The sequence below is a fragment of the Oncorhynchus gorbuscha genome, linkage group LG02 (assembly GCF_021184085.1).
Source record: "Oncorhynchus gorbuscha isolate QuinsamMale2020 ecotype Even-year linkage group LG02, OgorEven_v1.0, whole genome shotgun sequence".
Taxonomy (NCBI): Eukaryota; Metazoa; Chordata; class Actinopteri; order Salmoniformes; family Salmonidae; genus Oncorhynchus; species Oncorhynchus gorbuscha.
In genome coordinates this window covers 41,387,885-41,443,076 of record NC_060174.1, presented here as the reverse complement: position 1 = coordinate 41,443,076, position 55,192 = coordinate 41,387,885, and the positions used below count along the sequence as shown (strand labels likewise).

Genomic DNA, 55,192 nt, shown 5'->3' with positions numbered 1-55,192 from the left:
TGTGAATATTGTTGCTGTTCGGGCTGGCTAGTTGCAGATATATTTGTATTTTAAAATACAAAATACATATATTTAATTAAATACATGCAAAAATACAAGTATTATTTTGATACAATTTCAAAATACCATGAAGATCCATGTATTTTGTCATTTTTCAGATACCTGTGCAGGGGTAGGCATCCCTAGTCCTGGAGTGCCGCAGGCACTTCATGTTTCTGATTTAACCGACCTGGAAGACCAGGTGTTTGAATTTCGGAAATCAATTTGCTCAGTTGGTCACGTGTCATACCTAGTTGGAACAAAAATCCTTCAGTACATGTGGCACGCCAGGAACAGGGTTGTCTACCCCTGCCTTAGTGTGATAACTTGCAGAGGTGGCCTGAGAACAATAGGGGTCCATTTACTATAGTTTAAAAAGTGTGTTTTTGCAGACATTACTGTACTATTTACTGGTGTTTTTTTGTGGATAACAGTAGTTTTTATTATACACTGAACAAAAATATAAACACAACATGTAAAGTGTTAATCCCATGTTTCATGAGCTGAAATAAAAGATCCCAGAAATGTTACATATGCACAAAAAGCTTATTTTGTGCACAAATTTGTTTACATCCATGTTAATGAGCATTTCTCCTTTGCCAAAATAATCCATCTACCTGACAGGTATATCAAGAATCTGATTAAACAGCATGATCATTACACAGGCGCACATTGTGCTGGGGATCGTAAAAGGCCACTCTAATATGTGCAGTTTTGTCACACAACACAATGCCACAGATGTCTCAAGTTTTGAGGGAGCATGCAATTGGCATGCTGACTGCATTAATTAATGTCCACCAGAGCTGTTGCCAGAAAATGAAATGTTAATTTCTCTACCATAAGCACCTCCAACATTGTTTTAGAGTATTTGGTAGTACGTCCAACCGGCCTCACAACGTTGTGTGGGCGAGCGGTTTGCTGATGTCAATGTTGTGAACAGAGTGCCCCATGGTGGCGGTGGGGTTATGGTATGGGCAGGCATAAGCTATGGACAAAGAACACAATTACATTTTATCAATGGCAATTTGAATGCACAAAAAACTGTGACATGATCCTGAGGCCCATCGTGAGGCCCATTTTTTTTAAAGGTATCTGTCACCAACGATACATATCTCTATTCCCACTCTTGAAATCCATAGATTAGGGCCTAATTTATTTATTTCAACTGACTGATTTCCTCATATAAACTGTAACTCAGTAAAATCAAGGAAATTGTTGCATGTTGCGTTTATATTTTTGTTCAGTATTATATTCTACTATGCTACAACATTATATAGTACGTACTACACAAGGGATACTACAGTGCGTAGTCTGATAAATGATCAAGGGATACTCCAGTGTGTAGTATAGTATTCTACAGTATACTGCATCATTCTATACGTAACGGATGTGAAACGGCTAGTTTAGTTAGGTGTGTGCTAAATAGCGTTTCAATCGGTGACGTCACTTGCTCTGAGACCTTGAAGTAGTGGTTTCCCTTGTTCTGCAAGGGCTGCGGCTTTTGTGGAGCGATGGGTAACGATGCTTCGTGGGTGACTGTTGTTGATGTGTGCAGAGGGTCCCTGGTTCGCGCGAAGGTGACGGTCTAAAGTTATTACTGTTTACATATAGTAAGTACTGTAGTATCCTATAGCAAACTGAGTATGTTTGTAATTTGATGGGGTATTTTTATTTATTAGGATCTCCTGGCAGCGGCTACTCTTCCTGGTGTCCAAACAGGAAACAAAACAATAAATAAAATACATACATATAATATAATATACATAACACTACAAAATGTCCTGTTTCTGCCACACGCTTCAGAAACAGGAGATTGCTCCAATCCTGTGAGCCAGGCCACTTACAGTTTTACTGTCTTTGGTGAAGACCATAGGTCGACTTCTTGTATAAGTGAGAATGAGCGATAACACTTGGAATCTAAAGCAGTAAGCGAACAGTTTACTGACTTAATACATTCACACATTTATCTCCAAAGCGTTCAGCCAGTGTATCCTCAATCAGACACTGGAACGCTCTGTTTGATATAGAATAAATCTAACTCTGAATGTTGTACTTTTATTGCACATTGCTTACTTTACAGTGTGCATTATATAATTTAAAATACAAAATGTTTATTATTGGGTTGTTCATAGGCCACAATTGGGGGATTTAACTTTTTTCTGTGGGGGTTCACACTTTAATCGTAAAATGACAGTTCAGGGTAGTTGGCAATCGAATATGTTGAATGGCATTACCAAAGATTGTGTGGTACTGTAGGTTTAGTAATTGTTTGTGGCCTTATTGTTTTTAGTGGCCTACCCTTTGGGACGTATACTACTGAGCATGCTAAAAGGAAGTATCGCGCACAACCAATTGAATTAGTCTATTTCTCGACGCAGCCTTCTTCTCTACTAACGTTGTGAAAAACCTTCCTCCACACTTATCAAATAGGCTAGTTTCTGAGTCGAATTTATCCAGACTTCTTATTTGATTACACATCAATCTGTAATCACAAACCAGTAAATCATTCATAGTAAGAAACGCCGTATATTGTTTCATTTAAATGTGGATTATATAAATAGGGCTCTTCACGAAGGAGGACGAGGGATCGAGGGACGCCGCCATATTTGCTCTTGCTAGCTAGTGCACTACAAGATACGGGCTTTGTTTCGAGTACCCTTCAATTTAGTACCCTTGTATTTGTTCATGATGGATGCGATGGATAAAAGACCTTTTGGTGCAGAATATAACTATAAAAGTAAGTGTTTGCTATTGTTAAAATTGAATGTCGTTTTCAAATACAATGTTAATATTGTTAATGCCATAATGTTAACCATGTTATTTTGCGACGTCGCTGAGTTGGGGTCTGTCAAAGTTATGCTTGTGCTGACGGATTAACACTTGTATTTTTCCCCAATAAGTGTCGGAAAATGACATATCCAGATTAATAAAATTGCGTGCAACGAATGACGCCATCTTCACTGGGAAGAGAAACTCTGCCATGCCTGCCTGGAGGTGAGTGAGAGTGATACAATGATGCACTACTAGTGAATGTTCTGTTTGTTGGTTTGATATCCCCAGCACAGTTTGTTTTGGCTTTTATCTGTACCTCAAAATGACCTGTCACATGCCATTTGTTGACTGTAATTGATGTCTAAGGAAAACATTTGATTCATTTAATTGATTCATCAATGTTGATTCACTGACTCACTGATGTGCTTTTACTAACAATGTTATTTGAAAAAGCCCTCCGCGAAGGTCATTGTATTAAGAGCTGGTTATGAAGATGAAACCCTATCTGTAGTATCTGACTTGTCTCACTTTGATTCCACAGAGCAATGTTAGTAGAGTTGGGTCTCGAAGGGAAGCTTACAACCGGGCAATTGAAAAAAAAGTGGGAAAACCTTAAAAAGAAATATAAGGTAATGATTATGAATCCATGTGAGAGCAGGCAACAGCCTTGGTCCTAGTGCAACATGTATTCTCTTTTGTTTGAATTCAGTCTCTTAAACACAGATTCCAGGCTTTTGTTCCAGTTAAGTACTAACCTGGTTCAACTAGTCAAAGGCTCAATGATGTGTTGAATCAAGTGTGTCATAAGGCCTGCCTGGAATAAACTCCAGCAAACCCAAGACCAATCTAGAGCTTTAATCTTATTGTACCCCTTGTCCCTTTTTCTGTGTAGGATTTTAAGTACCCTCCTCTTGGCATGGAGAAAGTCAATCCAATGTCTTGGCGTTGGTTTCACCTCATGGACGATGCCATCGAGGGCCGCCTAGCTGGGTCTGCCCGTATCCTAAACCCTTCACTGTTTGATTTTGGGGAAGTTGGGGACGTTTCATTTGCGTCCTCTCCCACTACCTCTCCCATAGCCAACAAGAGACTATGTATGAGGCCGGAGGGAGGTGAGGGAACAAACATTTTTGAGTTCTGGGCCAAGGCACAGCTGGGGGATAGTGTTGGTGCTGCGAGCACGGTAGCAGATGGACAGGTGGCATACACAGACGCAGCTACAGAGGAGATCCGGAGGGCAGCAGTGGAGTGCGAGAGGGCCCTGCGAGAGGAGGGCAGGGGTGCAGCTCAGAATGAGAGGGCCGCGCCTGACAAGATGCCAGTGGGTGGGTACGGGAGGACCATGGCTGAGGATGTGGAGACTATAGCTGAAGACGGAAGAGCCATGTTGGTGAGAAACCCTGGCAGGAACATTGAGAGGGAGACTGCTGAACTAGAGAGGCAGATAGCAGATTTGGAGAAGGAGCGAGAAGTGTTAGAGAGGGAGCAGGCAGACTTTGACAGGGAGAGATTGATACTGGACAGAGAGAGGGATGTGGTGAGCAGAGAGCGGGTGGCTGTTGAGCGAGGCAGAGCTTCACTAGACAAGGACAGAGCAGCGATGGACAGGGAGCGAGCAGCAATGGAACGGGAGCGAGCCATACTGGACAGGGATAGGGCGTCAATCGAGAGAGAGAGGGCAGAGCTGCAGAAAGAAAAGGAAGCCCAAATGAAAAGCAAGGTTTCCAGGAACAACGGCTCCACTGATGTGGAACTGGACTCATCCACTATAGAAAAAAGAGAGAAACTGCTTTCCATATTTGAGAGACTTGTTGATAAGCTGTGAAAGATGAACAATAAGGTTGAATAGGTGAAGGATGTACTGTAGGTGAGAGTGCGCACAAGTCATAAACAGGTTTCTATGTCACCAGTCCCCTATCATTTTGTGATCATTTTAGTTTAACCCGCACACACAGGGAGTGCAAAGTCATTCAATTGGTGCTGGCTGTAATGAGCATTGAGTGCGTTTGTGTGAGGTTGCACCCTGAAAGAGAAGCTGCTACAATGTTTATTGCGCTCATTTCATTTTTTTGCTTGCAGTGTGTATGTATAAATATCAGTCAAGTTTGGACACACCTACTCATTCAAGGGTTTTTCTTAATTTTTTATTTTCTACATTGTAGAATATGGTGAAGACATCAACACTGACATAACACATGGAATCATGTAGTAACCAAATAAGTACTAAACCAATCAAAATATATTTTTGATTCTTCAAAGTAGTCACCCTTTGCCTTGATGACAGCTTTGCACACTCTTGGCATTCTCTCAACCAGCTTCACCTGGAATGCTTTTCCAATAGTCTTGAAGGAGTTCCCACATATGCTGCACACTTGCTGGCTGCTTTTCCTTCACTCTGTGGTCAAACACATCCCAAACCATCTCAACTGAGTCGGGTGATTGTGGAGGCCAGATCATCTGATGCAGAACTCCGTCACTCTTCTTCTTGGTCAAATAGTCCTTACTCAGCCTGGAAGTGTGTTATGGTTCATTGTCCTGTTGGAAAACAAATTATAGTCCCACTAAGCGCAAACTAGATGGGATGGCGGATTGCTGCAGAATGCTGTGGTAGCCATGGTGGTCAGGTATGCCTTGAATTCTAAAGAAATCACTGGCAGGGTCACCAGCAAAGCACCATCACACCACCTCCATGCTTCACAGTGGGAACCACACAGCGGCGATCATCCATTCACCTACTCTGAGTCTCACAAAGACACAGTGGTTGGAACCGAAAATCTCAAATTTGGTCTGACCAAAGGACACATTTTCACCGGTCTAATGTCCATTGCTCGTGTTTCTTGGCCCAAGCAAGTCTCTTCTTATTGGTGACCTTTTAGGAAAGGCTTCTTTGCAGCAATTCGACCATGAAGGCCTGATTCATGTAGTCTCCTATGAACAGTTGATGTTAAGATGTCTTTTACTTGAACTCTGAAGCGTTTCTTTGGGCTGCAATCAACTGCTGATTTCTGAGTCTGGTAACTCAAACTTATCCCCTGCAGCAGAGGTAACTCTAGGTATTTATTTCCTGTGGCAGTCCTCATGAGAGCCAGTTTCATCATAGCGCTTGGCGGTTTTTGCGACTGCACTTGAAGAAACATTCAAAGTTCTTTTAAGTTTTCCACATTGACTGACCATGTCGTAAAGTAATGATGGACTGTCGTTTCTCTTTGCTTATTGGAGCTGTTCTTGCCATAATATGGACTTGGTCTTTTACCAACTAGGGATATCTTATGTATGCCACTCCTACCTTGTCACAACACACCTGATTGGCTCAAATGCATTAAAAAGGAAACATTCCACAAATTAACTTGTAACATGGCACTGCTGTTGAATTTAAATGCATTCTAGGTGACTACCTCATGAAACTGGTTGAGACAATGCCACGAGTGTGTAAAGCTGTCATCAAGTCAATGGGTGGCTACTTTGAAGAATCTCAAATATGAAATATTTTCTTTTGTGTAACACTTTTTTTGGTTACATGATTTCATAGTTTTGATGTCTTCGCTATTATTCTACAATGTAAGAAATAGTGAAAATTTTAAAAACCTGGGAAAAAAAACTCCAAACTTGACTGGTACTGTATATACAGTGCATTCGCAAAGAACTCGGACACCTTCGCTTTTTCCAAATTTTGTTACCTTACAGCATTATTATAAAATGGATTAAATATAAAATCCTCATCAATCTATACACAATACCCTCGAATGACAAAGCGAAAACAGGTTTTTATTTATTAAACATATGTAAATAAGGTACCTGTTTTGTAAGTATTCAGACCCGTTGCTATGAAACTCAATTGAGCTCAGGTGCATCCTGTTTACATTGATCATCCTTGAGATGTGTCTACAACTTGGAGTCCACCTGTGGTAAATACAAATCATGTCCAATCAATTGAAAAGGCACAGACCTGTCTATATAAGGTCCCACAGTTGACAATGCATGTTCAAAATAATTGTCAGTAGAGCTCCGAGGCACGATTGTGTCGAGGCACAGATCTGGGGAAGTGTGCCAACAAATGTCTGCAGCATTGAAGGTCCCCAAGAACACAGTGGCCTCCATCATTCTTAAATGGAAGAAGTTTGGAACCACCAAACTGATATCAGGGGAGAAGGCCCTTGGTCAGGGAGGTGACCAAGAACACGATGGTCACTCTGACAGAGCTCCAGAGTTCCTCTGGAGATGGGAGGACAACCATCTCTGCAGCACTCCACCAATCAGGCCTTTATGGTAGAGTGGCCAGATGGAAGCCACTCTTCAGTAAAAGGCACATGACAGCCTGCTTGGAGTTTGCCAAAAGGCACCTAAAGGGCTCAGACCATGATCAACATGATTCTCTGGTCTGATGAAACCAAGATTGAACTATTTGGCCTGAATGCCAAGCGTTACATCTGGAGGAAACCTGGCACAATCCCTACGGTGAAGCATGGTGGTGGCAGCATCATGCTGTGGGGGATGTTTTTCAGCGGCAGGGACTGGGAGACTAGTCAGGGTCGAGGGAAAGATTAACAGAGCAAAGTACAGAAAGATTCTTGATGAAAACCTGCTCCAGAGCGCTCAGCCTGGGATAAGGTTCACCTTCCAACAGGACAACGACCCTAAGCATAAAGCCAAGACAATGCAGGATTGGCTACAGGACAAGTCTCTTAATGTCCTTGAGTGGCCCAGGGAGAGCCCGGACTTGATCCTGATCGAACATTTCTGGAGAGCTTGAGGTAATCTGCTGAGAAGAATGGGAGAAACTCTCCAAATACAGGTGCCAAGCTTGTAGCTTCATACCCAAGAAGATGCAAGGCTGTAATCTCTGCCAAAGGTGCTTCAACAAAGTACTGAGTAAAGGGTCTTATGTAAATGTGATATTTCATTTTTTTTCATTATTCTTTTTATAAATGTGCAAAGAAATTATTTAAACCTGTTTTTGAGTTGAGTTGCCCATGATGGGGTATTGTGTGTGTGTGTGGGAAAAAACACATTTTTTAAAATTAATTTTAGAATAAGGCTGTAACGTAACAAAATGTGGATAGTCAAGGGGTATGAATACTTTCCGAATGCTGTGTGTGTGTAATATACGTCATCCACACCACTTGATAGGCAGCTCTATACAATACTATTTAAATGTTTACACTGGCAGAAATTACAGTCTGTTCCCTAGGTGCATTTGTTAAAGTGCATTTGGCAATTATTTGTATGTTCTGTTCGACCTGCCAGAGTGCCCGTGTAATGCTATACTGATAATAAAGCCTACACTTTTTTTTAGACATTCCTGTAGTTGTCATATACTGCTATTACTACCCATGTAATTACCCTGTACCAAGCTAGTAAATATAGTCCTTTACAGTAAGCACTAGGCAACGGCCTATATTTACATACCTGGTACAATGTAATGTTCCTCTATATCACCTTGGAATAATACCACCCACTGACACCTTGTCAAAATGTTCTGGTAATTTCATTATTTACTTTTAAAGGGTGCTTGAATCTTGCAACGGGAAGGGATCACTGCCAATACTTCATGTTCCAACCAAGGTGTATGAATTGGGGAGCAAACCCGGAGAGAGAAATAAAACTTTATTGTGAAAAGGAGAACCAACGCATTTTTGGCTTTCAGGGTTTTTATAGTAATAAGTCATGAGGCTTTTAAAATGACCTCCGGGACCGATAAAGAATATACTAATAAAAACGTGGTTGGTTAAAACCGTTGTTGCAAGATGAACCAATCGATTGTTATTAGCAAAGACTGACCAATAGATTGTGATAAAATGTGGAACTGACCAAGAGAACAGGTATATATGCTTTCAACATGTTCTATTGGTCAGTACAACGGTCTATGCTAAGTACAATTGGTCCGTTGATTGGAGGCTTCCAAAGGTGTCCCGATCCCTGCAAAGGCTCACATTAGCTCCTGCCATTCAAACTGTACCGTGCCACCAGTCAACTCAACAAGGAAGTTCCTGTTGCCAGACTGGAGGAGATGATGGGTAGACTGGGCAGAGATTGAGGGTCGAGTGTGCTGATGTGTACCTGCTGTGTATCATGGTCCAAGGATATTCCAGCACGCTCGTGTCTTTATTCACTCCAATTGTCCAGTCATGTTTGAGGTGAGATAGTAGTGCCATGCAGGGGAACTGTGTTCTGGTACAGGCCCAAAGTTGGTGGTGTAGATGGTGACTAGGCTGGGTTTGGGAATGGAACCCATGATCCCCATGGGCATGTTCTACCAACTGAGCCACAGAGAACCAAAGAGTTTCTCGTTACCCTTTTCCATTTGTTGGTCCATCTCACGTCATCCTGGATCCCAGCAGTTTAATATCAGATGTTTGCAGTGTCCCATTTAGTTACTAGGGTTCCAAAGGGGGTGTGTTGTTTGTAAAGCAAACATGCATTGCTTTGCACTTGTTTGGGTTGAGCTGCGTGGAGTGCTCATCTACCTAGGAGTGCAACTTTTCTAGACCACGTTGAAGGCTGGAAAGCTTCCCCACTCTAATGCACTCTGCAATGTTCATGTCATCAATATATTTCCACCTATGAGCGAACTTCTGAAGTACGCTGTGGATGAGGGCCAGGAAGACAAGGGGTCCAAGAAGTGGACCTTGAGTCACTCCACAGGTCAGATGTTGCCATGGTGAAAGGGTGCCTTAGTACCTCACTCTCTGCTTCCTTTTGGAGAAGAAGCCACAGCCCAGGGGAGAAGGGGCCCTGACTCCTAGCTGAATCAGGCACTTTGTTACCACTGTATTATACATTTTGTTGAAGGCTTAAGCAAAATCTGCTGTTACTATAGTGCATATATAATGGTCTTACTTGCATCAGTGGATTTTACATAATGTATGACCAAGACATCTGTCGTCGACCTGCCCTTTTTGCATCCAAACTGTCTTGGGTCAAGCTTGTGGCCGATGTCCTCCATTATCCAATCGATGGCAAAACTGTCGGCCACCTTAGCTCTAGTATTCCAGACTTGTTCCAGTGTTCCACAGATGTAATGGCTGTAGACCCATTCAGTCTGTGTTCATGACGTTTCTTAATTATATTTACTTCTGTCTCAAAGACGCCCAAGTTCCGACCGAGAAATGAGAGCTGTAAACAGTGGATGTTCCAATTCTCACGCTGGCAGTCCATTTAAAAAAAGGGAAATGGCATTATGACCATTACAATTCCACAGTAGCAGTACAATGTTATTTTGTTGTTTGACAGATATAGTGACAATATAGGTCTTTAAAGAAGAATCATAAATTAAGGATAACAAATAATTTGACCTTATCTAAGAGTATGTTTTAAATAGAATATAGCCTATATTTGTGACTTTAAGTGTATTTAGATCACATCGATAAAAAGACAGCATATCTTTTGGTTTACTGAATGATTTATGTTACCACCAGAACTGCATGGCGGTGTAGGGAGAGTTAGGAGAGGTATGGCCATTCACCTCTTGTGAATGCCACTTGGGTTCACTTCCCTACAACAGGGATTGAACCCACATGGAGCCATGTAGGTATGTTATTAACAATCATTAGATACACATTTCACATGGAAAGTGAAGTCAACATAACATAGTAATATTTTGCCCAAATAATACACATTCTACCCAAATAAATACTATAATAAATGGTGAATTGAAATTACTTTCTTTTGCAGTTGTTCATACTGCAATGTTTGATCTGTCCATGTTATTTTGTTAATCCGGGCATTGTTCATGATAAAGTGTCTTTTGAAATTAACATTTTTACAGTTTTTGGTTAGAAAGGAATAGCATTCACATATTTTTACAAGTACTCCAAATGAAGGCATGATCATGGCTGGGATGAGGGTTTAGGATGTAATAATAGAGACAGTTTTCTGTCATGGTAGGGCAGTATGCGTCACGTGTCTCCATGACCCTGTAGGCTTAACCCTCAATGCTGTTGAGGCTCTATGTTCCACTAGGAACTCAATTTGTTGGGGCATGGACTCTACTAGGTATCAAAAGCTCTCCACAGGGATGCTGGATGTCCTTTGGGTGGTGGATCATTCTTGATAAACACAGGAAACTGTTGAGTGTGGAAAAACCAAACGGCGTTGCAGTTCTTGACACAAACCGGTGCGCCTGGCATCTACTACCATACACAATCCATGTCTCAATGCTTAAAAATCATCCTTTAACCTGTCTTCTCCCCTTCATCTACACTAATTGAAGTGGATTTAACCAGCGAACTCAATAAGGGATAATAGCTTCACCTAGATTCACCTGGTCAGCAGTATATGCCAGGGAAAGAGCAGTTCATAATGTGTTGTGTACTCTGTGTATATGACTTTACAAATGTCAAGTTTATTCAAATTACAGTTTAAATACTTTTTTCCCTTAATGGACCTGTCCGTACACACTCAAGGTGTACAACTGATATTTAAAGCATTTGGCACCGGCTGTGTAAATATGTTGTGCCAAACAACTTATGAGCGTGTATGTGGACAATATGTGTTTGTTTTTCAGGTTGAAGTTGCCCTCCATCCAGCCCTCCTCAAGAGTAGGAGTGAGGAGAATGATATCAAGTCAAATGTGTGTATTTACAGGTATGTTACTTCAATATGAACAAATCTAAAGTCAGATGTGTCTTCTACATTAAACATTTAATTTAATTGATTGGACCATGGGAAAGGTATAAACCATAAACCATGTTATAAACTGATTGACCTCATAAACCATATAAACAAGTGTGAAAACAGTTCATATACTGTATGAAAAACTACCTGATTAAATAAACTATTTTATGAAACCCTTGACTAAGACTGATGAATCCCTGAAATTCAAAATGAGAAAAATATATTGTTCCTTCATAGACCGATTGCTTTGTGAGGTTGAACCAACCTTTTGTTGGTGTCTCCATATTCTCAGAAAGAGGAACATTGGCAAATCTGAATAGCTAAGGCCTGACAAAATACGAACTCTATATCCCGTGGTATACATCCTGGGGTTTACCAAGGACCTCCATTATTACTGTCATCACCATAGCAGCCAGATAACTTCCGATGCAAGACTCCAAGCCAAACATACTGCAAGCTAAATATGTTGAATAGCAGGTTTATTCATAGGGTAACAGTCATCATGACTCCCTAATGGATTACAAAGAAAACCTTCTAGAATGACATGGACCACTTTTATCCAAAGATGAATGGCTTTAAACAGCCTTTCTCTCATGATGTATATAGTATGTGTCATAAGTTAAGTTGGGAACCACTATGTCATATCTCATAACATGTTTAACCATCATGTGACACCTGTCCTTATTCTCATTACACAAAGGGCTGTGAAAAAAATGAACACTATATTTTAGGACGTAAACCAAACCCGAGATATCAATCACTGTTGGTCCATCCTGTTCTGATCTAATGAGATGGATGTAATGGAGGACAGAAACATGCAGCTGGGCACCTCCCTGAAAACCACTACTGAATTGGGGGAAGGTTGGAGTACATTAATATTTCACGGGTTGGGCATGATATTCCATGTCAGACTCATCAATGCCACTTTTCTTAACATATTAGACCCCTAAGGTTGTTAATTAACCCATTTTAAGCTCATATGACTTAGATTTTGATAGAACGCTGAAAACCTCAGCCGTTTCTCGTACTTACATTAAAATAATGGACAAAAAGATAGGGTGGTGCAAATTAAAAAAATGTATGAGTAGTCTTGAGCGAATAACATGAAATCCCACTTTTGTATGTGCAATAGGTTACGAAAAGTAGCAATTTAACATGACCTTATGGTAAGAGTGAGAGTTACAGATGTAATGATGACCTGAGACAAGACGATTGGATTATTATTTACATCATTTAATTCAAGTGCTGAAATAAAAATATGAATGAAGAAAAGATCCACGGAATCGTGATCCAAAACGGAATGTTACTTGGTTGTATCGAAGTTACACTGTGAAAAACATGTGATTATTTGGCTTTGTATTCAGACACATCATTCCCTGCTCTTAAGCAAGAGACCTGAGCTCATTACATCTTCCATGGTCTTAATGACTTAAATGGATCAAGTTTAGACCAGTTCAAAGCCAGGCTGAAACTCTCCCCCAAAAGAGTCTATCAATATGATCATATTGCCCTGTCAGGTTAGAATGTGGTTTAAACATCAAGAAGTAAAACTGTGGGTTAAATGAGACCTCTGTTGTAGTGGTGATTTTAGCATGTAAATCTTGGTGGGGCAAACAAAAAATATATATTTTTAGATACATGCCAGCAAACCCACGATAAAACACAAAAAAATACATTAATTGCACTATAACGGTGACAAACGGTGCCCACACACCGTTAGGGCCTACATAAAGCTGCCCCAACAGCAGAGTCCCAATAGCTGCCCCAACAACTTACCATTGGTACTCCTGGATATCAGCGGAGCCTTGTCTGGCATCGAAACAGTTTATTCAGCCTCATTTACTGCCTTTAAAAAAACATAGCTAATATGGCTGACTTACTTTAACAAATGTGGTTTCTAATGACAATTGAGATATACAAATTATGGCCTAAGGGGACGACGAGCGGATAAGAGGCAAACTGTAATTTTGATTAAGACATTAATGAGCGAGCTACGACGGATGTAGTCAATATAACTATTTGTTTAACACTTTTGAAATGTATAGCGACAGAATTCAGAACACGGGCCATTCTTACAGTATTCTCCCTGTACACCATGTCAGAACCATCGGATAAATAAAGGGGGCATATAAGCAGACAATGAAAGCTCGTAATATATTTCATTACATTTACTACATTTGCACCACCAAGTCAGAACAGTAGGCAAAATTAAGAGGGGAAAATATACCAAATTATCAGGGTGAGGCACATGGGCTACTAACGGGCTACTAACAGTTTACTACACAACATACACTTAGAGTAAACATTTCTCTCTGGCATATTACATAATTTATGCAGCAGCAGGCTCACCTTGTTGTGCTGCTCTCACTTGAACAGGAAGGTGGTGTGGCGGGTCCTTCATGGGCAAATTTTGTCATCAAATTCTGGCATTCTCAGGATGTGGTGTTTAAGACAACAGGGAACTCTGAAAAAAACAGGGTCGAATCATGATGACGTCAGTGATATTCAGGTTGTAGCTCCAGAAAGAGGCCCAGAGTTTCCAACTTACAATTCAGAGTTGTATTTTTCCAGTTGGAGCTCATTTTTTCGTGAGTTCCCAGTTGTCTTGAACTCACTGAAGTCAGATTTCCCAGTTCTGAGTTAAGTTGTTTCTGCAAGGCAGAAATCATGCTGGATTGACAGCATGGCCAATGTTGAATGCTTAACATTTTAAGCTTGGAAAAGAGACCCTTAAACCGAGAATTAGGACTTCACACCCACAACAAATGATTGTGGGGGCTGTCTTGTTAGACTTCTGTGCAGCTTTTGACATTATTGATCATAGTCTGCTGCTGGAAAAACTTGTGTTATGGCTTTACACCCTCTGCTTTAATGTGGATAAAGAGTTACTTGTCTAAGAGAACACAGAGGGTGTTCTTTAATTGAAGCCTATCAAATATAATCCAGTTAGAATCAGGAATTCCCCAGGGTAGCTGTTGAGAGCCCTTTTTCAATTTTTACTAACGACATGCCACTGACTTTGAGTAAAGCCCGTTTCTATGTATGCGTATGACTCAACACTATACACGTCAGCTACTACAGTGACTGAAATGACTGCAACTCAACAAAGAGCTGCAGTTAGTTTCAGAGTGGGTGGCAAGGAATAAGTTAGCCCTAAATAATTCTGAAACTAAACGTATTGTATTTGGAACAAAACACTCACTAAATTCTAAACCTCAACTAAATCTTGTAATAAATAATGTGGAAATTGAGTAAGTTGAGATGACTAAACTGCTTGGAGTAACATTAGCTTGTAAACTGTCATGGTCAAAAGATATTAATGCAGTAGTAGCTAAGATGGGGAGAAATCTGTCTATAATAAAGCGATGCTCTGCCTTCTTCACAACACTATCAACCAGGCAGATCCTACAGGTCCTAGTTTTGTCGCACCTGGACTACTGTTCAGTTGTGTGGTTAGGTGCCACAAAAAAAGGACTTAGGAAAATTGCAATTGGCTCAGAACAGGGCAGCACGGCTGGCCCTTGGATGTACACAGAGAGCTAATATTAATAATATGCATGTCAATCTCTCCTGGCTGAAAGTGAAGGAGAGATTGTCTTCATCACTGCTTGTATTTATGAGAGGTATTGATAAGAGAATTATGTTCTCCGGGTACATCTCCCAATTTAATTATATTACTCTCAGTCTGCAAACCAGAATTTGTAAGATCCTGGTCGAATGAAACAGACGGAGGCCCAGCTAAATAGTCAAAAAGGTTTATTCACGGGAACGTTCTAAAGTCAAGAATACAAAACAATTCATTTTATACTGACTTCTCACTCCCACACATTCACACAACCATATGCACACACATACACACACAAACAGACGCACATACCCACACACACATACAGACGCACACACATGTCCTGCTACGCACACACTGTCTGTCTCACTACCCAGCCGACAGAGATAGTGACATTGTCCTTGAGACGTACTCCCCGTTCTCTCCCAAATCTCTAGTCAGGTCGGCACCGAGCTCAGACAGTCTGTGTTTAAAATACAATAAAGACATATTGTTTTACCCTAATTCTGACTAGGACTACACATTTATTGATTATGATTGTATACATTCTAATCAATTCCATACAATTATATGTTTTAGGGCGGAATATTCAAATCATTCAATTAACAGACAATTCTCACCTATCAGGTGAATGTTGAATGCACCGAGCTGTCTGTTTTAAATCGTGGTGCACAGCTCGGACACACATGCATACCCCGCAAGACATACCACAAGAGGTCTCGTCACAGTCCCCAAGTTCAGAACAGACTATGAGAGGGACACAGTACTACATAGAGCCATGACTACTGACACAAGCAGTAAAATTTGATTTAAAAAACACCTTATGGAACAGCGGGGACTGTGAAGCAACACAAACATTGGCACAGACACTTGTGCGCGCGCACACACACACACACACACACACACACACACTATACATACACATGGATTTAGTACTGTAGATATGTGGTAGTGGTGGAGTAAGGGCCTGAAGGCACACAGTGTGTTGTGAAATCTGTGAATGTATCGTAATGTTTTAAAATTGTATAAACTGCCTTAATTTTGCTGGACCCCAGGAAGAGTAGCTGCTGCTTTGGCAGCAGCTAATGGGGATCCATAATAAATACAAATACACTGAATAGCAGGCTAGTGATTGCTTTACAATGCTTGCAATATAGCCACTGATTACTTCCAAACTACTCTTTGTTGAATTTGCGATTTCCAACTAGTTGTGTAATGTTTATGGCCGATGAGCACCTCTGTAATTTCTCTTCATTATTTCTCTTCATATGACAAGGATTACAAAGGATTTACCAGTAGATTGTCAACTTGATTCATGATGATGACTGCTACCTTGCTAGCTATGATTTTGAAAGTATGGCGTTGACATGATCAGTCCAATCAAAGCTGCAGTAGATATAACGTGATTTGACGTCATTTTATCTGTGGCCAATGACATTGAGCCTTTTTGGATGGGACGTCTAATGTAAACTCTATGGCAGCACCCAAGGGGATTTAATTTTTGATCTCTACCCTTATACAGTATTTGGCGGTGACGTAGTATCTCCATGAGTGACTGAACAATGAGCCAATCACAGCGTGACTAGAGAACATTACCAACCCCTACGCTCTGTATTTTCTTGTTTGTTATTTTACATTGTTTGCAAACTGATATGTGACATGTATATGTGACAATGCCAAAATACCATGCAAAAATATGTATTTATTTTTGCTAGAAAAGTGTGGTCGAAATGACGGGTCGCCACTGCTCTGTGGGTTAACTGAGACCTGCCTTGCATGTAAGTCTATCTCTCGTGAGGTATTAGCTACAGTATCTGCTGTACAGAAACTATTCCACAGTGGGTGGTAACCATATACACATAGTTCTGCAGTAGACTTATGATATAAAAACATCTGCTGCCAGTCAACATGCATGAGGACATGTCTGCCTGTCCTCTGATCATGCAGGTAACATCAGTGGATCAATCCTCTATACGTTGTCAAGGGGGAAGAATAATGAGTAAAAACGCTGTCCAAGCTCTGTCCCAATCCCAAACTAATATCACCCAGGAATACACTGGGTACGACACCTCTCCTTCAGCTCTCCACCTTTCCTTTCCTCTCTTCTTCTCTCCACTCTCATCCCAACCTAGGTCAAGTGACCTTCTCTGTTCACAATGGCATCAGTGACGGAACTCGAGGTTTATACATGGGGTGGCCAAGGTTACTTCAGGGGGTCCATAGACCAATTCAGAAAATGTGTGTATAACCCTAACCTGGCATCTAAGGAGCATGAATGAATCCTATGATTGCTGATTAGAGGTAGAAGTGATAATTCACTTAACCTGGAGTTCTTCGATGTGGCAGATAGTGTGGTCCAAAAAGGTTACTTCACTAGAATATTTTAACATACTATGAATAGATAGTGTCTCTGCCTCGGAACGGCAGCTCAATTTCTTTCTCACACACACACACTGTACTCACATACTGAAGAGACTTAGGTCACTCTGTTTTCATGAATATATAATCTGGGTCTTTAAGTGAACATCTAAAATATTTTCAGAAAATAAATCTCAAGCACCAAGGAGATAAGATAGCATTTTTGTTACATAAATTTGCATAGTTTATTTACAAAAAAACACTGCAATTTGACATACCAGGTACCAAACAGAAATGGACTTCAAAAATTTAAATAACTTTGGTGCCCATCAATATTACAAACTTACAGTAACATACTTATTCTCATATATATATTATGTTAACTAATAGCAAAGAAAACTTTTGGAATTGGCCAAATCAAGACCAAATTAAAACTGTGTGACATGATACCCTTTGGATTTATAATTTTAGAATGTCAGTGTACTAGCTAGTACACAGTGCAGGTTTGAATCATGACCAGAGAGACCACCTAAGTGCCAAATTATCATAGGTAGATTTAAAACAGCATAATTCTGAGGTTCTGGTGAGAACTGGCAAAATGTTTCACAAACTCATCCATGTTGAGGGAGCGTGCCCTCCTTAACTCAACAGATAATTTCTAGGTGACAACCTGTCATCAACCATTGTTGTTCTAAGGTGGATTTTAACCCATTTTAAAGCTGAGAAGCTTCTCTCGCAAGAAGCACTGCTGACTGGTGTAACAACAGAAATCTTAGGTCGAAATAGCTCAAGGAAGACCTCTTTATAAGGTTCGAGAAACACAACAAAGTCAAGGAGAGTAGACAGTCTGTCCCATCCACTTTTCTCTCCCCTATCAAGAAGCCACTTGCTTTAATGAACCTCATGTTTGAGGTCCTCTACATCTGACTCAAAGGTCTGAGCAAAGGCAAACAGAGGCTCCTCATTCTTGTATGTTGTACTCTTTGGGTTGAGAGACTGAACCCCTTGCATTATCTCACAATTCTTATTTGAAAAACGCCTCTGCAGCTCAGCTGTGAGACTGTCAAGCACCTGATAAAAGATAGCTCTTTGGAAGCTCTCACCATCACTTTGGTCACTATTTTTCTGTCCTACAGTGCTCATTGTCGAGTCGTGAAATCTTAAGCTTGTTTTAGGCTGTCTTTTACACACTGTTTATATACTTATTTTGCAATGCTCTGCCATCTCTTCAACCTCTTTCCATAGTTCTCCAAAGTGACCCTCACTTCTGTAGTCCTGTAATGTGTCTGTAAGGGCACCTACTAGATCCACAGCCCTTGATAGGTCAAGAGAGATTGATTGGAGCATGTCAGAAAGACATTTGGCATCACCAAGCACTTTACAAAAGGTAACCAAGAGCCCTATGAAATGTAAATCTGTCTGAGAAAGAAGGCCACTTGTCTCCACTGATCTATCACCACTAATTTCAAGTGTGATATGTCTCCTGTCTCAGACTCCAGTATTTATGCTACAGTAGTTTATGTGTCGGGGGGCTAGGATCATTCTGTTATATCTGGAGCATTTCTCCTGTCTTATTCGGTGTCCTGTGTGAATTTAAGTATGCTCTCCCTAATTCCCTCTTTCTTTCTCTCTGAGGACCTGAGCCCGAGGACCATGCCTGAGGAATACCTGGCCTGGAGACTCCTTGCAGTCCCCAGTCAACCTGGCCGTGCTGCTGCTCCAGTTTCAACTGTTCTGCTTGCGGCTATGGAACCCTGACCTGTTCACTGGGCGTGCTACCTGTGGCTTGTGTACTTAGCATTGCCACATGCATTCATCCTTTTCTCTATGACAAGGTCATGCTTTACTATTTCCTCTAAGATTGTCAAAAAAAATTACCGTTGTGAGAGTCAGACTCTCGATGACCTCTCTGAGCTATATATTGAGTGGCAGTTAATAGGAGCACATCTGCAATTGTTTTAATGTAAGTACAGTTTTCCTCCACTTTATTTTTCCGGTCCTCAATTCTGACATCTAACATTGAATTGCTGTCAATAGCCCTTTTATGCTGATTCCAAGCATACATAGCATTGATATGATGCTCTGCCTTCGCATGGAACTTAAACAGCACCTTTTTCCAGTTACAAAAACCTGACTGATGTGAAGGCAGATTCAGGTGTATTGGGCAGAGAAAAATGCCTACAGGAAAAACAATAAGTTGAATGTTGACTTAGAATATTCAAGGCATGATTTGTCCTTACACCAGGAGCTGTTGAAAGCCCTTTTCCTAGTACCATGCTGAGTTCTGGGAAACGTTTTCAATCATGGCAGTACAGGACCCTTGACTCTGGATCTTGAAATACATGTTAAATAATATGTTATATCTCTATGGAAATTTATAATGAAGGGATCCACAAGATTAGATACTAACAGCTGCTAAATAAAAATGTGTAGTTTCAAGTATAAGCCTGTCCTACCATTGGGTCCTTTTGGAACAGTATACCTGGTGCTTGATGCAGGTGGGAGGGGCTTGATGACATCTCCTGGCAGCTCTGGCTCACTGTCTTGTTCAGAGCCAGAGGTCTCAGTATCATCCCTTGATACATCTATTACATTAAAATAACACAAGAACCAGTACTGTATTATCACAATAAAAATGCCACAGCCATCAAAAGAAGAACACACATGAATCAACAACCAACACTTTAAAGTGAGACTTGGTCCTTCTGTAGCTCAGTTGGTAGAGCATGGCGCTTGTAACGCCAGGGTAGTGGGTTCGATCCCCGGGACCACCCATACGTAGAATGTATGCACACATGACAGTAAGTCGCTTTGGATAAAAGCGTCTGCTAAATGGCATATAACTTAATCTGAAAATAATTTATTACAAACTGAAGCTAAACTTAAATTCTGAACTCGGCATGTGACTGACTGCCTGGTTGATGGGGGTGGTAGACTGGGTCCTTGCAAATTCTGACCACACTGACTAGCCTCAGGTTAGGGAGCTGCTCTGGGGTCGGTAGGGATGCAAGGGCTGAGATCCGTTTGCACCTGATCTGCCCGTTTGTGCTTCTTTAGAAATTAGTCTCATAGCTCAAATTTCTGATCAATTTGATGTCATTTTAATTGACATTTTTTTTTGTACTTTTCTTTATAAAAACACGGACATTTCTAAGTGACCCCAAACGTTTGAACGGTAATGTATATAGAGATTGTTTCCAAAGTTTGATATCTTGGCATTTAGTTTATTTTCCCTTCTTGTTTTATACAGTAGGCCATGCACTCAAAAGTGAGTCTTCAAACTGATAAGCCTATATGTTGTCATTGCAGGAAGAGAAAAGATTAACCAAATCACAGCGCATTTATGACACTAACAGAGCTTGCACAGGTTCCTTGATATGTGCACTACCACCAGTGGGCCAAAGTGCAGCACAGCTGAAATTATCTACCAAAGATAGGGGCTTGCAGGAGAACAACATACCACAGAACAATGGTGTTTCCATTGATAATGCACCTGTTAAAAGGTGCTATGAATTCCTTCACTCAAGAAGGTTAAAGGACAATCCAAACATCTATGTCCATGCATGGCCGTCGCGTCATCCACAACACTGCCAAAAAGTCTGGACAGGGTTTTTCCTGAGGTGTGTAGTGTACGGAGGAGATTTATTTATGCTTTGATTTACTTAAATTCAGTATAATTCCAAGCAAGAACATTTATCATGGAATGATTGAATGAAAATTGTTTGAGTACAAGTTATTTTGCAGGTGTCCAAATTTGATGTTGAGGACCAGGTCAACACTTTAGCCAAAGCCACTTATATTTTCGTAGTTGTTGAAATACCCAACAGAGTACATTTGAGTGGTTTGAAATTCGCATGTCATATTTCCCCGAGCAGGAAATCTCACTCAAAGCCATCATCCTGGGATGTAGTTAGTTGCACACCCTTGGCCGAACGCGGTGAAACATCTTAAACTGTAAGAAATCCGTTTTTTTTTTAAACGGTAGATATTTTTTCCCGTTTGCTCGCCATAAAGCTAGTTAAGGAGGCAAATTGTCTTTGCAGCATGGATGGAGGATACTTTATGTACGAGCCGGTCCACAAGTGGATTACCTCGAAAGCACACAAAGTCCAGACGATACTGATACTCCTGACCGGCTGCCTAGGCTACATATTGGCTTTTTCACCAACACCCAATAGCAAGGGCTAAACGTTTCGTGTCCCTGTTTTAACAGGGGGCGTAGGACGGTCTTTAACGTATTTCAGATGGCTAGCTACTGTTGTCGTTCGCTAGATTTTAAGATAGAGTTTAAATAAGTATTGTAAACCGAATTGACAATTAGTACAGAAAATGTTTCCGTTAACACAAACGGTTAAATATTTTCTTATCCTCGGAATATGCTAGATTTGTTGTTGTTGAAAAAGCTAGCTTGTTCTCAAACAACGACGTGTCGACCTCACGGTTGTGGAAGTGGGAACAAATATTTGGTTCCTGATGTCGTTGTTGTACCCCATGCTACAGGGTTACGCCACAGGAAAAAAACAATCATATTCGTTGAAATACATGACACTCCTCCCCCGGATCGTAATAGGGTGCACCCTTCTCGGATCGTGTACAACCCTAACTAGATAGGAATACTGAAACTGCATAACAACTTTTGTTAAAAATGTGAGTGTTTTTTGTGTAACCCTTTCACTTTGGTACCAAATCGAAATATTTATAACAGACGAATTTACTGGGTGTTGAAAATAGGACATTGTTTTGACTTATCCTGCTAGGGGATTGGGTTGTCGTAACTAGCTACTTGATACCAAACGTTAGCTACTAGCTAGCTAAACAATTAATCAAGGGTTGGCAAATCCTACATTCTTTTTTGACAAATAGCCCCATACATTTGAGAAATAACCATTTCCCGAAAAGCAAAATAACCAACTATCAAACTTAAGGGGCTGGCGGATGCTGGATAGCTAACTACCACTGCCTACTAAGCTATTCTTATTCTCCTGGATGGAAAGCTTGTGTGCATGAGCACGCTTCCTTCCTGTACGTTCTGTTCTCTAGCTGGTGCAAATGGAGTCAACGATGGACCCAACGCCTAATGTCACAGATAACTTGTATAAAAGTAAGTAGTAAATGTTATTAGCTATTTTCTTTCGTCTCATCTAGTTACCTACCGTAAGGTAAATTGTCACATGCATACAACTGCAGGCTGTTGTGCTAGTGAAGTAATTTATTCAATGGGTTGTTTTTATCCCCTCTGCTTCCGTTGTAGCGATACACAACGTGGACACCCCTTTAAATTAGTGGATTCGGCTGTTTCATCCACACCGGTTGCTGACAGGTGTTTAAAATCGAGCACACAGCCATACAATCTCCATAGACAAACATTGGCAGTAGAATGGCCCGTACTGAAGAGATCAGTGACTTTCAACGTGGCACCGTCATAGGATACCACCTCTCCAACAAGTCAGTTTGTCAAATTTCTGCCCCGGTCAATGAAGTGCTGTTATTGTGAAGTGGCTCAGCCGCTAAGTGGTAGGTCACACAAGAGGGCCGCCGAGTGCTGTAGCACGTAAAAATCGTCTGCCCTCTATTGCAACACTCACTACCGAGTTCCAAACGGCCTCTGGAAGCAACGTTCGCACAAGAACTAGAGCTGTTCATTGGGCGCTTCATGAAATGGGTTTCCATGGCCAAGCAGCTGCACACAAGCCTAAGATCACCATATGCAATGCCAAGCATCCGCTGGAGTGGTGTAAAAGCTTTCCGCCATTAGCTTGGAGTAGTGGAAATGCGTTCTCTGGATTGATGAATCACGCTTCACCATCAGGCAGACCAATGGACGAAACTGGGTTTGCGGATGCCAATAGAACCTACCTATCCAAATGCATAGTGCCAACTGTAAAGTTTGGTGGTGGAGGGAAAATGGTCTGGGGCTGTTTTTTTTATTGTTCCGGCTAGGCCCCATAGTTCCAGTGAAGGGAAATCTTAATGCTACAGCATAAATTACATTCTTGATGATTTTGTGCTTTGAAATTTGTGGCAACAGTTTGGGGAAGGTCCTTCCCTGTTTCAGCATGACAATGCCCCCATGCACAAGCAAGGTCCTTACAGAAGAACTTGACTGGCCTGCAAAGAGTCCTGATCTCAACCCCATCGAACACCCTTGGGATGAATTGGACCGCCGACTGTGAGTCAGGCCTAATCGCCCAACATCAGTGCCCAACTTTATTAGTGCTTTTGTAGCTGAATGGAAGCAAGTCCCCGTAGCAATGTTCCAACATCTAGTGGAAAGCCTTACCAACAGAGTGGAGTTTGTTATAGCAGCAAAGGGGGGACCAGCTCCATATTAATGCCCATGATTTTGGAATGAGATGTTTGACTTTCAGGTGCCCACTTACTTTTGGCCATGTAGTGTATCTAGTTGCAGCAAGCTATGGACTATTAGGTTATTACAATCCAATGTGTTTTGTTTACAGTGACTGAAGAGGACGTCAAGAGGTTAATAGAACTGCGTTCCTCCAATGAGGCTCTTTTCACAGGAAAAAGAAATGCTGCCAAGGTTGCCTGGAAGTATGTGCGGGTTGTCATATGTATGAAATTGTATACACCAGTATACCACAATCAGGATTGTAACTGTTTTTTTTTATCTTTCACTATGCAGTGCAATTCTAAAGGGATTAGGTCTTGAGGGAAAGCTGACAGCTGACCAGATTGCCAAAAAGTGGGAAAATCTGAAGACTAGATACAAGGTAAAGTGTGTGTGCACTTGGAAGAAGGAAGTTGGGTGTTTACTGATATTGTAAATATTTACTGATCATATCGTCAAAACAAAAAAGCTTCATCCCAGCAGAGGAGGCTGGTGGGAGGAGCTATAGGAGGACATGCTGATTGTAATGGCTGGAATGGAATTAATGGAACAGAGTCAAATGTGTGGTTTCCATATGTTTGATACCATTCCATTAATTCCATTCCAGCCATTACAATGAGCCTGTCCTCCTATAGGACCCCCCACCAGCCTCCTCTGCATCCCAGTCATAGTCCTACTTCTGTGTTTGTCTTTTTTCCTTTAGGATTTAAAATACCCTTTTCTTGGCAAGGACACTGTTTCTACTAGCATAGCCTCCTGGCCATGGTTCCAACTTATGGATGAGGCCATGGAAGGACGCCTCTTCAACAGCGCCCACGTTTTGGCGGTGGAATCTTTGGGTGGTGAGGATCCGAGTGCTCCCTCGCCATTAACCAACGAGAGAGAACAGGGGACCGAGGGTGCTGACATTTTGGAGTTCTTGATCAAAACGGAGATGGAGGACAGTGCAGGGACAGGGAACTTGGAAAACAATGCAACAGTTAACACTGATGCAACTCAGACTGGGGCATCTACTACTATGGGCTGGCGAAGAATGTCAGAATGCTCATATAAAAGTAAGTAAGTGAGCTGAGCATGCTCTGTGATTGTGTTGATAGGTTGACAGTTAATGATTTATTCAACCTTTATTTGTCCAGGAGGTCTGTCTAGATTCTAGGTCTTTAGTAATTGTAGTTATTGATTGTTAGCAAGCTTGCTGCAAAAATAGTGTTACTTGATACAAGGTAATCATTCATATTACTGACATTGTTTCTTGCTCAACAGTGACAGAGCAGGAGACGGAGAGAATGATAAAGCTGCGTGCCGTGAATGAGGCCCTCTTCACAGGCAGAAAACATACCGCTAAGCCAGCCTGGAGGTGAATATGTCTGGGAGGGACGGATACAGACCATATTATTGCCAAGCACATTCTGTTATTGTCTGTCCCTAATCCACCCCTAGCTCTTTCACACTTACATATGTCTGAAAGGACTGGACAGGCTAGTTAGGAAGACCTTTTTATCTATCAGAAGGTAAAATGGAGCTAGTACCCTATTGCTTACACCTATTTGATCATTTCAGATTTCGTTTAGTGTCCTAACAGAATTGTTTTGCAAATTATTGTCTCAAGTTAACCATTGTTGTTTGTCTCCATGTTTTCATACAGAGCTATTTTGAATGTGTTGGGTCTTCAGGGAAAGGTGACTACTGACCAGCTAGCCAAAAAGTGGGATAATCTCAAGAGGCGATATAAGGTAGTGTGAGAGAGTGATGACAGTACTCAACTAGTGCATTTGTGTATGTAACTTGTATTGGTGAACTTTTATTGTAGTGTATAAGAAACATTCTCCTAGTCTGTTGAAGTTATTATTGATTCACAATGTATCTCGCATCACCTCCTGCACAAATCTCCTCGCAATTCCACTCCACACTGCTCTGTCCACTGTGTTGTTCCTCTTTTGGAGCAGGAGTTGAAATGTCCAGCCCGCGGCATGGAGAGCAACCCAAATTCCTGGCCCTGGTTCTACCGCATGAATGATGCTGTCGAGGGGCGTTTCGCCGGCTGCGCCCCCATCCTGACGCCAGTAGTAGAGGAGGGTGATGAGGAGTTTGAGCCCTCTCCACCACCAAGGAAGAGGGCTCGTCGGACACCAGGGAGGGGGGGGATGTCAGAGTTCTTGACAGAGTCAGAAATGGATGAGCTGGTAGAAACAGAGGATCGGAACGGTGCAGTCATGTTCCCAGGGTCCGCCATAGGGGAGTATCACAGGACCACAGAATTCTCATATAAGCGTAAGTGATGTTTTTCCTTTTTTAAAGGGATGATTTGCTCAAAGTACAATATGACTGTACAAAATCAATATGATTTCCCACTTAGGCTGGTATTGGTTGACCCAGACAGTTTTTAAAGTGCATGTTTGAGTTATTTAGCTACGTTCACCATCTTGTGACCCGAACACGGAACCCAAACCGGCTGCGCTCGTGCATTATGCACTATCGTGCATACATTTATGTTTGTCCCCCTACACCAAACGCGATCACGACACGCAGGTTAAAATATCAAAACAAACTCTGAACCAATGACATTAATTTGGGGATAGGTCGAAAAGCATTAAACATGTATCGCAATTTAGCTAGTTACCTTGCACTTGCTAGCTAATTTAATTTGTCCTATTTAGCTAGCTTGCTGTTGCTAGCTAATTTGTCCTGGGATACAAACATTGAGTTGTTATTTTACCTGAAATGCACAAGGTCCCCTACTCCAACAATTAATCCACACAGCAGGTACCCACGTGGGTGATTGAAAGACTGTTTTGCCAGTTGTCGTGGTAATACTATGAAAGTTTAGATGCCGATCACCATATAAGTTCAAAGATGAAAAGTTCAAAGATGAAAAGGCCTGGATGGAGCAGAGATGACTAGAAACAATTCGGTTGGCAATTTTATGTGTGGATTAATTGTCGGAGTATACGACCTTGTGCATTTCAGGTAAAATAACAACTCTATGTTTGTATCCCAGGACAAATTAGCTAGCAAGTGCAAGCTAACTAGCTAAATTGCCATATATGTTTAATGCTTTTCGACCTGTCCCCAAATTAATGTAATTGGTTCAGAGATAGTTTTGATATTTTAACCTGCGTGTTGTGATCGCGTTTGGTGTAGGGGGACAAAATACATTTATGCACGATGGTGCACGCGCGCAGCCGGTTTGGGTTCCGTGTAAGCCTTATGAATTATTGGTAATATTTGAACTAGTAGCAACAATAACTAACTGATTAACAGCTTCTATCTCCAGGCCATCACTGTTAAACAGTTACCACTAGCCAACCTCCGCCGAGTACCCTGCCCTGAACCTTGGACAATGCCACTACCCAGCTACCACCCAGTACTCTACCTTGCACTTTAGAGACTGCTGCCCTATGTACATAGTGATTTAACACTGGTCACTTTAATAATGTTTACATACTGTTTTACCCACTTTATATGTATATACTGTTTTCTAGTCATGGCTTATCCTATATAACTACTGCTATATACACTTTTTCTATTCACAGACAATCCATACCGTCTATACACACCATTCGCATACATATAGTACCAGTCAAAAGTTTGGACACACCTACTCATTCCAGGGTTTTTATTTTTTTTCTACTATTTTCTACATTGTAGAATAATAATGAAGACGTCAACTCTATGGAATCATGTAGTAACCAAAAAAGTGTTAAATCAAAAATCATTTTTACATTTGAGATTCTTCAAAGTAGCCACCCTTTGCCGTGAAGACAGCTTTGCATATGCTTGGCATTCTCTCAACCTGCTTCATGAGGTAGTCACCTGGAATGCATTTCAATTGATAGATGTGCCTTTAATAGTTAATTTGTGGAATTTCTTTCCTTAATGTGTTTGAGCCAATCAGTTGTGTTGTGACAAGGTAGGGGTGGTAAACAGAAAATAGCCCTATTTGGTAAAATACCAAGTCTATATTATGGAAAGAACAGCTCAAATAAGCAAAGAGAAACGACAGTCCGTTACTTTAAGACATGAAGGTCAGTCAATGCGGAAAATGTCAAGAACTTTGAGTGTTTCTTCAAGTGCAGTTGCAAAAACCATCAAGCACTATGATGAAACTGGCTCTTGTGAGAACTGCCACAGGAAAGGAAGACCCAGAGTTACCTCTGCTGCAGAGGATGAGTTCATTAGAGTTACCAGCCTCAGAAATTGCAGCCCAAATAAATGCTTCAGAGTTCAAGTAACTAACACATCTCAACATCAACTGTTCAGAGGAGCCTGCATGAATCAGGCCTTCATGTTCAAGTTGCTGCAAAGAAACCACTACTAAAAAGGACACCAATAAGAAGAGACTTGCTTGGGCCAAGAAACATGACCAATGGACATTCGACTGGTGGAAGTCTGTCCTTTGGTCTGATGAGTCCAGACATAAGATTTTTGGTTCCAACCACCACGTCTTTGTGAGACGCAGAGTAGGTGAACGGATGATCTCCACATGTGGGGTTCCCACCGTTAAGCATGAAGAAGGTGTGTGGGTGCTTTGCTAGTGACACTCAGTGATTTCTTTAGAATTCATGGCTACCACAGCATTCTGCAGCATTACGCCATCCCATCTGGTTTGCACTTAGTGGGGCTGCAACTCAAAATTAGTAAAGTTTTACTTATGTTTGGTATTCTCAGTGTATATTCTGGTCCTGATGCTTATTTCCGGTAATGCTATCCATTTTGCCATGGGGGTTTTGTTCTGTGTATTTAAATACTGTATTCTCAAAAGCTCATTATATTGCATTTTAGTTACAGTCAGCATCCATTTTAGTTAGTCAGCAAACACTGTATGTGTATACTGGATTCTTGACAGTGCGCGTATAGATTGCATTTGGGTTACAGTGCTATTTGGGTTGGTTGTTGGATTCATTTGGACATTTTCTTGTTTTTTTTATATGTATTATTATTTGTGTACTTGATTTACATTTGACTACATTGTTAGGAGCTATTATTATAAGCATTTCGCTGTACCCACTATAACATCTGCTAAACTGTGTACCCGACCGACCCGATTTAACTTTGATTTGAACAAGTTATTTCGATAACACGTCTTTGTGAAGAATGACACTAGTTATATTTGCTTGCATTACAGTGACTGAGGAGGACACCAAGAGATTGATAGAGCTGCGTGCTTCTAATGAGGCTCTTTTCACAGGAAAGAGAAATACTGCCAAGCCTGCTTGGAGGTGAGTTGGCTTGTGTTGGAAGAAAGTATTTGGCTAAATAAAAATCTGCTATTTCCAGTCTATGTACTCGGTTTATTTTGTAAATCCCTTATTTCTCTGCAGGGCAATAGTGAAAGAGATGGGCCTCGCAGGCAAGTTGTCTGCTGATCAGGTCTCTAAAAAGTGGGACAACCTGAAGACAAAATTCAAGGTAACGTAACTAGTGTGTGTCTATGTACAATCTCACCCTATTTGTTAGAGCCTGTGGGTTTACTTGCGCATGTATGTAAACATCCATGCTTATTTGTGGTACCGGAGGATGGGTAAGTCTCTAAGTTTTATCTCCCAATAAATGTATATCTTCTTTTGTCCTTTAGGACTTGAAGTACCCGCCACGTGGCATGGAGAACCAGAGCAGCCCTGCCTCCTGGCCTTGGTTCCAACTTATGAACGATGCCTTCGAGGGCCGACTGGCCGGGAGAGCCCCCAAAATAACACCTGTATGGGTTAGCGAGGAAGACTACTTGTTTGTATCCTCGCCGATGCCTACAGAGAGAGACCCGTGTCCCATGCCAGAGAGTAGTGGGATTTCTGAGCTGGTAGAGGCAATGGGACCAGGGGACACAGATGTCGATGGAACTGTTACGTTCATTGATGCCAGTGGAGAGGAGTGCCCCACACCTTTGGAATTCTCCTATAAAAGTCAGTACCATTCTTCATGTCTCAGAATGTACTTTTTAAGGAGGATAAAATCATTTTAAAATGTAAAACTTCAGGAGTTTAAAATGTATGACTGTTGACAAGATGAGGTAAACAAATATCCACTTTATTTTTGTTTTGATGACAGTGACAGAGCAGGATACGAGGAGGCTGATCAAGTTGCGGGCTGCCAATGAGGTTCTCTTCACTGGGAGGCGAAATGCTGCCAAGACTGCATGGAAGTTAGTAGGATGTAGTATGAAAATAAATGTCAATGACAATGCAATGAAATCAGATATGCATTATCAAAACTCATTGATCATGTTTGTGTGCAGGGCCATTTTAAAAGAGTTGGGTCTCCTGGGAAAGGTGTCAACTTACCAGGTGGCCAAGAAGTGGGACAACTTAAAGAGGAGATATAAGGTAAACGATCAAGTGTTTGCTTGCTGCTAATGTGTGCAACATGAAATAAACCAAACTGCAAATGGATCAAAATCTGAATGTCTTTAGTGAAGGACCAATCCTTCCTAATGCACATGCATTGCTCAAACACTGTAGTCTGCTCTGTGTTTGTGTTCTATAGTTTGTCCCCTGTTGTTCTCTGAACAGGACCTGAAGTACCCTCCTGTGGGCATGGAGAGCATGGCAGACAATGCTGCTTCCTGGCCATGGTTCTACCTCATGAACGAGGCCATGGAGGGCCGCCTCGCTGCCAGCGGTCCTGTCCTGACCCCTATAACGGATGGCGACGACCCAAAGCCTTCCCCTTTACAGCCCATTCGAAGTAGAGGACGCCCGTTGCTGGACAGAGGTGACACCACACTGGAGTACGACCAAGAGATGTATGCGGACCCCGCCACAGAGGAGTGCCACCGGGCCACAGCGGAGTGTGAGAGGGCCCTAAGAGAGGAGAGGTTGGGTGGGGGGCCAGCTGGGGCCACTGCTGCTCACAAGGGAGTGACACTGGAGAGAGAGTGGGAGATGGTGGAGAGGGAGAGGGCAGCGATAGAGGGGGATAGAGCGGCAGTGGACAGAGAGCGGCAGTGGCTGGAGAGCGAGAGAGCCAACTTGGCAAGAGAGAGGATGCTGTTGGAACAGGACAGGATGGCCCTGGGGAGAGAGAGAGAGGCCTTTGAGAGCCAGAGGGCAGCAGTGGCGATGAGCAGCGCTACAGTGGTGCACACTGGACACATCAACCACTGTGGGATGGGGATGTAGACTGATGTTATAGATGGATTGGAAGCAAAGGACTGATCAAGAGCTTTCAAGTTACTTGGAGAACAGACTTTTCAGCATGTTTTCACCTTATTGGCTCGAGATGAATCTCTTTTTACACTAAACTCTAAACTTAATGGATTGTTCAACTAAACCAGTGAGAGATTTCAATCAGTGACACTGCTCACTTGTTTTGAATGATATTTGGAAATTTGTCTGTTGTATTTCTTTTGACAGAAAAGGCTAATGATATAAGCCTTAAAGTTTTTGTGATTTGACTCAGTTATTCCAATGACCTCACATTGTCTTTTCAGTCTTGGTTGCAATTACAGTATATTGTAATAAATAAAAAAGGCACCGTACAGTGAGAACTGAATGCTTAAAACAGTTCTAACTTTTAAAATGTCTCTGTGAAAGCTGTTTTCACTTTCAAACAATTAAAACGCTGTAAAGTACTGCAAAAAAAGTATGGAAGTGAATTATTGTTTGAAAAATCTAATCACGGTAGGGGAGAGGGTTAAGTTGAGGCATTAAAAAAAACAAACATTTGGCATCACTCAGTCAAGGGAAATGTACGGTGCATTCGGGAAGTATTCAGCCCCCTTGACATTCCACATTTTACATAAATATTTAGACCCTTTGCACAGTACTTTGTTGAAGCACCTTTGGCAGCCTCAAGTTTTCTTGGGTATGACATTACAAGCTTGGCACACCTGTATTTGGGGAGTTTCTCCCATTCTCTGCAGATCCTTTCACTCTCCGTCAGGTTGGAAGGGGAGCGTCGCTGCACAGCTATTTTCAGGTCTCTCCAGAGATGTATGATCCAGATCAAGTCCGGGCTCTGGCTGGGCCACCCAAGGACTTTCAGAGTCTTGTCCCCGAAGCCACTCCTGTTGTCTTGGCTGTGAGCTTAGGGTCATTGTCCTGTTGAACCTTCGCCCCAGTCTGAGGTCCTGAGCGCTCTGGAGCAGCTTTTCATCAAGGGTTTCTCTGTACTTTGCCCCGTTCATCTTTCCCTCGATCCTGACTAGTCTCCCAGTCCCTGCCGCTGAAAAACATCCCCACAGAATGATTTTTCCATGTACAGTGCCTTAAAGTATTCATACCCCTTGACTTATTCCACATTTTGTGTTACAGCCTGAATTCAAAATGGATTAAATATTTTTCTCACCCATTTATACACTATACCCAATAATGACAGAATGACAACATGTATTTCAACGTTTTTGCAGATGTATTGAAAATTAAATACAAAAATATCTAATTTACATAGGTATTCAAACCCCTGAGTCAATACATGTTAATCACCTCTGACAGCTGTGAGTCTTGAGTAAGTCTAAGACCTTATGGATTGTACAATATTTGCGCATTCTTTTTAATTTTGTTCTTCAAGCTCTGCCAAGTTGGTTGTTGATCATTGGTAGACAGCTATAAGTCTTGCCATAGATTTCCCAGTCAATTTGAGTCAAAACTGTAACTACGCCACTCTGGTACATTCAATGTAGTCTTGGTAAGCAACTGCAGTGTATATTTGGCTTTGTGTTTTGTGTTATTCTTATTCTAAAACTGATTAAATAGTATTTTTTCCTCATTAATTGACACAATGACAAAGCAAACACAGGTTTTAAGAAATGTTAGGAAAATGTGTTAAAAATTAAATTGAAATATCACATTTACAAACCGTACCAACAGGGGTAAATGATCCTTGGTATGACCTTAAAACAATGCAATATGTTAGCTTAGTAGAAATCCAACCCTGGGCTATAGGGCAGGAATATGACCCTTCCATTTGAAAAGATAAATGTTTCTTCCATAGTTCAGAGAGAAATTGACCATTTTACAGTGTCAGAATGTCAAAGTAACAGTATTTTAACTTCTTCCAAGAATAACTGTTCATATACAATATGCAGCAGAAACATGTAATTAATATGAGAACATCAGGTAATAATCTGTAAAAGTCCCACAAATCCTCAATTGTGAAATGGGCCCCTGCCCACGGGCGAGTAGCAGCATAATGGACCATGACAGACAGAGAGGGGGAGACTTCACCTCAGACCAGCGTGGATGAAATTATGACATTACCTAGTCAAATCAAGCTTTATTTATACAGCACATTTAAGACATGGAATGCAACACAATGTGCTTCACAGGAAAAAAATTAAAACAATCAAAATAAAAACATTAACTACACAAAACTTAAGAGGATAACTCAAGAATGAACAAAAATGGAATTACTAAAAAGCACCCTGAGGAAAGGCAAAGCTAAAAATGTATGTTTTAAGATCTCTTTTAAATTTGTCCACAGTTTCAGCTCCCCTCAGATTCTCTAGCAGGGTATTCCAGAGGCTGGGGGCATAATAACTAAAGGCTGCCTCTCCATGCCTCTTGGTCCTAGGCTTTGAAGGCCAGTGGACCTGAGGGACCTACTCGGCACATAACTTAAAAGCATGTCTGACGTGTTGTGCACAATTGGGAATTGATTTAAAAACCAATATATCTTAAAATGAATTCTAAAACTCACAAGCAGCCAGTGCAGTGACCTTAAAACGGGTGCAATGTGTGCTCTCCAACTGGTCTTGGTCAGTACCTGTGCTGCAGCATTCTGTATGTTTTTCAGTTGACCAATGGCTTTCTTGGGTAGACCAGACAGGTGAACATTACAGTAGTCAAGCCTACTTGTAATAGAAGCATGGACGAGTCTTTCTGTACCAGCCTGAGAGAGAAACGGCTGCACCATGGTAATCTTTATTGCTCATTAATTAAAATGTGGGGCCATATTCTCAGATTCTCTCATTATGCTTTGGCTCCAACAATAAGTACCTCGGTCTTTAGCTGGAGGAAATTTTGAGCCATCCAAGTTTTTCAATCACTAACACAGTCTAATAATTTATCAGTGGAACTAAAATCCTCTGGTGATACAAGTTGTGTATCGTCTGCGTAGCAGTGAAAATCAATGCTGTGCTTTCTGATAACTCTGCCAAGAGGTAACATAAAACTGAACCGTACAGGACCCAAAATTGAACCATGTGGAACGCCACATGTGATACATATTTTCTTTGAGTTATGTTCACCAAGGGTGACAAACTCTCGAAAGGTTCAATGGGTCCTAAACCAATTTAGGACCAACAGTGTCAAATGCAGCACTTAAATACAAGAGTAGGACAGAGAGCTGTTTGGCTTCTGTGTTGGTTCTAAGATAATTTACCACTTTAAGTGTGTCTCTATGCTGTGGAGGGCCCAACAACCAGATTGGATTTTTTTTTAAATACAGTTTGCACTTAAAAAATGGTTGTTTGTAAACCAATTTCTCCAGAATTTTGTTTCAAGCGGCACATACGGATCATTAGTACATCAACCAAACAAACCAAATCCCCATTATACAGTGGCTTGCAAAAGTATTCACCCCAGAATTTGAGTGTGCATAACTATTCACCCCCCCCCCCCCGCCCCCCAAAGTTAATACTTTGTAGAGCCACCTTTTGCAGCAATTACAGCTGCAAGTGTCTTAGGGTATGCCTATATAAGCTTGGCACATCTAGTCCCTGGGACTTTTGCCCATTCTTCAAGAAAAAACTGCTCCATCTCCTTTAAGTTGGATGGGTTGCACTGGTGTACAGCAATCTTTGAGTCATACGACAGATTCTCAATTGGATTGAAGTTTGGACTTTGACTAGGCCATTCCAATTTAAATGTTTCCCTTTAAACCACTCAAGTATTGCTTTAGCAGTATGCTTAGGATCATTGTCCTGCTGGAAGGTGAACCTCCCAGTCTCAAATCTCTGGAAGACTGAAACAGGTTTCCCTCAAGAATTTCCTGTATTTAGCACCATCAATTATTCCTTAAATTCTGACCAGTTTCCCAGTCCCTGCCGATGAAAAACATCCCCATAGCATGATGCTTCCCCACCATGCTTCACTGTGGCGATGGTATTCTCAGGGTGAAAGAAGTGTTGGGTTTGTGTCAGACATAGCGTTTTTTTTATTTTTAGCAATTACTTTTTTTCTGGCTACTCTTCTGTGAAGCCCAACTCTGTGGAGTACATGGTTTAAAGTGGTCCTATGGACAGATACTCCAATCTCTGCTGTGGAGCTTTGCAGCTCCTTCAGGGCTATCTTTGGTCTCTTTGTTGCCTCTCTGATTAATGCTCTCCTTGCCTGGTCTGTGAGTTTTGGTGAGAGGCCCTCTCTTGGCAGGTTTGTTGTGGTGCCATATTCTTTCCAATTTATAATAATGGATTTAATGGCGCTCTGTGGGATGTTCAAAGTTTCTGATATATTTTTATATCCCAACCCTGATCTGTACTTCTCTATAACTTTGTCCCTGACCTGTTTGGATAGCTCCTTGGTCTTCATGGTGTTGCTTGCTTGGTGGTGCTGCTGCTTGCTTGGTGGTGGTGCTGCTGCTTGCTTGGTGCTGCTGCTTGCTGCTTGCTGCTTGCTGCTTGCTGCTTGCTGCTTGCTGCTTGCTGCTTGCTGCTTGCTGCTTGCTGCTTGCTGCTTGCTGCTTGCTTGGTGGTGTTGCAGACTCTGGAGCCTTTCAGAACAGGTGTATGTATACTGAGATCATGTGACAGATCATGTGACACTTAGATTGCACACAGGTGGACTTTATTTAACTAATTACTTGACTTTTGAATGTAATTGGTTGCACAAGATCTTAATTAGGGGCTTCAAAGAGGGTGAATACATATATATGCTTGCACCACTTTTCCATTTTTAGTTTAGTTTTAGTTTTTGAAACAAGTTATTCTTTTCATTTCGCTTTGGACTATTTTGTGTATGTCTATGACATGAAATCCAAATATATATATATATTTTTTAATTACAGGTTGTAATGAGACAAAATAGGAAAAATGCCAAGGGGGTGAATACTTTTTCAAGGCACTGTAGATAGTCCAGTGCAACTTCTAGCATGTGGTCAGTAGTGAAAAAAGTACCCAATTGTCATACTTGAGTAAAAGTAAAGAAACCTAAATAGAAAATGACTCAAGTAAAAGTGAAAGTCACCCAGTGAAATCCTACTTGAGTGAATGTCTAAAAGTATTTGGTGTTAGATATACTTAGTATCAAAGTAAATTAAAATGCTAAATATACTTAAGTATCAAAAGTAAAACTACGAATAATTTCACATTCCTTCTATTAAGCAAAACAGACAGCACCATTTTCTTTTTATTTATTTACGGATAGCCACTCCAACACAGACATAATTTACAAACAAAACATGTATTTAGTGAGTCCGCTAGATCAGAGGCAGTAGAGATGACCAGGGATGTTCTCTTGATAAGTGTAAATTAGACCATTTTACTGTCCTGCTAAGCATTCAAAATGTAACAAGTGTTTTTGGGTACCAGGGAAAATGTATGGAGTTAAAAGTACATTATTTTCTTTAGGATTTTTGTCAAGTAAAAGTTGTCAAAAATATAAATAGTACAGATACTTCAAACTACTTAAGTAGTTCTTAAGTATTTGTTCTTAAGGACTTTACTCCACTGACAGTTAGACACTGGAAATGAAAGCCAGAGATAGGTTTTTAAAGCTTTTGTTTGTATATTGTATGCTGTATTTATTCATTAACATGTTGCTTATTGGTATATTTGTTAGCCAATTTATCTGCTTTTGTAGATTAACCTGTATATTTATCTGCTTTTTGAAGTGTGATTGTACTCAATATTCTATGTGACTATAAAACAATTTGCACTAAATAATAAAATGTCATGTTTTTTATTGAAACTATTATGAGTAGAAGTTATTTTTAATACAGACAGGAGTATTTCACGATGTGTCAATGCAGGCAGCCATTTCAAAACTTTGATCCACTCTGCCGGTGTGGTCTTCGATTTGTGCTACAAGTTATTTTCTTCGAACAATAATGTGTACTTTTTAATATTTTCAATGTTGGGACTGTACCGTATAATGTATGATTGTAATGTAAAAGAGTAGACCATCAAATCACCAGTACATCCCTGAAAATAGGTGGCGATAATGTCCTGATAACTGCGCTGTCAATGTAAACAAACCCAAAAGAAAGAAGAAGAGACGCCACTCAATGTACAATAAATATTTTCCTACAAAAAGCTTTGCATACTGATTGATAGCAGGGACTGTTATTAGTCAAAAATGGGTAAGATTCGTTGCTACTTTACAGTTTGCTTTTAGAGTTGACAAATGTTTTACATAAAATCAATGTTTAGCCACTGATTAATGTCTGACCATCATCTGCCAGCGTGTTATCTTAATATTTGGTTGTATGCCTTAGTGTTAGCATTAGTTAGCTAGGTAGGCTGTTATGGTAAATGTACGATTTCCTATGAATAAATTATGATTATTTGGTTATTCTTTGAGGTATGCCAGACGAACGTTTGCTATCCAGTCAATGTCTTAAATAAGATGTCGATATGTTGCTCTACTAACTGGGTCGTTCCACTAGTAGAGTACATTTTGGGTAGTGTCCAATAAAACTATTCATTTCACCTGACACTATGTCATAAAGAGCATATTTTCAACTTCATAAAAAAAACATGTTTTCCCATCCGAAGGGGTTTTAAGATGGGAAAAATGTTTTCATGTTTTTCAGATTTATAGGAATATTTGAACCCACTTAACCCCAACCTTTCCTAACATTTTAACCATCATTGCAAAGCCCTAGTTATTTTGTTGCCATATTCTGTTGTTGTTTTTTGTGAAACACTGAGCAGTCGAGCAACACACACGTTAACCCTCTTGCCCATAGATAGATTAAATAGAAATGTTTTCATTTTAATCTGCTGAAGCTTGCATTCAATTGCCCCTCCCTGTTGCACACAACACGTGTATATTCTCCCTGTCAGGAGGGGATTTATGTGTGATTTAAGATGATAACCTCAACCCTTTTACTTTAAAGGCACTTTATTGGCATTTGGTCTTTTCTTTTACTTGCAAATGTTTATTTTTATTTTTTTAAATCTAAAAGTGCCTTTGAAGTAACAGGGTTGACCACAACAGGGTTGAGGTTTTTATGTAAGCTTGTGTGCAACATGGAGGGGCAATTGAATGCAAGCTTCACACAAATTGAAACTGTTAAAACATTTTTTTTCCAATCTGTCTATGTACAACATGTTAACGTGATGCTCGACGGGCTCTGTTTTCCACCACGAAAGAAAATGGCAACAACATAACTAAGGCTTTGCAATGATGGTGAAAGGCTGGGGTTAAGTGATCTTCCTAGGAGTCTGAGAAACATGACGAGGGGCATGTTAAAAGGCAGATTCTTGATACTTTAGCAAGTCTTTATTCATATAAAAATCTGATTTAGAGAATTTTCCATGTGGTCTATATTAAATGGCACGCCAATAATGGTGTACAATTTCCACTTAAAATATCAAAGGGAAACACCCTTACATATTCAAGAAAGGAATAACTTTCTGACACGTGAATGTGCATGCGTACCAGACCGTGCTTTTATGTCTTTAGTGGAATTCCTTTCACGATGTGATGCATTTAGCAGACCTGACAGTTGACATTAGTGTTTGTCCTTTGAAGTTATCTGTATAGTTTGACAAATGTTATGAGTAAAGTATTACCACTTTAATCTTCTTTATCCCTCCTGTCTTGTTAAATCTAGGTGGGTTCTTCTCCAGTCTTTTTTCTGGCCTGTTTGGCACCAGGGAAATGAGGATACTGATCCTGGGGTTGGATGGAGCTGGGAAAACCACAATCCTTTACAGACTTCAAGTTGGGGAGGTCGTCACCACTATTCCCAGTGAGTGAAAATAACTTCTTCTCAGTGCTGAGGAACACTCACACTGATGGCCTAACTCCTGCATGCCCATACGATGGTATGTCTTGCAACAGATAAATTGGTCACTGAAATGGCTCATGCAGAGAATGACATGCAAAACAGTTACGATTAACCTACAATACTAGAAATTAGTTGACTTACCACTCTCTTCTTTTTCAGCCATTGGTTTCAACGTGGAAACGGTGACATACAAGAATCTGAAGTTCCAGGTGTGGGATCTTGGAGGGCAGACCAGTATTAGGTATTGAGACATTCCTGACTTCAACTTATTTATTGTAGCATATGTCTCACACATATCTGAATATTGCAACCATCAGCAGTCAGTTTGTCAAGAGTCAACCAACAAATGTATTGGTTACCCAAATTTTCTTCTTGCATCTCTCTCTGTTTCAGGCCTTACTGGCGCTGCTACTACTCCAACACCGATGCTGTTATCTATGTAGTGGACAGCAGTGACAGGGACAGGATGGGAATCTCCAAGTCTGAACTGGTGGCTATGCTTGAGGTATTAGTAATGTGGCTTTAGTAGCTTGTATAAAAGCCTTCCATAGTTGAATATGTTTACTGGTCCCATGGCTCTCACTAGCTCTTTTTATCCATGTACTTGCTATATTTTGATGGAATTGTGAGCTAAACAGCATGTGCAGTCACAGACTAGGTTTCCAGATATAGAGGGCTCTGTCTGCATTCTCTCTGCAGGAGGAGGAACTGAAGAAGGCTATACTGGTGGTGTTTGCCAACAAGCAAGACATGGAGCAGGCCATGACTCCCACAGAGGTCGCCAATTCCCTGGGCCTGCCAGCACTCAAAGACAGAAAGTGGCAGATCTTCAAGACCTCCGCCACCAAGGGAACAGGGTTGGATGAGGCCATGGAATGGTAATGGAATTGGAACCAAATGAATGAGGCTGTTTAGTTAAGGGTGTGTGTGTGTGTGTGTGTGTGTGTGTGTGTGTGTGTGTGTGTGTGTGTGTGTGTGTGTGTGTGTGTGTGTGTGTGTGTGTGTGTGTGTGTGTGTGTGTGTGTGTGTGTGTGTGTGTGTGTGTTTCAGCTGTTAAGATGATAACAGTTTTAAATTATCATTAAATTAATAACATTGTTTGCATTAGGAACAAAGAATATGAGTGACAAGCTGAGGAGTCATTCAATAAACAACAACAAAACTGAATAATTTTTCTGTTTCTGCTTACTCCTTAGGCTGGTGGAGTCTCTCAAGAGCGGACAGTAACCTCAGCCTAACACCATGCAAATAAATGTGACTTCCCGCCGCATATTTATGCTAAATTAATTGTTAGAATCTTCGTAGGAGCATTGTTAAATCTCTGATGTTTCCCAAAACCATCGTTACTAAAGTTGCACTTGAACACGCTCATTATTTACCGACTGCCTCACCACTCGTAGAACAGTTAAGTGCATCGTTATGTTTTTGACCTTCTGTGTCAGTTTATTTACAGAAGATCTCTGCTAAACATAGAATCAAGATGTTCATCTCTCTGATTATGACTGCCGATAACTTCAGAACAAAGTTGACTACAAATACAAAGTTGCTAAAGTCTTTCCAATTGTTACAAGCAAGTAAGTGAAGGATAAAAATATGCTTCAAATTAAAACCGAGATAACTGCATTAAAAGATAAATAGGCTACATGGGTCTATGTATTTCAACCTAATTTAAATCAATGTCATGTTCAATCAATTGAATTCTATTTTGCCAATTATTGTCTGTACCTGTAATTTTTGCCTCAATATATTTTGATGTGTAACAACATGTGCGCAATGATGTGCTCAATGTGATTTTGTGCATTATTGGGTAAGCATTATAAGTTGCCTCAATATTTGCAGCCAACCATAGGTGGTAATATCTTTCTAGGAGCTGATGCATCATCAGGATTTTGGAATATGATTTGAAAGGAGAAAGTTGATTTGAGAGGAGCGCTGCTTTTGTTTCGATCCTATCAGTGTCAACACATGGTCTAACAACGCTTTTAGTGAACGTTCATTCTGCATGTTGTTTTGAGAAACGGACGTTACATCTTTGGCCGTTGTAAGAATGAGGCATCATTAAAACACTCCTAAACCAAGTACCATGGCTATCAGGAAACCGGGCCCTTAACTGAGTGGTTTGCCTTGTTGCAGGGGACATCTTAAAGATGGACTTTTTTTTTTTATTGCTGTCCCTGAGTCTGATGTTTTACATTAGTTCCTCTCGATTCCCCTTTTCTATTCCTAGTATATCTAGCTAGGTGGACTCGTTTTTGAGTGTATAGTGTGTGTGTGTGTGTATATATATATATTTTTTTTTACTTTTCTTTTTTTTAAAGTTATGGATATGTGGTTGTCTCTGTTTTTTTCTTGTGCTCATTATTCCAATACTCATTATTGGTCCTGATAAGTTGGGTTAATAGATTTTTAATATTTATTTATGTACCCTGATAATGGCGTTAGTGATAATGTAAATACACAATTATTCATTAAATAAATGAACATCGTATTTGCAAGTGATGGCGGTTACTTGTATTTGAATTGACATATTAAGTACGGGAGAATTTAACCACAGTTTTCATATTACCACAGAGTTGTCATTATCTTTGATATTATGGTCTCTTCAAAACCACTTCTGATGGTAACTTTTTTATGAAGTGATGTCGGAAGTGAACGCAAACAACATTACACGTCACAAACGGAAATAAAACAGAATGTTGTGGTTTTGGCGCTGGAAGAGAAAGGAAATTAGCAGCTGGTTAGCTAGCTGGCTGGAATGTTTAGTCGTTGTATTTTGTGAGATGGATTAACAAGAGGGCACTCGAGAACAAGGACCAATTGAATCGTAATCACGAAGTAAGGTGTGATCTTTGTGAAGGTATTAGTTTTGTTGTATTTATATTAGATCAGTCAACAGTCGTTAGCTAGCATACCACCAGGTAGCCACAGGCACAGTTAGCTAGCATACCACCGGGTAGGCACAGTTAGCTAGCCAACGCATACCAACAAGAGTGCAGTACATACTTGCCAGTAAATTAGCTAATGTTTACAGGCTCACACCTAGGGAATATCTAGCTAGGTACACTCATTGATATGTTTATGTAACGTTAAGACGTTACGTTCCCACAATATTTCAATCATGAAGCGAATGAGTTATCCTTATGCCGACAAAATAGTAATTTCAGAGTCAAATAAATGGGTATCCTATAGAACTATTCTAATTCCTTGGACAAATACAGGTAGTTATCTATCCTAGTTATCTTTTAATCTAGCTGCCTAGCTAGTAATCTGATTTAATCAGGCTGTAATACACAATTAATTTGTATATACAGTACAGTGACTTTAAAGTATTCACACCCCTAGAGTTTCTCAAAATGTGTTACAAGGTGGGATTAAAATATATTTAAATGTCATGTTTTTGTCCAATGTTCTACACAAAGTACTCTGAAATTCTAACATTTTGTATTAAAAATAAATACAAAAATAACACTAATATAGCTTAATTCGTTAAGTATTCAACCCCCTTGGTCAATACATGTTAGAATCACCTTTGGCAGGGTTTACAGCTGTGAGTTTTTCTGGGTAAGTCTAAGAGCTTTGCACACCTTTTCTAAGCAACTCCAGTGTATATTTGGCCTTGTGTTTTTAGGTTATTGTCCTGCTGAAAGGTGGATTTGTCTCCCAGTGTTTGTTGGAACACAGACTGAACCAGGTTTTCCTATAGGATTTTGCCTGTGCTTAGTTCTATTCTGTTGAGTTTTTTTATCCTGAAAAAATTCCCTAGTCCTTGCCGATGACAAGCACACACATAACATGATGAAGCCACCACCATGCTGGAAAATATGAAGGGTGGTACTCAGTGATGTGTTGTGGTGGATTTGCCCAAAACTTAACGCTTTGTATTCAGGACATAAAGTTAATTTCTTCACCCCATTTTTTCAGTTTTACTTTAGTTCCTTATTGCAAACAGGATACATGTTTTTCTGTACAGGTTTCCTTTTAACATTGTCATTTAGGTTAGTATTGTGGAATAACTACAATATTGATCTATAATTAACTTCACCATGCTCAAAGGGATATTCAATGTCTGCTTTTTTTTTACCCATCTACCAATAGGTGCCCTTTACGAGGCATTTCAAAACCATCACTGGTCTTTGTTTGAAATTCACTGCTCAATTGAGGGATCTTACATGTGTGGGGTACAGAGATGAGGTAGTCATTAAATTAATATGATTTTTGAATGACTACCTCATCTCTGTACCCCACACATACAATGATCTGTGCACAGTGTGTCCATGCAACTTATGTAATTTGTTAAGCACATTTTTACTCATTAACTTATTTAGGTTTGACCTAACAAAGGGGATACTTATTGACTGAAGACATTTCAGCTTTTCATTTTTTATTAATTTGTAAAAAATAGAGAGAAAATCATAATCCACTTTGACATTCTGGAGTAAGCCAGTGACAACAAAAAATCTTGATTTAATACTTTTTTAATTCCGGCTGTAACAACAAAATGTGGAAAAAGTGAAGGGGTGTGAATACTTTCTGAAGGAACTGTATATTTAACATTTTATTCTGAAAGCATAATTTCTCAAAGTTGGCATATTTATTCAATTTTTACCCAGGCCTCCTTTAAGACATCATATTGTTTAATCTGTAGGTGCTACACAGCAAACATTGGTGTCATATGAAGCTTTACCGCTTGCTCTGTAATGCGTAGTATTTAGATTTCAGTAACTTTTTCAATGCAATTTATGAATATTGAAGAATATAAAACATGAATATTGAAAACACACAATTTGATTTGGCAAATGTTTCAATGCATTGTTGAACATAATATATTAAATGGACATATCAATGTTCCAGAGTTGGCTGTCTGCTACTTTTAGAGTTATGATCCAATTTGTCAACATTACAAACAATGAATGTGGTAACCCATTTGCAGGATGTGCAGTGATACAAGTAAAAGGAAGGCTGTGATTGGTTACATTGCCTAGATTCCATTTTCTCTCCACAAATTGGGCCAAAATATAGCATAGATCCAGTCTAGGACTTGGATATGCTTGTAGAGTGTATCATATTCAAAAATGTATAAAACAAAAATAGCCAAATCCAACATTTTTTTGTTAAAATATTTCAATATTCATTTATTGACATTTTTATTGAAATAAAAATACTACTCATATTACAGAGCAAGTGGTAAAGCATCTACAGATGAAACATTATGGAGTCTTAAAGGTGGCTGTGGGAAGGCCAAAATGTCATAAGTATGTCAATTTAGATGAATTATTTCTCAATTATGCTTTTGGATTCAAATGTCAACAATCCTTCCTCCAAAAATCATGGTATTTTTGTTGTCACACACACACAGTTGAAATCGGAAATTTACATACACCTTAGCCAAATACATATTAACTCAGTTTTTCACAATTCCTGACATTTAATCCTAGTAGAAATTCTCTGTCTTAGGTCGTTACAATCACCACTTTATTTTAAGAATGTGAAATGTCAGTATAATATTAGAGAGCGGGATTTATTTCAGCTTTTATTTCTTTCATCACATTCCCAGGTCAGAAGATTACATACACTCAATTAGTATTTGGTATCATTGTCTTTACATTTTTTAACTTTGGTCAAATGTTTCGGGTAGCCTTCCACAAGCTTCCCCCAATAAGTTGGGTGAATTTTGGCCCATGCCTCCTTACAGAGCTGGTGTAACCGAGTAAAGTTTGTAGGCCTCCTTGCTTGTACACGCTTTTTCAGTTCTGCCCACAAATGTTCTATAGGATTGAGGTCAGGGCTTTGTGATAGCCACTCCAATACCTTGACTTTGTTGTCCTTAAGCCATTTTGCCACAACTTTGGAAGTATGCTTGGTGTCATTGTCCATTTGGAAGACCCATTTGCGACCAAGCTTTAACTTCCTGACTGGTGTCTTGAGATGTTGCTTCAATATATCAATATATCCATATACTTTTCCGACCTAATGATGTAATCTATTTTGTGAAGTGCACCAGTCCCTCCTGCAGCAAAGCACCCCCACAACATGATTCTGCCACCCCTGTGCTTCATGGTTGGGCTGGTGTTCTTCGGCTTGCAAGCCTCCCCCTTATTCCTCCAAACATAACGATGGTCATTATGGCCAACAGTTATTTTTGTTTCATCAGACCAGAGGACATTTCTCCAAAAAGTACGATCTTTGTCCCCATGCAGTTGCAAACCGTAGTCTGGCTTTTTTGTGGTTTTGGAGCAGTGGCTTCTTCCTTGCTGAGCGGCCTTTCAGGTTATGTCGATATTGGACTTGTGTTACTGTGGATATAGATACAAGGTCCTTTGCTGCTGTTCTGGGATTGATTTGCACTTTTCGCACCAAAGTACATTCATCGGAGACAGAACACATTTTTCCTGAGCTTTCTGACCGCTGCGTGGTCCCATGGTGTTTATACTTGCGTACTATTGTTTGTACAGGTGAATGTGGTACCTTCAGGCGTTTGGAAATTTCTCCCAGGGATGAAACAGACTTGTGAAGGTCTACAATGTTTTTCTCAGGTCTTGGCTGATTTCTTTTGCTTTTCCCATGATGTCAAGCAAAGAGGCACTGAGTTTGAAGGTATGTCTTGAAATACATCCACAGGTACACCTCCAATTGACTCAAATTATGTCAATTAGCCTATCAGACCCTTCTAAAGCCATGACACCATTTTCTGGAATTTTCCAAGCTGTTTAAGGCAGTCAACTTGGTGTATGTAAACTTCTGACCCACTGGAATTGTGATACCGTGATTTATAATTGAAATAATCTGTCTGTAAGCAATGACTTGTGTCATGCACAAAGTAGATGTCCTAACCGACTTGCCAAAACTATATTTTGTCAGCAAGAAATTTGTGAAGTGGTTGAAAGAGTTTTTTAGACTGCTCCATTACTGTTCAAAATGGTGTATCAAATGTGCCTAATTGTTTTATAGATACATTTAAGGACATAACTGTGCACTCTCCTCAAACAATAGCATGGTAATCTTTCACTGTAATAGCTACTCTAAATTGTACAGTGCAGTTAGATTAACAAGAATTTAAGCTTTCTGCCCATATAAGACATGTCTATGTCTTGGGAAATGTTCTTGTCACTTAAGTCATGCTAATCACATTCGTGCACGTTAGCTCAACCGTCCCGCGGGGGAGGACACCAATCCTGTAGAGGTTTTTAACACTATCATTGCATCTTATTATGTGACTTGTTCAGCAAATGTTTACTCAAACTTATTTAGGCTTGCCATAACAAAGGTGTTGAATATTTAGACTCAAGCCATTTCAGATTTTCATTTTTTTTAAATTAAAAAATAGGTACCGTTTCTAAAAACATAATTCCACTTTGACATTATGGGTTATTGTGTGTCTAGGCCAGTGACATGATCTCAATTTAATCTATTTAAAATTCAGCCTTTAAGTAATAATTCATGCCTTCTGGGAATGTTAAAAAAAAGTGTTACAATATAAGTTTGTTTTTAATGTGTCTGTTTGTATATTTTAAGGCATGACATGAGGTTGCAACCCGACGGGTTGAACTATACTCTTCTCATCAATTATAAAACTTTTTTTAAAGTATTCTCAAACTGGAAATCAGCCAACCCTCCGTCGTTCACGCAATGGAAAGATCAAAAGCTTTATTATCTTGGTGATGGAGACAAACAACTGTGCGGTTTCAGGCCATGTGGTAGAAAGTGATATGGAGATAGGGATGGGGGCTAGTGGGTCTGGGCAGGTGTGATGTTTTCTAGGATGTAGTCGTGTGTATGTTTTGTATTGTTTATAAAATCTAAAAAATAAAATCTAAAAAAATAAAATGTGGAAAAAGTAGAGGGTGTAAATACTTTCTAAAGGAAATGTAGCTTGAAACTAATGCCTGCAAAATTGTGTAAATGTTCCTTACAAGCCAGAATGTTGACTCAAATTACATTTAAATGTACTATACCTGTTGTCTATGTGGTTTGTCCTTCAGCTGCTTAAAATTTGAGACAAGATATCCAAAGGAAAATATTGTTTACCCAACTTTTTAGAGAACCATTATAGCTATTGAACCAAGCATGCAATGGTCATGAAAATTGTATATTCTAAACCAGGGGTATGGAGAACAATCAACACCTTTTTGTGTGAATTTCAATTTATTTCATTTTAATTCAATTTAATTTAATTTTCTGTCTTCCCAAAACAATTCCAACAAAAAGGTGTGGATTGTTCTCCTCCCTCCCCTAATTCAGAATATTCAATTGTCATGGCATACTTGGTTCAATAGTGATTGACAATGGAACCAAATATCCAGTATACTTTTATTTTTAACCTAGGTGCAGAACCAAACCATATACCTAACAATACATTCCTGTGAATATTTTGTCTCAAATAAGTACAAACTGCACAGACAATCGGTAGAGTAAGTTTAAATGTATTTTTTTTCCTTCAATATTCTGGCTTGTAAGGAACAATTACACAATTTTGCAGTCATTAGTTTCATGCTGTATATACCAATTAAGTGATTAACTGGACTACTCAGCTAGTAACTTCTCCAGGGGCACCTTATGTAATTTAGGATTAATAATATACAGTAGCAAACCTCATTAAGACTGCTTGATTATGAAAAAGTAGACTGCTCTAACTTTGTCATTTACCACATAAAATGGTGTGAATGTGTGTTGGTTTGCACATTGCAGCTTTGACAGTGTATGGACCATACACAAGCTAGTAGCTCCATCTTCGTAGACATGGACAGAACACTGGAGAACTTGGAGCCCAGCAGTCCACTTCAGGACTTGGCGGAACTAGACATCACGGGACCCCTGAATCAGGCATGCCTACTGGATGAGCAAGACCTGCTCTTCGGTGATCTCAGTGAATTTGGCACCCTCAACGAGCCCCCTGTCGTCATCCTTGAGACGCCCAGGTACACTGCTGCTTTGCATATTATGGTTCTGTATTTACTAGGAACACTTACTACCATCGGTGCAATAAAGATCCTGTATCTGTCAGTGTACCTTACGAAGCAAGACTAATGTGTAGAGCTATATTCCTCAAAATGTTCTCATTCTGCTTGTGCAGCCCTCAGTACCTCAGACGGAGGCGGCGGTACAATAGGTTTGAAAACTTTGGATCGGTAAGTTGAATACATTCTGAAGGCAACAATTTACTATAAAATCCAAGTGTGACATCTCAAGTCTTGCAACAGAAATGTAAAGTTGAGTCGCTGAATGTCGCCACATCCTGACCTTGCCCTTTTTTTGCAGGTTTCTCTCAGCCCACCTCCCAGTCAGGAGGACAAAACGCTCATCATGACCCCCACCTCTCATCAGATGTCAAAACGCAAAAAGCTGTCCATGCCAGCCACCAGCATGAGAGGTGAAGCCAAACCGGGCACCTCGTGGGCAACCAGTGGTTTTGTTGCTGCTTCATCTCTCATGACAACAGACTCTTCTCTGGTGACCTGGCTGGAACCTCCTCTCCCTTCCTCTATGCCATGTTCTTATTCATCATCACCACCCTCATCCTCCCTTGGTGCGCCCCCTGCCTCACAGGAAGTGACAGCCGGGGAAGGATTTTGCAGAAACACATCGTCTCAGGCTCCTGTGGCAGAATCCACAGTGGAACCTGGGCTCCCTAGTTACAACAGAGGCAGGAAGAGGACCTGTAAAAGAGCAGCCTCTACCAAGTCCACCTCTACCATGTCCGCCTCCACATTTGCCCGAGCCCCAACAAACCTCACCACAGACTCCGTGTCATTCCTGCCAGGCACAGAGAAAGAGAGTCATGTTGCTGGCTGGGAGGTTCCTTTCTCGACAGGTAAGAAGATGACACATATACTAAGGCGAAAAGAAGTTTAGCTCTTTGACAGAACGCTACTCTGAAATGTTACAGGCCCGATATAGACTATGTAGACCTACCTAAAAGTTAACTGCAGAGTAGATTCTAGGTCACTTTTAAGTGACTCGCTACACATTGACCAACCTGACTCGAACAGAATTAACAGACAACAGCAGAAGCATAAGCTTATCCTTGGTGTGTCTCTGGACCCTCTGACTACTCTTATCTCAACAGCCGAAGCAATGTCGCCCAAATATGACGAGGTGGTCATCAGTGACAACGATGATGATGTCATTGTAGAGGCTGTGGTTCGCGCAGTGCAGTTGAAGGAAGATGAGGCATTTGCGCGCAGTCTTCAGGTAGGGATAACACAAAGGGTACCACTTATCTTTTTAAAACAAGCTTGCTGTAAATCAACACTGGTCGACAACACACTGTTGGGTTCTCTACTTCAGGCTAATTCAATCTTAATCAGTACATTCAGGATTGGAACTGAATGAATGATTTTCACATAAAACCTTCAGTCTCCTATATTAGCCTGTGTGATGGATTTTTTTCTCTCTGTAGGAACAGTTTGACCGAGAGGAGCAACTGCAGCAGGAACAAAGGAGACAGCAGGAAGCCATGGCGCCCAACAGACCCCACCACAACTACCCGGTGAGTATTATGTCCAAAAGCACGTACACACTCAATGTGACACTGAATGGGGATTCCACTGTTATTATTTTGAATTGCGCTGCTGTGTGAACTGGTCTGATTATTGTTCTGTCCACCTCCAGTATGATCCTCATTTAGGGATGAACTGGATGTCGCCCTGGCCCTCAGCAGTGAACTATGCAGCGTTTTCACCTCTCGTCGCGGGATTAGAGGAAGGTATGTTACTGAACAACAACCACAGTAGTGTGAAATTTACTGGTATGCTTGATGCACTATTTAGTTAGAAAATTGTTTTGTTGCTGTGGTGTGTATATGTGTTAAGTGTGTGTTGAATCATTCAGAGTTGATGGGAAGGCGCAGAGGAAGAGGCCGATCTCGCACTCCTCGTCGCAGAAACCCCCGTCATGTGGTCTCTTCCCTCTTTGATGACAGTCAGGGAGACAACTATGAGGTACAACTTGCCTGGGTCCATTTGTGAAAAACTAAGCTTCTGTCCTCTCCATGTAGGCATCACACCTTCTGTTTTGCAGTCAAACTCTTACATAGGTTTTCCAGCATTTTTCTTGCATCGATTTATGTCTTGCATCCCTAGTAACCCCATTGTCTTAATAATGTGGGTTTTGGTTCATGTGTGTATGCTCTGTTTTGATCTCTCAGGCTCTACTGGCCTTTGAGGAGGGCCAGGGTGCTGTTGTGGCCAAGAAAACCCTGAGTGAAAGAGAGATTGAGAGGCTGCCTATGAAAACCTACGATCCAGCACATAGTGCAGGAAAGACACAGTAAGTCACAAACGAGTACCTTTTCCATAATGTAAGATGGGGCTGTCTCAGCACAGGATATTGTTCCAGCCAAAGCAGTGACACATTGATTAAACTCATCATAGTTTCCAATAAAGATGACGCAGTGCAGTTCACCAGTTCTAATTAAAAATACATCAATTTACTTGCTCAGAATGATACAAAAACATTTCTGCAGCGTTGAAGGTCCAAGAACACAGTGGCCTCCATCATTCTTAAATGGAAGAAGTCTGGAACCATCAAGACTCTTCCAAGAGCTGGCCGCTTGGCCAATCAGGGGAGAAAGGCCTTGGTCAAGGAGGTGACCAAGAACCTGATGGTCACTTTGACAAGAGCTTCAGAGTTCCTCTGTGGAGATGGTTTTCCTTTTGAAAGGTTCTCCCATCTCTGCAGCACTCCACCAATCAGGCCTTTATGGTAGAGTTCCCAGAAGGAAGCCACTCCTCAGTAAAAGGTACCTGACAGCCTGCTTGGAGCGTCAACCCGCTTGGAACGCTTGAATGCCAAGCATCACATCTGGAGGAAACCTGGCATCATCACTACGGTGAAGCATGGTGGCAGCATTATGCTGTGGGGATGTTTTTCAGCGGCAGGGACTAGGAGACTAGTCAGGTTTGAGGAAAAGATGAACAGAGCAAAGTACAGAGATCCTTGATGAAAACCTGCTCAGGTCCTCAGCCTGGGGTAAAATGGTTCACCTTCCAACAGCACACAGCCAAGACGACGCAGGAGTGGCTTCAGGACAAGTCTCTGAATGTCCTTGAGTGGCCTAGCCAGAGCTGGACTTGAACCTGTTTGAACATCTCTGTAGAGACCTGAAAATAGCTGTGCAGATATAATATTAGGACGATGTTGGTGTGGCATTGACTAAAATACAGTATACATATAAGATGAGTAAAGCAGTGTGTAAACATTTATTAACGTGACTCGTGTTCCATTTTTAAAGTGGCCAGCGATTCAATGTTTTATATATGGTGCAGGATTGAGTAACCGGGTGGTAGCCGGCTAGTGATGTCCATTTAACAGTCTGATGGCCTTGAGATAGAAGCTGTTTCAGTCTCTCAGTCCCAGCTTTGATGCACTGACCTCACCTTCTGTATGATAGCGGGGTGAACAGGATGTGGCTCGGGTGGTTGATGTCCTTGATCTTTTTGTCCTTCCTGTGGCCTTGTGTAGATTGATGAAATAAAACAATTTAATATATTTTAGAATAAAGCTGTAACGTAACAAAAAGTGAAGGGGTCTGAATATTTTCCGAAGGCACTATATATTACATACAGTATATTTCACAGCGGTTTAGATGGTACACTGTCTACACTATGCTTGCTTTGCCATATAAACTGTAATTAGGTGAATGATTTGAATTTTAGCAACCAGGAAATGGCAGAACGATATCTGCATAGTGCACCTTTAATCATCTCTCCGTCACGTCTATAGATACTGTCCCCCTTCGTCTGTCACATCTCTTCCTCAACTGACTGTGAGCTTGTGCTGTCATAAATGTCATTCATGGGTTTTATGAGACAGTATCGAAGTCAAAATTCTGGTTTAGTGACAACACTACTACTCGTGTATTCTCTTAGTGTTCTCCAGTGATAATGTTTTCCTCTGTGTACAGGTGTCAGATCTGTTTCTCGGACTATACAGAGGGGGAACTGCTGAGGATGCTCCCATGTCTCCATAACTACCATATGCAATGCATCGACCGCTGGTTAAAGGTACACACTTTTTCTGTGGTGCAATATAAGCAGGTCCCAACACAACCTATTTAGACAGCACTGTGTTACAATGCAGTTACTCAACAGTTGGTGTTCTCACCATTTTAAAATGTCATTAAATTAACTATTGAACCTTGAGTTTGTACAAGGTAAATGGTAAACTATATAATAAGATGACAACATGAAATCTATTAGAAAGAAATACACCTGGTTGTTTGCTGTTGGCAGGAAAACTCCACATGCCCTATCTGCCGAATTGACATATCCGAGTGCAGTGGTGACTGAGCCCGAGTGACCACGGAACATGACCTGGACCTCACCGGACGTACAACGCGACAACCTCTCATGTGTTAAGGTGTTTACAAGACTTGAAGACTTAAGTTTAATTTTATACTCTGAAGATCGTCATCCTACAATAACGTTCAATCACCAGATAAGAGTTCAAATGTTTTTATTTTTTATTAAAACTTCAGTTTTACACCAATATGAAGTTATTCTACTTGAATGAAGCAACTCAGGATCGCTGCTATGTTTTAGTATTCTCATTCCACATTGAATGTTTTTTTCAGATCCCCAAAATATTTTTCCAGCATAGTTTCAAATAAATATGAGGTGGTTTTATAGTGGTTTTGGCAAAGTTGATCTGTGTAAAATATTGTATAAAAAGGAAAATACAAGACTACAAAAGCCTGTATGCTTGGAACAAGGAAAGCATATTAAACCACATATACTGTTGTACACTGAATGCACTGTCATGGCTTATATTGAACTTTAATATGGCCTTCAATCGTTCTGGTGTTTGATGGACTCGTCAAGTGGCTTCTTAGACCCTTCTTAATAAAACATCTTCATAGAGGGCACCTTAACTTTGTCACATTTCAAGGCAGTGGTGTCGCCAGTCATTCCTCAGGTTCATAGTACCGCTTTTTCATGGCTCTGTACTTCCTCAGGTAGTAAAGTGCTTCCAACTCCTTGATGACAAAATACCCTCGGGCTATCATTTGTTTGATCATCTCTGGGTCTTTCACATCTTTGTTATTCAAAAATGCAGACTTCAGTCTATCCCTAAAGGAGCCAGCACCTTTGGGATACTCCCATCCAAGGTATAGGAGCTGTTGGAGTAGAACAGTGACAATTACCCATTGAAGGGGGGTAGAAACGTATATTTAAAAACAAAATGTGCGTTAGGGCAGGTAGCCGAGAGGTGAGCCAGCGACCGGAAGGTTGCCAGTTCAAATCCGAGGTCCGACTGAAGATCTGTCAGGAAGTGAGCTAGCAACCGAAAATGCCTGACAATGTACCCTTGAGCAAGGCACTTGCCCCACCTCCCACAACACAGCTGGCGCCCAGTCTGTATGTGCTTGTCGTTCAGAGGGGTTCAGTTAAAAGGTGTCTTTCGGAGGGGTTCAGTTAAAAGGTGATGTTAAATTTATGATTGGAGCTTGTGTGCAATTTACCAATAAAGTTATCTTAATCTTAAAGTAGTGGTCATTTGATTTCTGGACGTCCTGTTATACTTTAGACAAAAGGTCAAGCGAAGAAGAAATTGAAAGGGACAAAGTTATGCTTACATTTTTATACAGCCTGACCACTTCACTCCTTAATGGATAAGCCATGGTCCCAAATCCAAGGGACAATTGGACAGCACACAGGTGACTTTCAGTGCTGAAACACATAACTACGTTAACATAGTTGCCTAGAAGGTGAACTCAAAACAAAGTGTAAACAGAAGGTGCTTTATCACTGCATTAATTAGCCTAGTCACACGGTTGCCATCCTATGCTACGGTTGTCCTTACGTGCACATACTTATAAAACGATAGCTAGTGGGCTAATGTTTTTGTTTACTTTTTGGCTAGACACAGCTGTTGGTGTTGTGGCTAACAGTTAGCCAATGCTTTTCTCTACTCGAATATATTATGTAGATCACAACAGACAGCTAAACAATAACCTACAATAAAGTTCAAACAAACTGCAATACATAAATTAGATTTTAACATACATTAGCAGAGTATAGTTACTGTCTTGCACGCTTTGTACAAAATAATAAAATGCAGTACGACCGGATATTTCTAAACAGCTCTTTATTAGCTAGCTATAACTGGCATGTCTCATACCATGATCAACCGAAGATGACCTCAACACCTGGGTGGTTTTACCCAATCATAGCGCAGTATGATACGGCGGTAAAATGCATCCAATTACAATTCAGTATGTTTACACATGAATATTACAGTTACCTTACAAACGGTGTCATTGGATCATCGTTGCATCGCCTGACTGTTGTAAACGTACGCGCAATGCAACGTTTACGCAGCCTTTACGTTAATTTGTATAATTTCCGCTAGTTACCACAGCCTAAATGGGCTATATAGTAAAAATGAATGGAAACAAAAATTTGGTGTTCGGTCTTAATTTAAATTTAGGCGTGTGGTTTGTGTTTACGTTAGCTTATTAAATATCAGTGATTACTACCAAGATCAGTGTGCGGTTTCCTTTTTCCTTCATCTTGTTCAACTGTTGCCATGCACCTGCAGAGATTGCTCAGATGTGCGAGTGACTTTTGAATTTTGGTTAATGATGTTTAAAATAAGATTTTAAGAAGAGAAATTGTAGAAACAGGCAGGGTTTATGACTTTGTGGCTGTGATAACTAGTGAACTCGGAACAGTGTGTCGTCACTAGTTATCACCCCAAAGTCATAAACCCCGCCTATTTCTAACATCTGATTTTTAAACCTAACCTCAACCACACTGCTAACCTTAAAGATGCACTATGCAGAAATCACTGACATTTCCTGGTTGCAAAAATTCGAATAGTTTGCCTAATTTCAGTTTGTGATTAAACATAAGTATAGTGTAGAGAATTATTGTACCATCTCAACTGCTGTAAAATATCTTTCCATAACCCAAAATATTGTATCTTCAGTTGGTGTACATAACAAAGTAAAAGATAAACAAAACTTAACGGGAAGCAGAAATAATGCACATGGACAGTATTTAACTTTCTGGGCTACCTGACCAAATTCATACGTAGAATGTATGCACACATGACTGTAAGTCGCTTTGGATAAAAGCGTCTGCTAAATGGCATATATATACATATAAATGTAAGTTGTTGCTTTCAATGAGAATGACAGATCAATAACTCACATTTATATGTGAATTTGGTCAGGTAGCCCAAAAAGTTACATATTGCAGTTTTAAATTAAGACCAAAAAGCACATTTTTGTTCCAATTAAATTTTACGATATAGCCCATTTTGACTTTGTGGCTGTGCTATCTAGTGGAAACCTGACCAGTGTCCTGTTGCTCATCACTCAACGTCCGATTTTCTCAACCTTACCAATGAGCAGCGGAGAGATAGAGGACTCATCTTTATATCTGTGCCATTTTGTCTGCCACAGTGGATGCTTCCTAATACCCATAAAACCTAGCGGTCAAACACGGAAATGGTTCCATCCGTCTTTCCACCATACATTTTTCACATACTTAATTTGAAGTGCTCGTAAAATTCACTGTGTACATTAGTAGGCTTACCCTGGCGTGAGGTTTTGATAACCGTGTAATTATCAATATAGTAGCCTCAATTTACAAAAATGAAATACG

General features: G+C 40.5%; 5 protein-coding genes across 17 annotated transcripts; 4 read left to right on the top strand and 1 right to left on the bottom strand.

Moving 5' to 3' along the window:
• The first annotated feature begins 1,565 nt into the window (after positions 1–1,565).
• On the top strand, positions 1,566–18,754 carry LOC124002429. Of its 5 annotated transcripts, XM_046309831.1 has the most exons (6): positions 1,715–2,776; positions 2,940–3,033; positions 3,353–3,440; positions 3,704–4,201; positions 11,315–11,394; positions 18,593–18,754. In XM_046309831.1, the coding sequence occupies exons 1-6, from the start codon at positions 2,725–2,727 to the stop codon at positions 18,603–18,605; spliced, it is 825 nt and encodes a 274-aa protein (XP_046165787.1). In that variant the 5' UTR covers positions 1,715–2,724; the 3' UTR covers positions 18,606–18,754. The 5 variants fall into 5 exon arrangements, with proteins under 5 accessions (XP_046165770.1, XP_046165762.1, XP_046165787.1 ...); XM_046309806.1 differs by lacking the exons at positions 11,315–11,394; positions 18,593–18,754 and adding an exon at positions 1,571–1,649 and having other exon boundaries at positions 2,601–2,776; positions 3,704–5,034; XM_046309820.1 differs by lacking the exon at positions 18,593–18,754 and having other exon boundaries at positions 11,315–11,557.
• A 3,100-nt stretch (positions 18,755–21,854) lies between these two features.
• On the top strand, positions 21,855–31,274 carry LOC124002386. 6 transcript variants are annotated; one of them, XM_046309767.1, is made up of 14 exons: positions 21,855–21,994; positions 22,342–22,448; positions 23,806–23,899; positions 23,991–24,078; positions 24,400–24,751; positions 24,960–25,053; positions 25,342–25,429; positions 25,637–25,967; positions 28,822–28,915; positions 29,018–29,105; positions 29,272–29,596; positions 29,742–29,835; positions 29,929–30,016; positions 30,203–31,274. In XM_046309767.1, exons 2-14 carry the CDS (start codon positions 22,397–22,399, stop codon positions 30,809–30,811), a joined length of 2,397 nt encoding a protein of 798 aa, XP_046165723.1. In that variant the 5' UTR covers positions 21,855–21,994; positions 22,342–22,396; the 3' UTR covers positions 30,812–31,274. The 6 variants fall into 6 exon arrangements, with proteins under 6 accessions (XP_046165723.1, XP_046165739.1, XP_046165716.1 ...); XM_046309783.1 differs by lacking the exon at positions 23,806–23,899 and having other exon boundaries at positions 21,856–21,994; XM_046309760.1 differs by having other exon boundaries at positions 21,870–22,448.
• Positions 31,275–36,795: 5,521 nt separating this feature from the next.
• Positions 36,796–41,084, top strand: LOC124002362 (ADP-ribosylation factor-like protein 1). The gene is made up of 6 exons (XM_046309736.1): positions 36,796–36,929; positions 38,409–38,546; positions 38,745–38,826; positions 38,979–39,090; positions 39,285–39,463; positions 39,782–41,084. Exons 1-6 carry the CDS (start codon positions 36,926–36,928, stop codon positions 39,810–39,812), a joined length of 546 nt encoding a protein of 181 aa, XP_046165692.1. The 5' UTR covers positions 36,796–36,925; the 3' UTR covers positions 39,813–41,084.
• Positions 41,085–41,264: 180 nt separating this feature from the next.
• Positions 41,265–53,067, top strand: si:ch211-59o9.10 (uncharacterized protein LOC561841 homolog). 3 transcript variants are annotated; one of them, XM_046309722.1, is made up of 11 exons: positions 41,265–41,420; positions 47,271–47,500; positions 47,656–47,710; positions 47,841–48,393; positions 48,649–48,773; positions 48,982–49,071; positions 49,194–49,287; positions 49,413–49,522; positions 49,729–49,850; positions 51,487–51,586; positions 51,815–53,067. In XM_046309722.1, exons 2-11 carry the CDS (start codon positions 47,283–47,285, stop codon positions 51,869–51,871), a joined length of 1,524 nt encoding a protein of 507 aa, XP_046165678.1. In that variant the 5' UTR covers positions 41,265–41,420; positions 47,271–47,282; the 3' UTR covers positions 51,872–53,067. The 3 variants fall into 3 exon arrangements, with proteins under 3 accessions (XP_046165678.1, XP_046165683.1, XP_046165669.1); XM_046309727.1 differs by having other exon boundaries at positions 41,265–41,425; XM_046309713.1 differs by having other exon boundaries at positions 41,265–41,442.
• Positions 52,317–54,260, bottom strand: LOC124002373 (LYR motif-containing protein 5A-like). 2 transcript variants are annotated; one of them, XM_046309742.1, is made up of 3 exons: positions 53,826–54,260; positions 53,158–53,251; positions 52,317–52,698 (listed from the first exon to the last, which is right to left on the bottom strand). In XM_046309742.1, the coding sequence occupies exons 1-3, from the start codon at positions 53,840–53,842 to the stop codon at positions 52,486–52,488; spliced, it is 324 nt and encodes a 107-aa protein (XP_046165698.1). In that variant the 5' UTR covers positions 53,843–54,260; the 3' UTR covers positions 52,317–52,485. The 2 variants fall into 2 exon arrangements, with proteins under 2 accessions (XP_046165698.1, XP_046165704.1); XM_046309748.1 differs by lacking the exon at positions 53,826–54,260 and adding an exon at positions 53,588–53,797.
• Positions 54,261–55,192: the final 932 nt, after the last annotated feature.

Excerpts from the sequence above, each read along its gene's own strand:
- LOC124002429 (XM_046309806.1), top strand. The coding sequence starts at position 2,725 with ATGATGGATGCGATGGATAAAAGACCTTTTGGTGCAGAATATAACTAT. Across the intron at positions 2,777-2,939 it reads TGCAGAATATAACTATAAAA|TGTCGGAAAATGACATATCC; the intron begins GTAAGTGTTTGC and ends TTCCCCAATAAG. Across the intron at positions 3,034-3,352 it reads TCTGCCATGCCTGCCTGGAG|AGCAATGTTAGTAGAGTTGG; the intron begins GTGAGTGAGAGT and ends TTGATTCCACAG.
- LOC124002386 (XM_046309767.1), top strand. The coding sequence starts at position 22,397 with ATGGAGTCAACGATGGACCCAACGCCTAATGTCACAGATAACTTGTAT. Across the intron at positions 23,900-23,990 it reads GCTGCCAAGGTTGCCTGGAA|TGCAATTCTAAAGGGATTAG; the intron begins GTATGTGCGGGT and ends TTCACTATGCAG. Across the intron at positions 29,836-29,928 it reads GCTGCCAAGACTGCATGGAA|GGCCATTTTAAAAGAGTTGG; the intron begins GTTAGTAGGATG and ends GTTTGTGTGCAG.
- LOC124002362 (XM_046309736.1), top strand. Across the intron at positions 38,547-38,744 it reads GGTCGTCACCACTATTCCCA|CCATTGGTTTCAACGTGGAA; the intron begins GTGAGTGAAAAT and ends CTTCTTTTTCAG. Across the intron at positions 38,827-38,978 it reads GGAGGGCAGACCAGTATTAG|GCCTTACTGGCGCTGCTACT; the intron begins GTATTGAGACAT and ends TCTCTGTTTCAG.
- si:ch211-59o9.10 (XM_046309722.1), top strand. The coding sequence starts at position 47,283 with ATGGACCATACACAAGCTAGTAGCTCCATCTTCGTAGACATGGACAGA. Across the intron at positions 48,394-48,648 it reads GGAGGTTCCTTTCTCGACAG|CCGAAGCAATGTCGCCCAAA; the intron begins GTAAGAAGATGA and ends TTATCTCAACAG. Across the intron at positions 51,587-51,814 it reads GCATCGACCGCTGGTTAAAG|GAAAACTCCACATGCCCTAT; the intron begins GTACACACTTTT and ends TGCTGTTGGCAG.
- LOC124002373 (XM_046309742.1), bottom strand. Across the intron at positions 52,699-53,157 it reads TGGTCAGGCTGTATAAAAAT|CTCCTATACCTTGGATGGGA; the intron begins GTAAGCATAACT and ends CTACTCCAACAG.